We start from the raw sequence: 60,423 nt of genomic DNA, 5'->3' as shown, positions 1-60,423 counted from the left end.
CACATTTTTTTGATTAGTTGGTGTGCCTAAAATCTATGTGATAGTTCTTGAGAATTTTATAACTACATACATTTCTTCTAAGATTTTATTACTTTCATCTTAAATCAAGATTTTACTCGCTCCATATTAGTCCATGTCCATAAGTTTGGGGGCTAAAGCCTAATTTCACTAAAATTCTCAGGATATAAAAATAATTAAACTTTTTGCTCAGCACATAAAGATACCAAGAGGTTTAGGCCTCATTTATTTGCTAAAAAATAGTTTTTTTTTCAAGTAAATTCCAGAAAAGTGAATTATTTTTCATTGTTTGGTAGTGTAATGGGAAATAAATTGGAAAATACTTTCTAGTATTTGGTTATGTCATGAAAAATAAGCTGAAAAATAACTTATTAATGTTTTATCTTTCTCAAGTTTATTAAAATAATAAGGAACAAATCTTATAAATTAAAAAGTTGAATGAGAATGAAATTGAAAAAAATATAATTTCATAAATTATCTCAAATAAAAAAAATAATAATCAAAATAATAAAGATCAAATCTAAAAAAAAAAAAGATGAAGAAATTAAAATAATAATAATTAACATTTCATAAATTATTTCAAATAAAATAAGTAATAATCAAAAGAATGAGAATCAAATTTGATTGATAAAAAATTTTAATAAAAAAATAATAAGAAAAAGATAAATAACAATTATAAAAATGAGGATCACAGTTAATATAAAAATTAAATTTTAAGAGATGAAATTGAAAAATAAATATTCAAAACAAAATATATATAGCAATCAAAATTTTGAGAACCAAATTTGATATAATCAGCAAATAATATGACATTTCTAGATTTTTCACAACTTCCGGAAAGTGTTTTCCACCCAAATTTTTCAGGAAAACACTTTTCTGGATATCAAGCCAAATTTTTCTTTAACTGGAAAGTTTTTTCCGTTAATCAATTTTTTTAATGACAAACAAGCATTGAAAAGTTTAGAAAATAGTATCCCGGAAATCACTTTTCAAAAACAAAAATAGTGTTATAATTACTAATACTTTCTCACTTTGACACTAATACCCTTTTTTTGTTTTTTATTTGTCTAAAACAACGACAATCGGGCACGCGTTAAAAGGCCAACTACCCAAAAAAATTAGGCTCATCTCCGCTTCCAAATCCGCCACCCCATTACGTGGGCTCATGTCAAAAAGTTATTTTGACAAAGATTTGAACACGTCACTCGCAAAAAATCCCCTAAAACACATTCATTACCACTTATGCTAAGAATTACTTAATAAAATCTCCACTTTCCCACTATAACCATATCCCATTAGCAATATTCCACCCTCTCTCTCTCTCTCTCTCTCCCTCTCCCTCTCCCTCTCTCTCTCGGCCTCTCCAAATATCTGTTTTGTTCAAGCTAAGCCCTGTAAGCTATAAGAATATATGGTCAGACCAAAATTAATTCACATCACAACACCAAATCCACGAATAAAATGAGCTCAGTTTGCATATCAAACTGTGTCAATGATACGCGAGACCCACGGGTGCCTGTCCGAGCGAATTATGTGAACCTCTACAAGTGGCCAGAACCTGATGCTGAGCTCATAAAATCTGTCCGCCGTGTAGCTGGTCGTGGCTTGCATGACCACCCAAGAGTGGTGGACAGTATCTCCTGCAGGCAGATGTATCTGAGGAGCTACACGTTTTCAAGAAAAGAAAGTATGCCAGAGAAGACCAAGAAGTGCCTTGAGAGAGTGAAAGAGAAGGTGACTAGTCATGGAAAGAAGAGAAAAGATCATCAAGTTAAGGGTGGTCGTAAAGGGAGGTGTTTGGTGCTCAGGGAAGTGAAGGAAATATCTTGCGGTGCCTTGTTTAGGGTCTTTCATAGGTTGTTGTCCTGTACTGCTACGGTAGATGTCGTCGAGCAAAAAGATTAATTAAGCTCCCTCACCAGTAATTAATTTGGTGTGATTATTCACTTTCCTCCGTTTTCTGTCTTTTTTATGCTTAAAGTTTGTTAATTAGTATGTTTTGTTTTTTGCTGCGACTTTGCTGAAGGGATGAATGGGGGAACTGTGGAAGAAATCATGGGTCGGATATTTGCCTATTTTGGTCAGAAATCATGAGAATTTTGTCTAATTTCGCAACTTTTTTTTTTTAATATATATATGGCAATGAAGAATAATATCTTATTTTGCATATATATCTTGTTGTCCATTTATTTTGCATAAAAAAAGTTATGGTATTACCAGCTAGCTGTAAGCCTGCTGACATATGAATCATCGCCTGACATCCTTTATATACCTTTGAATCTGAGCTGTAAGGTTGCTGATTTAGATATATAAACAAACTGTGGGAAATATATTAAATTAATAGTAAGAAAAAACTGCGGAAGACATTTTACATAGCTGATCAAGCTTAGTGTTGAAAAACGAATAAACTAATTACATCTCTCATTAATTACTTATTAATTATACTCTAATCCTAGCATCTATTAGTAATGATATGTGTTAATACCCTCGGATCCCCTTTTCACTTTCCAATTAGTAAACAGAGTAGCTAGCTAGCAACGAATAACAGTGAAAGAGACTGTAATGGTCCGTTTAGGTTAAAAAATGTCTATCTAGTAATCTGAAAAAAGCCTAATGTTGCGGCAAAAAGACTTTCTATCAAACAGTCCTGATTCTGTTCTTCTTTTTCTCGAATGAATCTTGATGCGGATACAAGCTACTGTATATCTTCGTACCTCTGTTCTTCATGACATTCCAATTTTACGTACCAGATCACCTACCAAAAAAAAAAAAAGAAAGCGTGCTGGGTAATTATGGGTCGTCGTCCCATTATGGAAACCATTTATCTCTCCTGGGAAAAAAACAGTGAGAAAAAGGAACCTTTGATCTGTCACCATTTTAACAAGGAATGTTAATGGCGCAATGCTTTCGTTATGCTGTGAATTCGAGCGTGCAGTTATAAGAGATAAGAAGAAGTCATGGCCAGGAAAACGATGGGATAAGAATAATGATAACATCGATCCACCAAACACAGCATTGACTTTGCTGAATCTTGGGTTCAACGGAGCTCATCAGTATGCTTCCCAGAACATGCGTGCTTTCCATGGGCCTCGTCGTCGTCGTCATCATGAGTTTAGGTTATCAGAAAAATGTCACTGCAGTAAGCAGCCATTCCAGATACTTGCCCTAAAGCTCATGAGTGAACATACACAAGGGAGCTTAAGCACGTAGTCGCCTCGTCATCAATTTTAAAAACCAATTTATACCTGATTCCCAAAAATTAAGAGAAAAAAGTAAATTCAAGGAATAGGGAGCTTTCTTATCTGCTATCATTGCTGCTTTTGCCTAAAAAAAAGAAGAAAATTTCGTTTCTTCATCAGTAATCTTAAGCCCTAGCCAAAGGCCATGAGCCAAATCTTAAGCTTCAGAATTCGGTGCATTAATTAGCCATAAAGCTTCACGATGCCTAGTTCAGTACCTGCTCCTGTGGGAATTAATAATAGAAGGAAAACAAGGAGGCATCTAACATCTGGTGTCATTCATATCGATTATTAATTGCCACCAGGATATCACTTTCAGCACAGCTCCATTTCATAATCGAAGTGGTTTATAAGTTTCTAGTATTAGATAGGATTTAATTTGTTTTTGGTGGAATAGGAATTGAACAAGTGTGAATTAAAATATTTATTAGATTATATATTTTGAATTTATTTACTTAAATTAATAAAAGATAAATTTATATAAAAAAATCATGACGTTAAAGATAAGCACAAATAAAACTGATTAAATAAACTCATACTCTAAACAAAATTATTATGTAAGGCCAAACACATAAAAAATAATATTTTATTTTAAAAATTAAAATTCATTTGTATAAACAAAATGAAAAATTATAGATGAATTAGAATAGTATTTTGAAAAATAAAACACAAACAAAATAATTTTTTTAAAAAAAACTATATTCTAAAAAGACATGCAAAACTTGTGATCTAGATTATAAAACCAAGATAAACCTGTAGGAAAAAAATTAAAGAAAATCACAAAACTAATATTAAAAAAAAAACTAATGTAGAACAATAAAATCGCACGAAGCCAAATCCCTAAATTATCAAAAGATGAAACATGAAACATGAAAAAAAAATCAATCACATAAAATGATCTAAAAAAATAAGGCAAACAAAAATGTTTAATTGAACGGTTAAATTAAATTGAGAAACAGCTTTAACAAAAAGAAAAACAAATCAAAAACATAAGGGTCAAATTAAAAAAAAAAAAAAACAACAAAAAATTTGATCGAATGATGAAATTAAAAGCCAGAAAAACTTTAACAAAAAAGTCAAGAGAAAAAAATTAAAAATCAAGATAATAAGGACTAAAATGAAAAAAAATACGTGAGAAATTTTAATTGAATGACTAAATTGAAAAAAAAATTATATAAAAAGAAAATAATGAAATAAGAAATGAAAAGAATGAGTACTGGAATTGATAAACAAAAAAAAAAAGATAACCATGCACTTTACTTGGTAGGAGAGATAAAAGAAGAAGGAGAAAAAAAAATGAAATGATTACCGACGATAATTCAACCACCATACATTGTAACACACTGCATCATATAAAAAAAAGCATTATGGCGTATCCAAAGAGATGGTGTAAGGTCAGTTTTGGTCACCGGATGACATTACAGACACCACCTTAAAGGTGCAGGTGTCGCCCATCTGATGGGGAGTCCTGAGAGGTGCCAATAGCTTTTTTTATTAAAAAATCAAAGTAAAAATAACAAAATACCTCTCATGATCCTGATAATTACTCTAAAAAACCGTGTGAAAGTAAAAAATTACCCCATACAAATTTATTTTGGCTAAAAAGTACTTCAAATGTACATAAATAATAAAAAAAACAAAAATATCCTTGTCCAACAACCTAATAATTTTTTGATCCTGGAGATACTTTTAAAAGTTTATGAAAAGTAAAAAAATTTATTGGTCAATACTCTTAAGAGTTAAATAATAAAATACCTTTAAATAATAATTTAATGATAAATAGTTTAATAAAAAAGATCAAAGCACCCTAATCTAAAAAAAAATATTTCATTCAAAGAAAAATAAATAATATCACTATAATAATCCAGAATAAACTATATCTACTACTAGATTGAAAAACTCCACGCATTATAATGCTTTGGTAAATAGACATGTACGCGCGCACAAGGAAACTTAAACCAAATTGTGTTGTTTACTCCTGAGTTTGATTGGGAGTGGCTGTCGATTTCACCAACATAGCAATTATGTTATACCGAATTGGATTGGATCGGGTCTGCCTCCTCTGGACCAGGGCCTGTTTGGAGTCGGTCCATTTTAAAGAACTAAATAAGCTTGTTTTTTTTTATTAAAAAAAAAAAACGAAATTTGCTTTTAGCTTTAAATTAGTTTTTTTTTTCTAGTATGTTATTGACAAAAATTAAAAAATATATTATTTTAATATTTTTTAAATAAAAAAATTACACACCAGTATTCCACCTAATAAATCACAATGAATTCCTTTGTGGAAACGCGATTAATCTGGACTCCAAATAAAATACAAGTTCGATGACAACCTTACGAAAAGCGTGTTTAACAATGTAATAACGGTTGCTTTTTAAATAGTTTTTTGTGCTGAAATACATGCCAATAATATTTTTTTTATTTTTTAAAAATTATTTTTGATATCAGCACATCAAAATGATCCAAAAAGTACAAACCACACTTAATTTTAGCAAAAAAATAATAATTAAAATTTAGCGAAACACAGGTTGAAACGCACAGCCCAACACTACCGAAGATCTTTACCCCTGCACTTCCATCCAGGGTCAGCTTCTGGCGCAACAGCTGCAGAACGCAGCATGCTTTTGCCTCTCCCTAATTTTCAATCGTCATCTGGCAAGCCATTTCAACCGGAAAATGGATTCTTTCATCGTGGGGAGAAAAAACAAACAAACCAAGGAGATTCTCGAGTCAATCTACGGAATCGACATCACAGCCCATTAGACAACAAGACATGACAGCCACATCCCACAGCAAGGAGTTGATGCACATGTACCAGCTGCCATGGCCACTACGCGTCACTCTCAATGACTGATTCCCCGCACAAAGATCCAAAACCATGAGCACTACAGACCAAATGCCTTAAGGTCTGGAATTGAAGATGAGAAAGCTTGATAATCAAGAAATCCTAGAAAAACTTGGTAAAATGCAAGTTCAGAAACGTTAAGCATTCAACCTAATGGCATGGCCAGCTAATAAAAGCTGGAAAAGCAAATCTGTTGCATTGAATTGTTTTTTCAGTATAAAAACCAAAACTAGAAGAGTTGGAATGATGCATTCTTAATTTATTTTTTTTCCCAGCATCATCAGTGAGCTCAGGGGGTGGGGATCTCCAAGAGGAAAGACTACTAATAAGGAAGTTTCTGGCTTGGCTCTATAACAATACATATTAATAAACAACTCTCCAAAACACCAGATAAATAACCCATTGATGATACTGGCTAGCAAACCATACAGCTAGCTAGCTACCATAACTTTGAAACAAACACCACAATGATTTACTTCTTTCAGATAGACAGGGGATAGATTACCAGGCACGACCCATAAAGCTTCTCATTCCTAGGAAATTTGCATGCGCACACGGCACATACAAGTAATAATCTTATTTCACGAAACCTCGCACCATACACATTTCTTTTAAGAGCAGCAGGAGAACATTCATGATATGTTCCTGTTTCAGATACATGCCAACTTCTTTTCAGTTTTCGTAGGATAATTTATACGAACCTGGTTCATCTATCAGTAAACTTTCATTTGGAACTAGTAACGAAATGCACAATGCTAATAATAAATTCCATATCAAAACTTAGGGGAAGAAAGAGAGAAAATGTTGCCTGGAAACAAAGGGGCAAATCTGGGAGAAGAGAGCGATTCATTACCTTCATATTAAAATCAATATTATTGGAAAAGCCATGCCAGCAATCTGCAACTATTTAATACGGGAAAACAAGAAAAAGAAATTCCAACATGTGGCTTTCAGTGCAATCATCCTCGTGTTTAAACAACATCAAAACGTACAAGTTACAGGAAACAAGAATTCAATAACATGAAATACTGAAAAAACAGGAATAGTATCAGCTAACAGATCGTTTAGAAAGAGTCATTAGCTAGTTCAATGATAACAGAATGCGTGACATTTCATTTTAACACACCATATAAAGAAGTGCACAAGTAATTATCAGCTTCCGACATGGAAAATTCATTAACCAAAAATACAGCCACTACTCAGTAAATACCAAAGTTTGTATAGCAGGAAAACGACATTGCAAAAAACTAAATGTAAATTAAGAGTAGCAGCTGCAATGTCAGACCTGTCCCGTCAAATTTTTTTCAGCAAAACATTAAATTTGCAGCAGTAGAATCACCCCAACTTCTATCCATTTCAAAGCTCGAATTCTTCATCCCTCAAAGCCAACTCTGCAGCTTCCTCATCCTCCTCGTCAAGAACAAAGTACTCATTCTTCTCCACAGGCCTAAACATATAAAACATCACCATATAAAACATCAAACTAGCAGTCTCCTCGGCAGCATTACTCACCCATTGATACTTATAAGCTGCAATCGTCTTCAATGCAAACACCACAATCCTCGTGAAATACAAGTACCCAATAACCACAATATAAAACTGCCTAAACAACTGCAATTTCGCCAAATTCCTAGCAGCCTTCCCATCTGTCTTGGAAGTCTCTCTCAACGATCTGATCGACCACACAATGGGGAAAATAATTGCGCAACAACAAATAATATCAACCAACAAAAACACCTGATTCCAAGTCACCCAATCCTTAATGAAGGGACCAGTTTCACCAATCACAACCGAAGCTATATTAGCCAAAACCTGTAGTGGAATCACAACCATTAGCACCTTCTTCTCTTTCTCTTGCAAAAAGGGTTTCAGAAACGACCAACCAGTCCCAATCAAAACAATAACGGTAAACAACAAAACCACACGAATAAACTGGAAAATATAAAACAACACATCCCAACCGTGTGGAGTCCCTGTAACCTTCACATAATGCTTATCCTCGGCGGCACAGATCAAATTAAGAGCCTTCATAAGTAACAACCCCCCCATTAACAAATGGATCCGGTGGACAGATCTTTTATTACTATACAGAACATAACTCCATAGCCCTAAAAATCCAGCATAAGCGAGGAAATAAAGAGAATATAACCAAGGCAATTGCGTTAACCCTGCAGAAAGATAATCTCTAGACCCGTCGCGATCTAAATTATAAATCTCGGTCTTGACAGACATGGAAACGCGCGTTTCGGGCGCGCAATTGGCGAAGAAAAGTGAGTACTCATTTGGAGCAGTGACCGGATAAGAATTATTGAAAGACGAGAGAGGAGGCGGTAAGAGGTCGCGGAAAGTGAAGAGAGAGAGAATGTAGTGGGAATCAAGAACGCATAAGTTAGGGTTTTGCTGGATCTCGAGAAGGACCTGAAGGAGAGATTCTTCAGAGAGAAGGAAAAAGCCGAGGCGTGAAGAGACTGGATTTCCAGCGTTGAGAGAAGAGGCAACGGAGACGGAGTGGACGGAGATTGTAACGTATCCAGTTGGTGTGAAACCGAATTTTTCGAAGAGGATCATGGCTCGCGCGTCGTTTGTGATTGTTAGAGTTTTGATCTCGGCGGTGGAAAGGGAGATGAGGAGAACGAGGACGAGGAGGCGGAGGCGGAGGATGAGGTGCGGTGGTTTAGTCATTTTTTAGGTGGCTGTCGTTGCTGTAGTGGCAGTGGATCTGTGGGGGGTGGAGGGGGATGAGAGACTTGAGAGTTTACTTGAGAACGTGGATTCAATGCTAAATAGTGGTTGCAGTCGATACAGTCGAGTCTTGCCGGTCAAGAGGGTGCATTTATGCGACGTCGTTTTATGAAGCGTTGACGTGGTTGACGCTGTTCGCGCGGAAGCCTAAATTGACAGTCATGCCCACTCTCAAGTCTCTCAAGTCTCAACAGCTCTTCCATTTTCTATTTCTAGAAAGGCCCATTTCATTGGATGGGGAAATTTACATACGTGCATTGGTATTTTTGTAGTTTCATCTATTTTTAAGGATTTAAAAAAGTTAGATATTGACCAACTTTGCAATTAGGTCCATCCACTTTTTCATAATTGCATTTTGATACTCACACTTCATTATCATTAAGGTAATTTTTTATCCTGCGTCCTAGCCTTTGCTAAGCTTCTTCCTCGTCTAGGTCCTTCAAGTCATGAATTTTTTAATATGAAGGAAGGTCTTTTAGTACGAAATACGCTTGAAGAAAACATGTGTTAACCTAGAGGTTTTTTTTATTATTTATTTATTTTAGTTTTTTTTATGAGGGTCTTTTCTTTTCATATTTTATCTCACTTATTTTTTAGACCCAACCGGTGTAAGCCTAAAGTTTTTTGGGTTACAAGTCAATTAATTGGATCGAGCGTTTTAAGCATCGAATGATATATTTTGATTTTGATTTTTTTTTTACTTTTTTCAAACTTGATCCTTTCTCACTTTATTTTTATTTTTGTTTTGGATTTTTTTGTGAATTTGTGGACTTATAAATTTTCAATCTGGCTCTTCTATTTTAGGTTTCAGCACTAATGTTTTGGTTTTAAATTTTTATTCTTGGCACATTTATTAAATTTTTTTTTTCATTATTGAATCCTTAATTTTGATCTTTCTCAATTTCACCACTTGAGTTTGCTGATATTTTTTCTTAATTCTTTTTTGCTTATTAATTTTTTTCTTGATTTTATCTTTCATCATTTGGATTCTTGGGGATTGACAGTCGGTATTTTTTCTCATTTTTTCAATGATATAGAGCCATTAATTTTTTTTAAAATATACATACAACACCTAGTCATCGCTTTTTTACAATTTAAAAAAATTGAGCCAACCCGCAGCTTAGCGTAGAAGATATCTAGTTATACTCTATACTGAATGTCATCAACCTTTCATTGTGCGAATTCACAGTAAAATGATGATTTTACCCTTTGGTGGGTAAAGTAACATGTCTTGGGTTTAGAGGTATAAAGGTATTTTTCATGGGATACATTGGTCATTACTTGAAAGGAAAGGGCTAGACGATAATTCTATGTTTTCTTTGATAGTGTGATTACTTAATTGCCCTTGAAAGACAAAAAAAAAATCATTTGGGTCAAGAGACTTTTAAGTCCTTGGCTTTATTTTTAAACAAGTAAGTAATTTTATTACCCTTAAAAATTAAAAACAATTGTCTTTGACTTAGGGGCTCTTTTATCATTTACACGTGGTCATTTGGTAGTTATTGGGTGTCCTTGGAGGCAAAAGGGTAATTTGGTAAATAAAAAAATAGATGAATAGTGTCAACTATCTTTAGACGATGCATACAGCACTGTCCGATAGCTAAAACCGTGATTTCATGGCAGCTTCTAAAGTGTCTCAGTGTTTCCTTCATAGATCAGCAACACATATAGCACTATAGTGGCCAGTGTGGCGTCTGTGGCCTTTTGTTTTATTTTTTCCCTCTCTCCTACTAGATTTTCATGCTAGAATTAAAAAAAATCAAATCGGCCCCTAAAATTTGTTGTACTTAAGATTTCATCTTTGTTCTCTTTATTACAATTTTTAAAATTTAGAATACTTTATAAAATTAAGAGGTTTTATCAATTTCATCCATGTTCTCTTTCTTACAATTTTTTTTTTAGTTTAGAATAGTTTATTAAATTAAAAATTATTTCAATTCCATCCATAATTGATATTTTCATCTATTAGATTTGATTCTTATTCTTTTAATTATAATTTTTTTTAGATGGTTTTTGCAAAAAAAAAAAAAAATATATAATTTCATCATCCTTTAAATTTTTTTTTCCTATCAATCTATTTTTTTTATTGCTATATTTTTTTACCTTGCAAGATATTTTTAGATTGATTTTTTATTATCATTTCATCATCCAACATTTAATTAGCCGGGTATTTAGCTTTTTAGTTGAGTCTGGGTATAAATTTAACGGTTTGCGGGTTTAAGAAATTAACCTTAATTTACAAAGTTGACACATGTTTCTTTGGTTTTCTTTTTAATTTTTTTTTTATCCTTTTTTCCATCCTCTAGCATTTTGTTATTTTTTAATTCACTTTCTATGGTATTTTTTAGTCGTTTAAAAAAAACATGGCTAGCTTGCCTTGTTTTTTTTTTTTTTTTTTTCTTGTCTTTGTTGAATTTAGTTTTTCTAAAGAAATATTGTTTTTAAATTAAATTAAATTGACTAATTTTATCCTCAAATTAGGTGTTGAGCTCCTGAGTTAAGCCCGTATTAAGAATTTAATGAATTACATAATTGAGAGTTTAACCCGGATTTGCAAGGTTTGTTGAGGCTTGCTTAGTATTCTTTTCTTCTTTCATCCTCTAACATTTTTTTTACTCTTTTTTTTTTAAAATATTTCATCCTCTAACATTTTTTTTACTCTTTTTCTATAGGATTTATCTATCTTTTTAAAATAACAAGGATTGTATTGAGTTTTTTTTTAGTTTTTGTTAAATTCTGTTTCTTTAAAAGGAATTTTATTTTTTTAATTAAATTAAATTTATTAATTTCATCCTCTGACATTTGATTTGAGACAATACCTGAAGAAATTTTGTTTTTTTAATTTTTTTTTAAATTGACATTTTTTTGTTTTTTTTTACTCTTTTTTTTTTCTAGAGTTATCCTGATATCATGTTTCGGATCATGAATTTAATAGGTTTACTAGATTCGACTTTTTTTATTGCATTGAATCCTTTTTTTTTTAATCCCAAGTTAATGATCAAAATCTTACATTTTTTTGAAAAATAAATTTACATCTTCTTAATATCTTTCTTATGATAAAAAAATTGATAAATTCATAGTTAGCACGGCCATCAATATATAATTATATATTCTACACACACCAAGGTCTATTTTATTTCTACGACATCCCTATTCATTTATGAATGTTGTCCTCATTCGCTACATACAAAAACCAACAGATACTGAGTTATGCAAACCAATTTCCAATGTTCTTCCTTTCCTTTCAGCATGCAGTCCTAATCCACCACATTGCATTTATTTTCTGTCATGTACGTCCACTAATTGTTGCTTCACTTTTGCTTCAAGATATATAAAATGCTAAAAACATGCTTATCCCCAGGCCACGGCCGGAACTAGGAGGAGGCAAGCAGGCCCGGGCCCTGCAAATTATTTAATTTTTTTATATTTAATATTTAAATATGAAATAGTATAATATTTTTCTTCAACATATACAAGTATCTTTTGTTGGTGTTTTTTGGTTTTTTTTAGCTTGGACACTACTTTTTATATATAGAAAAAAAAGTTGACAAAATTTATACTAATATACGTAATGGCATGAATTGTAATACTATACAAATCTTGAGTCATTTATTGGAGTTCAAGGCACAAGCTAAGAGGATAAAGATGAACGTGACAAATATTCTTAACAAATCTTATACGAATAGAACTGTACCCTTTTGAATTTCGGTTGTGTAAAGCAGAGGGGTTTGACTGTGAAGGTGATGGCGTGTTTTGTGAAAAAAACAAGGAGGATTAAGGGTATGTTTGTCATAATCTTTAAATCTTGGTTTAAGTGAGTCTTTAACTTTTAACTTGAACGTTTGTTTAGTTAACAATAAATCTTAAATTAAATAAAAAGTTTGTTATGAAATTGAGTTGAGTCAAAATTTTGCTTTAAAAAAAATAATCTTGGCATATGAGTTTTAACGCATACCATATTAAAAAAAAGTTTATTTCAAATAGGCTCTTTATTTAATGAAAAACACTCTCTTGAAAAATAATAAAAAAAATTTATTTCAAGTCAATTTATTACCGATCACAAGTTATTTATGAAAAACAACTTTAAATTATGACTTAAAATAATTGTTTTAATATAAATTATATCGAAGGGTCTGTATATTTTATGAAAAATACTTTCTTGAAAAATAAATTACTTTTTATTGCTTATATGTATTAATAAAAATATTTTTTATTGGTGGCTTATGAACAAAGAAAAAAATTTTAGTATTAGTTATGACAGCGATGATAATAATAATTATGATGATAATCACATTGTAAGATGATGTTATTGTGACATTAATGATGGTGACAATGTGATAAAATGATTGTTGTAATAGTGATTATTTTAGAATAAAATAGTGATGAATGTTGTGATGATAGTAATAGTGTTAAGAAAGTTAGAAGGTGATCCAAACACTTAATTAACAACGAGTTTTTGTGGTGATTATGATAGTGGTGGTGGTTATAATTGGTGTTGATGTTTTGGTGACGATTGTTGTTGTGGTGATGAAGATGATTAAGCATGTTTGGGAATGCAGTGTAAATCGTGTTTTCTCAAATTATTTTTTTTTGGTTAAAAAATATATTTTTAGATCGTTTTGATATATTGATATAAAAAATATTTTTTAAAAATTAAAAAAATATTATTTTAAAAATAATCAAAGTTAAAAGGTGATCGAAACACTTAATTAACAACAAGTTTTTGTGGTGACTGATAATGGTGATGATAGTGGTGTTAATGTCTTGGTGATGATTGTTGTGGTCGTGATGGAGATGATGAGTCCGTTTGGGAACGCGGTGTAAACCATGTTTTCTCAAATTAAATTTTTTTTTGTTAATTTTTTTCAGATCGTTTTGATGTGTTGATATAAAAAATAATTTTAAAAAATAAAAATTTATTATTTTAATGTATTTTTAAGTTAAATTTATTTTAAATTGTAACAGCTATTGCAATTCTAAATACACTCGAAGTTGGAGGGTTACACTGTGAAAGCAATAAAATAAATATAAGATGATAATTATAATTGCATCTATGGTGGTGGCTGACATGTAGCAATGGCGGGTTGGTAATAAAACGGCAGCTATATTTGTAATAAGTTGGTGATGGTAACTGCATCGATGGTGGTAAATGACATGGGTTAGTGGAGGTGATGGTGATTAAGTTATGAGGTTTGGTAAATATATTACGAGTCAAGTATAAAAAAAAATATTTTTTTTCTAATTTTTTGAGAATATTTTTTTTTATTGAGTTTTTATGAACGGATTGAAAAATATTTTTTATTAATTTAATTTTTAATATTTGTTTTACACTAAAACATAAAAAAATATCATACTTCAAAATAAAAGAATAATTTATTTTATTTTATGTTTCAAAAATAATTTTAAAAAAAATTAAAAGTTTTTTTGTTTTTACTTTTATTGTTTTTAATATTTTTTAATCGTTTTTATGTTCTGATTTTAAAAATAATTTTTTAATAATAATAATAAATTATTATTTTAATATATATATATATATATATATATATTTAAAAAAATACTTAAAAAAAATTATTATTACACTTCTAAACTATAATTGCACGTATAATTGCGTGCTTTAAAAATGGGAATCGTTGGACCGCGGAAGACAAAGATTGAACGAAGAAAAAGAGCGCAACCATTACCATTAAAACTTAAAAGGGTGTAAACGTAATTTTGAGTGGCCTCTTTCTTGGACTGCCCTCGAATATTCCATCTTTCTTTTTTGAGAGAGAAAAATAATAATCCTCCAATGAATAAATATTGTTGTCTTCGAGAGTGGGACAACAACGAGGCGGTGGTCCGGCAACAGCCTCCCATTCAAATCCTAAGACATCTACCAAACTACCTGTCATAGCTCGATAATCAAGACAAAAAATTAAACTCAACTCCCTAAATAGCCCCTACTCTCATCAATTTTAAAACTCATCGTCGATACGATCATTCTCGTAATTTAAATCAAAATGCAGACCGATTACACAACTCGAAATCAGGATTACCTATTTATTGCTTTGACATGTCCATTGCTGCCCACCTCTTGTGTTTTTCCCAATTTACTGTTCTTTGCTATCCTAACGAAAATATAAATCCTCCAAACTCCAAGAATCTTTTTTACCCAGGATTTAATAAACTTAAATAAACTAGGTAATCCTGATCGAGGTGATAAATTTTGAAGTACTTATCATCAAATTGGCTCCGTTTTTTCTCGAGCTGTGTGATCGATTGGTTGATTCTAAGGATTTTTCCGGATTTTGTATCCGTAAGTTGAATTTAAGAATTTTGTTTTGGCTTTCTTTCTAATTTTTTTGCCTGCTGTAGTTTTAATTTTTTTTTTCATTTCTTTTTCCCCTTTTTATGTTGATTTGTTTAGTTGGAGGGAGAGTAAGGTTTTATATTCCGTTTGGCTGCGGAGAAATCGATAGAATTTGGAATTTTTTTAGTTATTCATGATTCTCTTCTTGTGACATTTGTTGACCGAATGCGAATTTCATTTCCCAATAGCTAAATGGAGAATTGGATTTAATTCTCCTTTTAAGGGATTTTTTTTGGTTAGTTGATGCTTTATTTACTTGGAATTTATAAATTAAATGCAGGTCCTGCATAATAAAAGAAAACTTATCATTCCGTGCCTTGGAGGGAATAATATATATTCGATCTTGGTTGGAATCTTGAAGTGAAAAGAGAAGAAAGAAGATTAGGGAGTGATTTTAAGGAGGATTTATTGGAATATTGTGATTGTTGAGGTTATTGGTGGATTTGACCAGAATCACCAGATGAATGTTGTTGGGAAAGTGGGTAGTTTAATTTCGCAAGGTGTAAACTCGGTGGCAACCCCTTTTCATCCCTTCGGTGGGGCTGTTGATGTTATTGTGGTACAACAGCAAGACGGGACATTTCGAAGTACCCCATGGTACGTTCGATTTGGCAAATTTCAGGGTGTTCTTAAGAGAGCTGAGAAGATTGTCCGCATAAACGTCAATGGTGTTGAAGCTAGTTTTCACATGTATCTTGATAATTCTGGTGAAGCTTATTTCATAAAGGAGGTTGAGCCTGGTAAAGGAAGTGAGGCAAATGGGGTAATAAAGGGTTCTGATAGCATGGCAATGTCGAATGAAGATGTCAGTGTTGGTTTTAGTGATGTTGTTGATAATAACGTTGTTGGAATTTCTAGGCTTGAGCATAGTGTTTCTGATTCTAGGGTGATTCAGCTGCGAGAGGAAGATGATTCATCGGGTGCAGCACAACTTCAGATGGCAGAATCTGATGGTGACCGGAGGTTTTATGATCTTGAAGATGAGCAACCCTCTCTGGATGATTCAGTTGAGTTATTAGAGTATGGTTCTAACAGATACGACAGTTTAGATGGCGGGCATCCTGCAGTTTCACAACGTTCACATTCAGAAGTGATCCTGGTGAGTGTGGATGGTCAAGTTCTGACAGCCCCTGTATTGGAATCAGAACAAAATGCCGAGAATGTGCAATTATGCACCCCTCAGTTCCATCTGGGCCGAGGTGATGACACTGAGGAGTTTAATTCAGGTGATGATTCATGGGCTGCTAATTACATCAATCAGCTGAATGCATCTACATCAAATGCTGCATCTGATAGTGCTTACAGTGCAAGTAATGGTGATAACATTTGCCAACCGGAGGTTTGTGAGGGTGACGAGGAACATGCATGTCAAGGTCAAGAAATTCAGGACATTTCTAGATCAGAAGGAGATCTTCTGGCACAAAGTTATTCAGATACATCTGTTAGGATAAATAGGGAAGATATTTTCAAAAGCTGCTCGGCGTTACCAGAATGGGCCGAACAGGTTGGAATTACTGATCTTGAGGACATGGATTCTTCACTTGAGGTGCAAAAAGATTCACGTGAGGAGTCTCCTTGTAGTCCTCCAGCAGCTGATCAAACTACTGATGGGGATCTTGGTGAATTCACAGACAATGGCTGTAATGCTAGTGGACTTCATGGGTCACCTACTTTGCTGGTTGAACTTGAAGCAACAGATAAAAATGCTTCGAGGACAGAACATTTAGGTGCTGACAGCACTTGTATTTCTGTTAGCATTGTTAACAGTTCAGATGAGAAGGGTGAAGGGTCTCATCACATATCCACAGTGTGTGATGGGTCAAATAGCAGTTTGCATAGACCTGTTCCCAAAGACGAGTCAAGTAAAAGCGAGACTGTGGAACTGCAGAGAGCAATCTCCATTGAAGAGATGCAAACTTGTTCAAGCAAAGGTGAGTTATTTGTTGTATTCTGGATCTCAAAGTCTGTAACTGTAGTTTGAGCTTGGTCTATGTAGAGTATGAAGCTTTTGTTTAAACTTTTTCTTTCATCATAATTTTTTGTAGGGTTTGAGATCTCTCTCTGTGGGAAGGAACTCTATGCAGGTATGGGCTTGGATGCTGCTGCTGAAGTGTTTGCAGCACATTGTGTATCTGCTGAGGAATTTAAAAATTCTGCAACGTCAATTATCAAGAATGAAAACTTAATAATCAGATATGGACAGAAGTACTTCACGTGGGAAAAGGCTGCTCCTATTGTGCTTGGAATGGTAGCATTTGGTTTGGATTTACCTGCAGAGCACAATGATGCCATTCCTGTGGAACTGGATGAAACAGTTGCACAAAGGGATGATGATGCTGTGATTAGTTCTGCATCATCTAGCCGCATATGGAGACTTTGGCCTATTCCATTTAGAAGGGTCCAGATAAGCAGAGAATCATCAAGTGAAGAGTTATTTGTTGATTCTGAATCTGGAGTGCAAAACACAAATGTTGAATCAACTTCAGCATCCCACGGTGGTTCTGTGTCTCCTCACAAGCAGTTTATAAGGACAAATCTTCCAACTAGTGAGCAGATAGCATCATTGAATCTGAAAGATGGTCAAAATATGATAACTTTCAGTTTCTCGACTAGGGTTCTGGGTACACAACAGGTTGGTCCATATGTAGCATTATTTTTCAATATAAAAATTAATAAATGAGAGCAACTGCCAATTCACGTTACTCATTTTCAGCTGCTAAGTCAAAATCATTTTTAACAGGTCGATTGTCATATCTACTTGTGGAAGTGGAATGCAAGAATTGTAATTTCAGATGTGGATGGAACAATTACCAAGTAAGGCTCCTGACATCCCAGCTTGAATTACTTTGCTGAAATATTGGATACCGAATTACATTGTGGACATCGTGATTGTGCATGTATCATTAAAGTTTATTGAATGGTGGAAACTTAATGGAATGAATTTGGGCATGATCTTTTGAATTGAAATATTGAATGTGTTTCACTTTGTGTTAGATCTTAATAAAATTACATTACTAACCCTCCTATCACTTTCTGAACGAAGTGCAATATGACATTTCCTTGTAATATGTCAACGTGATTTTGTTTTGCTACATGATCTGTCTCTCTCTGCGCGCCATATAAAGCTTAATGGAGAATATGTTTTATTATAACGATAATAAACCTACATCATGCTAACATATAGTTTGTCTGCTAAAAAGCCTTATTTTCATAGTCTAGCCTCAGTGTCTCAAGCTAAAGTGACATGGTTAAGGTAATAGCTTATTGAAAAATAAAAGGCAAAAAGGAAAATTTCATTTCTTATGGGAATAAAAAGCTCATCCTCCATGATTAATTTTGTCACAGAGCATCCACAAGCATTCCTAGCAATGATACAGTACAAACCGATCAACTGTAAATTTGTACTCTAGGTTTTCTTCAGTTTATTGTAGATTTGATTGTGGGGTATTAACTTGATGATTCCTGCCAGGTCCGATGTTTTGGGTCAGTTCATGCCCTTAGTTGGAAAGGACTGGACACAATCTGGAGTAGCTAAACTTTTTTGTGCCATTAAGGTATCATTCTCCTTTCAATCTTTGCTAACCAGTGGTTGTTAATTTTTTTTGCAAAATGAATTTTCAATGCTTTGCCAATGTGTGAACAATATTTGAAAGTGAAGGAAATTTTTTCTAAGAGAAGTATGTTGTGTATTTAGTATATCATTTACTTCTAATTTTGATACAAGAACTGTCTTGTTACATGTCATAACTACAAAACTGATCATCAATCACAAACTACTAGGGCCAGCTTCATGGATCATTTATTTGGGCTAAAGTTTTTAACAAGAACAAAAAAGAGGCATAACATCTGCTTACCACCTTATGACCCTATTCCTTTAGTCCATCCTCCATATGCTAGATTGAATTTCTATGCTGTTTGTTTATTTTGCAAGCAGACTCTCTAAATATCAAATTCTAAAGGGACATATTTCATGCACAGGGCTTGCTACTTCAACCAGTAATAGTAAAAAGTGAAATGTAATTCATGCAAACAGCACATGCTGCCCATTTAAGCTTTAGTAATTTAATCTGTTGATTATTCTGTTTCCTTGCACCTTTTTTTTAACAACAAATGTTATCGCTAGGCTTGGTGTTTGGATTTGCTCCATGTTTTAGATCATTGAGTTGCATTTGGCATGTTATGGACAAATAGTGTTTTTTTAGTAAATGGAAATTAAATATTTAATTATGCATTTATGCAGGAGAATGGATATCAGCTATTGTTTCTGAGTGCACGTGCAATTGTTCAGGCATATTTAACCAGAAGTTTTCTTTTCAACGTAAAGCAGGTATAAATATTGATTCCTTGTTTACTTATTTTAGCATTGGGTGTGGGAGGTTCTTTGGCTTTCTTGATGACTAAGCTACTAATAGTCAGAGCCAGAGGAATCAATGTGCTAGAATTTGTTGGCACTAAGATTGAGTTTCTAGCTTGCATCACATATCATGCAATATTTTGAGTTCTGATGAAGGGGCTCATTCTTTATCTTCTTCCGAAACCAATATTCTTTCATGATTCATATCATATCATTGGCTGTCCTGTCCTGGTCACTGTCTTTTCCCTCATGTGCAGTCTGTCTCTTCTGTTGCTTTATACTGGGTTCACAGAGGTTATAGCTATGATGCTGCTGGATTGCATTGCATTTTACTGATTAGTGGCCTTTTATTCTGCTTGCAGGATGGAAAAACCCTACCAAATGGACCTGTTGTTATTTCACCTGATGGATTGTTTCCCTCATTATACCGAGAAGGTAGGGTCTTCTTCAAAAACTATCAGTTCTATGGAATTTGCTTTATCTTCCAATAAATTTTATGATACAGTTATTGATGATTCCATCTTCATAATGAGGAAATCATGGAATGTGCAGAATCTAAATGTTGAAACATGCATTTGTGTGTGGGGGTGTGTACATAATGGGTGTTAAAGTGCATGGATATTTGATTTTGCACTGCTATAACTGGACATCAATGACAACATTTCTTATCTCATTCTTCCAAAGTGAGAGAAGAGCTACGATTAAAAAAAGAAGAACAGCAAGAATAAAAACGTGATTTGCTATTTCTGCAACTAATAAATAAAGTAGTTCTGCACTTTCAGGTGTGGCGATATTGTACTTTTAGTTATGTTAGTTCAAGAACATGAATTTTATGAGCCTGGCCTCAGGGTGCCTCCACCATTTTGAGGCCATGCATCATCTGTTGGGCCATTCACAATTGCATTATTGACCCTTTGGTGGAAAAATCTTACTCCCTCCTTCTCAGTTTGTTTCTTTGTTGTTTTAATTTGTATCCACGCTGCCAGCTTGATATAGTCTGCATCTTCTACGTACTTTATATTCCACATCTTTTCCCCATTTAAATGATACTCTGACTCATCTCTGATATATGTTCTTGCTTTGCATGGTTATCAGTAATAAGAAGAGCTCCTCATGAGTTCAAGATTGCGTGCTTAGAGGTAATTCTGAAAGGGCAAAACCACTACGGACGTGGAATCACTTTTAGTGAGCATTTGCATCTCATTCCTAACTAAAAATAAGCCCTGAATTTCATGTTTTGTAGGATATTAAAAGACTCTTTCCTACTGATTGCAACCCATTCTATGCGGGCTTCGGAAATAGAGATACCGATGAGCTTAGTTACCGAAAAATTGGTATCCCTAAGGGCAAAATATTTATTATAAACCCAAAGGTTTGGATTTTTGTTACTACCATATAGGATTTACTTCTACTACTTTCTTTTTTATTGCTAATGACTTCTCGTAAACTGACAGGGTGAAGTGGCCATTAGTCATCGCATCGATGTGAAATCCTACACATCTTTACACACGCTGGTCAATGATATGTTCCCCCCTACATCGTTAGCCGAGCAGGTAAGCATATACTTAAGCGAACTCACATTGTGCAGTATGAAAAGGGTGAAAGAAAGAAATAAAAAGGGTTAAGACAGGACACAGGATGAATGCTCAAATGCTCCAATACTGGTTTGACACCACAATATGTTGAATGATCTCGACTCTCTTATATGTGCAGGAAGATTATAACTCATGGAATTTTTGGAAAGTGCCACTGCCAGATATTGAGATTTAGTTTATCTTACACAGAAATGGTTCCTTTTGACCAACAAGATGATTAGTGGATTGAAATGTCCACAAAAGTACAGATACGATGAAGATTCTTCCATCCCAATTTTGTTTTTTTTTGCCAGAAGTGATGCTGTGTAACTGTGTTAAACTATTGCATTTCGCAGCACTGGTGTACGATTTGTAAGCAATGCATCCTGTATTAGAAGTTAAGAGGTACTTTAAAAAATCCCTTGTTAACAAAAGCTTCTGTGATTTTGATGATAGCGTTTCCATTGTTGCTTCTACCTGTACATGCGGTCTGCCATTTCCTGGCTTTTGAGTTGCAATCGGAAATGCTTCTGGCTTCTTGCATTACTTGTTCTCATTTGTACTCTAATTACACTTACATTGCAAAGAAAATAAGGTCTTTTAGTCTGGTACTGTTACTGGGTTTCCTTTTTTGTCGATTGGATTCTAGTATTTTTTGGGTTGATGGAATCTTATATTTGTATATTATTAAAAATTAAAGGTTTAAATTAGATTTTCAAATTTAATTAGATGCTACAGCTTAAGAAAAAAAGCTGAAACCAAAAAAACATGTATTTTTTAGAATTCGCATGAAAAAAAGTGTACTTCTGTTCACATATTCTCTGCATGCTTCTATTTCATTCTTTTTAGTTTTAATATTTAACATCTTGATTTTATTTTTTATTTTATTTGTATTCTGTCTAAATTTAAATAAAAAAGACAAACACAAAGAGATATAAGAAAATGAAAAAAGAGAGAAAATTACTATTTAATTATATTCCGACAATTAAAAAAAGCTAATTGTGATGTTAAATTGGTAGTATTTGATATTGCGGTTGAAAAAATATTTTTGAAAAAATTTATTTTTGTAAAATTAATATGTTTTTGATGTTTTTAAATTATCTTGATGTGTTAGTGTCAAAAATAATTTTAAAAAAAATTATTTTAACATGTTTAGGAATAAAAATGATTTTGAAAAGCAGTCGCTGGTATATTTTCAAATACCCTCTAAGTTTTATATTACTGAGAAAAGTAATCAAGATTTGAATATTTTCTTTTAATTTAAGATGATTTTTTATTTATAGACTTGTTTTAAGGTTAACTATGGATTTATTGATTTCATGGGGGTGTTTTTCAAGTATTTTCACGTTGAAAAAAAAGTTGAGAAATTATTATTTTTTTATCCAAGTAGTCAAAACCTGACTTTTTAAGCACCTGAATTATTGGACAACACATTTTTTTATCTATTTAAAAAGAAAAGGAAGGCTAGGTAGGCGGGCTTTGGCTTTGGAGACCCTTGCAAGCTTGGCCTTGCCTTAAGAGTTAAGACGGCACATTTTTAAGGGGAAATTATATGGTGCTCAAAGAGTAAATATGATTAGTTATTTTATAAACTCATTTTGAAGAGAGAAAGAGAGATGATGAAATAGAAAATCAAATTGCAATCTCATAAAAAAATTATAAGAATATTTTCTCTTTTATTTCTCTCTCATCCTTGTGTTTCTTAATTTCTGTGAATCTCGTCAGTACTCAGTACCGTAATCTTACAGCAATGCTTGGATAAAGAAAGCTTGTATTTCCTCAGCAGATTCAAGCTAATTGAGAGTATATAGGCACTGAAATATCACACGGGAAGTCTGTAAATCTTCTCCTCTTTTGATAATGAAATGCAGGTACCATAACCCTAAGCAAATGTAATCACAACACTGGAATACCCAGACGATTATTTGCATTTCCGTCCTCCTACAGTGGAGTATCTGCTAAGGCTGTGTATTGTTAGTGGCGCTGTTGAAGAAAAACTTGAGTTTTTGATTGGAAAAAAGATAACTCCATTAGAAACACTGGGTCCTTGCAAGTTGCAACTTCCTCTTTCTGTGTTGATGCGAGGGGAGACGCAAGGGTCCTCAGATCAAAAGAGGTGTCTGTCTGGCCTGGCATTGCAGCTAGCCTGGTCGTAATAAAGGATTTTGATGCCTCATCGTCTCCACTCTCCAGTAATGGATGGGATGTTTACGTTTGCTTCCATGAAGAAGATTGAGGTGGACGTGGACCGTGAGATTTATTGCATTTTTTTTTTATGGAATTGGAAGGAAGTAGCACTCATGAATTGAAACTTTCAACGGTACAAAACTACAAATAGCTAGAGGGTCTATAATTGAAAAGAAAAGAACTTCAGCTAGCGGCACCTTAAAATCCACTTGGAAAGGCAGCTTCCAAAAGGGACATCCCACTGGGCTTGCCTGGCCTTGAAACTTGTTTATCTCTGCCGTGTGGCATGATCTCCGGCTTCCTTTTGCTAACTGCCCCCGGTGACTGACTAATCATGCGCCTGTGTGCATGGACGCTGTACTATTCACACCCCACGGCCAGGTAGGTAAAAGTCCCATTACTGTGAAAAGTGAAAAAGCTACGTTAAAGAAAAGGTAGACTCGAGTTGTGGTGGTCAGAGGAGCATCACGTGATCTTATGTGCTGTGGTGCATCACCACTGGTTTATCTCATGCAGGGAATTATTCGCCTGAGCATCATGTCCAATCCAACTAATCATAAATAGATTAAGGCAGCAGTTTGTGAATGCTAACTGCTAATTAGATCAGTTGTTAAATTCATTCAGCATTACCATTGAAAACTATGATCATCTGCGCAGCTAAGTGTTCGGAAGTATGGTTTGAGTACTGTTAGAAGAAAGCGTCAAAATCATTAATCTGGATATAAACTTGATAAGAAATAATGTAATTTCAATATATAAAAAATGATGAAAGGATATTCATATCTTTAAGAACAAAGGGAGTAAAAATATCGTTCAGTATTATCTTAATTAAACACATTGAGACATCTAAAAATCGAGGTAAAAAAGAGATCGAATGAGGTCGGCAAAGCCCTAGGGGGGAGGTAAAAAGGCAATAAGACTAGAAGGAAAGAAAAATTCACCCGTTCATCCAAGCATTGGATGGATATTTTCCATTCTTCAATGTCGTCATTGTTTGGAGTCTTTGGACCTTATGGTTGTTCCTAAGGAAGTCAAATGGCACCATGTTCGAGTTCCAAAAACAGTAGCCATAAGCGAAGACTGAAAGGGAGATTTGTTGAAAAGCCTCTTCTTAGTTTGACCCAGTCAAACGAGGATCCATGGCCATAGATTATACAGCCCCGTAACAGTTATCTTTGGAAATATAAAAATACTAAAATGTAGTGCTAGTATAGTAGTAGACCACTGTGACTCTCTCTCTCTCTCCATTATTGAATTGTGAGTGCAAAAAACCAGGTTTTGAGATGTGCACTGGCCTTTTCAAATTTAAACTTTTGTTGCAGAGAAGCTTGTGGATGTTTCAGAGCTGTTCCACATTGTACAAGTATATTGCTACATTAAACTAACCAGTTTCTTTTGGCATCGTGTGTATTTCTTATTATTTCTTAAGGAACATCTATGTCTCATGTTTTCTGAGAGGAGATCTCAAATTCATTGGCTGTGAGATGCAGACCGTAAACACCACAAGCCCCACCACCGTATAGCGTCGGGGCTGGTGTGAATGGAGGACTCCTATGTTCATAATCCATCGAGGACTCCTAAGTAGATTCACCTTCCTGATCAAAATCGCTTAACATAATGTGAAAGCAGTGAAGATTCCATCTGGGACCTGATCTGTTTGCTGGTTCTAGCTAGCACACAGTACTATTGTTTTCTTTAACACTGTTGAAACTTTCATGTTGCATATCTTACTTACATTGAAGCTTTCAACAAAAACAAGACCACTGTCACCATCTTCTCTTCTTGTAGTGACAGATTCTCACCTTCTGAACCCGAAACCTGCTGTAAATTCAAGGTATGTTTACGGCAGTGGATGATTCATGCATGGATGACTAAAAAGAACATGCATGAGGAGCTCCAGAAAGGCCATCCACTTAAGTACAACCCACGCATTATTGAAATCTGATGAGGTGGTTCAACCTCCATGTAAGCTCACTAAATGTCAAAAGTTGGCCACTTCCAACAACGAAAATGAATCCATGCTATTGTTCTAAAGTAAAAAAGAAGAGAAAATTAGTTGGCAAGCAAAGAAACAAGGAACACGGAAACATTACCCTCCTGTGTGTCCTTTATGAGCACCATAGTATACACATGGCAAGGATGCAATTGCCATGCTACAGTATTGTGATTTTAATGTAGAATTTGAATACAAAGGACCAATAATGTGTAATTTAATAGCACAAAAAAAGGTGTAATTTATAAGAAACTTTATTTTTCTCGATAAAGAGCTACTATCTTCCACCCCCTTTCCCCAGAGAAAAAAAAAAGGTAACTTCATAGGATCCACATAAATCTTGATGTAGGAGTATCAATGCATATGGGTCAGTAGCTGACTGCTTACCAGGGGAAAACTCCATTTATTTTCTGCATTTTATTATTTGGAACTATTCGAGATAATAAAAAAGAAAAAAGGAATCGAAAAATCTGACAAATCTTTGCAATAAATTTTTATTTTCTAACTTGGCACCTTCTTCACTTTAAAGGATGCTCTGCCCCCTTTCTTGCTCCATCAAGCTCACCTCCCCATAAGCATCTTTCCCTAAAAAACAACACAGACACAGAGTTCTTAGACAGTATGCTACATGAAATGGCCACAGACCAATCTGATGACTACATTGACATGGAGTTGAGCTCCTCTTCAAGCTTCATTTGTTACTCCATTAGCTCTCCATCACGAAGCAGAGAGTTCGAGTTCCAAATGTCTTCAGTTTCTCATGGTAGAGAAACCACAACATCCTCAGCTGATGAACTCTTCTACAAGGGAAAACTCCTCCCTCTCCACCTCCCTCCTCGCTTGCTAATGGTTCAAAAGCTCCTCCAAAACCCCACCACCACTACCTTAAACAATAAAACAGAAGCAGCCTTTGCTGAAAACTATGCCATTCCCTTCATTAATAGCTCCACTACACCTTCCACTGATACCAATACCCCATTGGAATCTTGCAATATCTCACCGTCAGAATCTCGCATGATTAGCAGTGAACTAAACCCAGATGAATATTTCTTTGAATGGCCAACTGAAGCTAACAGTTTCCTTGGAGATCATCAAAAGAAGTCATGGACTAAGAAGCTAAAACAATCCTCACTTGGTCAAAAACTCAAAGCTTCAAGAGCATACCTAAAGTCTTTGTTTGGTAAGTCTGGCTGCACAGATGAATCCTGCGCTGAAGCAGCATGCAATACAGAAGAAGAAGCTGTTTCAGAAGGCCAGGACTGTATGATCAAGTATATGAAAGTACCAAAGAAGAATCCATATGGAGATATTGATAATGGCAGATACAAGATATCAAATGCCCTCAAGAGAAGCATTGAGAAAGAGATAGCTGAAGACCCTTTTCGTTGTCAAAGGAGGTCTTTCTCAGGGGCAATTCAATGGCAATCTACAACTAAGTCTTCTTTATCCCCATCCTCATCTACGTCCATATCTTCATCTGGTTCTTCTTCATCATCATCTTCATCCTTTTCATTTAGTTCAAATGGGTTCTGTGACTTACAGTTGCTCAAGAGAAGTAGCAGCTCAAATTCAGAGTTTGAGAGTTCAATCGAGGGAGCGATTGCTCATTGTAAAAGGTCACATCAGCTGTTTAGTTCGAGAAAGACTTCAAGTGAAGTTGGAGTCTGTTCATTGTCTGCGCCAGTAATTGCAGCTTCTGGGGATCAAGAGAGGCCTAAACTATGCGGCATATAACTGCGGAAGACCTTGAAATTCACAATTAAAGGGGGGTCAGACAGAGAGACGCCATATCTCATTTCCTGTTGAACTTTTCAAAGTGTGTCTCGGTTATAGCAGTGTGATTTTCAGGTTGTTCAATGGTGTAGATCATCCACTAGACTATAGTTTGTGTTGGAAAGGCCAATAGGAACCCCCTCACTATTCTAGGCGTGCTTTCCTGTGTCAGTGTACTTGCATAAATTATGAAGTTATTTCAGAGCGAGATGAATCCAAAATCTGCAATATAATTAGGCTTGAGGATTTTCTTTTTCTTCACTTTTTTTTTTTTTTTTTTTTTTACTTTTGATTGAGCTGGCCTTGTGTAGGCTTGAGCTGAAGGAAGATGATTCACTAAAGACACTCTTCCAAATGATGAATTACTGTGGACCGTTTGGAATTATCTACTAACGTTTCACAATGAGCCAAACCACCTTGAATTCTACTCTAATGAAGCCAATTCAGAGGTCATGCTCTCTTGATGATATCGAACAAGCAGACCTAAGAAACACAATTATCAGTCCTACCAAAAGTGCCAGAAACCTTTTCCAACAAAGTCACCTGTAAATCTTTTTCTAGTTCCATGTTCTTGGAAAAATCTGAGCCTTTTGTCAAGAACCTGATGCATGGCCCTTTCCCCTGACAACTAGATTCTTAATGAATGTTTGAGGGCATTGACTATCAATATTACTCCCAACAGAACTGTGGAAGATATGATATGCCTCTGCATGAAAGTGAGGAGCATCATCTTTTTTATCGTTTCACTTTACTGAGGAAAAGTTGAAAGCCATCCAGAGTGAATTTTCTTGAGAAAGCATCCAGAAAATAAAATAAGTTTGATAGAGGCGATCCCCTAATAGAGGGACAGAGGGAGGGAAAGACGATTTTGAATCATGCTTAAAAATAGAGTAATGGTCATTTTACCAACCAAACATTCTTCCCGGAAAATCTCAAGCATCGATCAAATGAGTAGATCCTATTCCTGTAAATGAAACCGATAAATTCAACAGTCGAAATTTTACTCGGTAACATTAGCATCACCGAACACTAGTCGCCGGATACCTTGATCCTAGGAGACAAGAACAGATGACTGATTCAGAGCAAGCATGCCAGCCCACTGCAATGCAGTGTGATCCACTGCAACTTGATACCAAGTAACAAAGTATGTTACAGTAACACCAATGATTGTCGACGCAGGATGTTCACTGTTTGCTGCTAAGAACATGCTTATCCGCTGGGAATGTAACGTACCAAGTTGATAATAAATGGGCCATTTCAGAAGCAGAAAACTTTCCATGCATTTTGTTGATCTATCCCATGATTACGACTAAACATGAATCCGAAAGAGAATGCCAGCTTGATATTTGACTAGATTGAAGGGCAATATCCTGTTACTGAATCAACTAGCCGAATAATGTTAGGCATTAAGAATACAGACAAGCATGTAACTAGAAACCTCTTCCCCCACAGATGGCAACGCTGTCCGAGGGGTTCCGCGTGTCCTTGCAAAATCTATCATTTTTAAGGTACAAGCCAGCCAGAATACTGCTGCCTGACTGATAATTCATCACACGTCTCAGTCATTCACGAACATGATTTCTCTGGCTGTCCTCTTCAATCGAATATGGGATTTATGGCACTTTACGCACTGTTTTTGTTTCAAGTTTTCTTTGCAATGCAGGCTGATGAGATTTTAAACAAATTTGTACGATTGTTTTGTGTTAATTTAATGTCCCAGTTTCAGCATTGATCTCAACGAGTTCCACAACAATTCAATAAAGATTCTTTCATGGTAAATAGTCACTGATGAAGTGTTCAGTAAATAAGAAATGAAACACTGATGCAGTGTTTCAGTAACTGGTCACTGACATTTACAGAGGTTATAATTGAACTTTTTTTAATCTTTTTTTCATCTTCATGTACATCTTTCTTGAAGAATTGAAACAATCTTTCGTGTAGGTACTAAGTAGTGAAGCCAGGAATAACCCAATAACCCATAATTAACCAATTTCAAGCATTCAAAGATACAAAATGCCTAATGTACTGTGAAGGAATGAATGTGGCTTTGCTGGGACCAGTCATCGTATCACCATCCGAATTCCGGATCTGTGACCGTCAAGGAGCGGTATCCTGAGATACTTTACTTACGCTAAGTCTTAAATATACTTACTATAAAATAAATTATACAAAATTTGTAGTATTCTGTAAACTTTCAAATTATTCTTTAAAACTAATAAAATCAAATAATATTTCATAAAGCGTTTAAGATATTAAATAAAATTAAAAAAAAAATCTTACAGAAGTAAGCAAAACATACCAATAAATAAAGTAGCAATAACTTTTAGGTCAACAAACTAACAAAAAGTATGAACTTGAAAATAATATTAATAAATGGTAAATTCAACCAACTCAATAAAAGACTAACATTTATAGATATAATAGAAGAATAAATTAAAACAAACATACATTAAATATATTGGTATTATGATAATGGAATACATGTCAAATAACAAAAGAAATCTTAAGGTTTTGATAATAAACAAGGTTTATAGCCCAGATAATTATGGGAGGACCAGTCACCATAAATTAGTGTCTCTTTTACTAACTAGATATACAAATTATCATATGCACGTAAACTAACTGCTCCTCGTTATTATAAAGTTTCTGAAAAGTATCTTGATATCTAGATATAGAAAATATTCACATATAAATATATATCAAAGCAAACAAACAAATAATGTACTTAATATAATTAAATCAACAAAATATAATTATAAATTCAAGAAATTAAGGAGCGCTAAAAATAAATAAATCAATATATATAAATATTCAATGTTAACTAATTGTATTCATCATATAATTAACATATATAAATTATTTATATTATATTAATATTAAAAACTATCTTACTCATATAAAAAAATAAAAATAAAAAATAAATACTAGAGGAATATTAACAAAATCTAGAACGAATTCAGAAAAATACTAGAAAAACAACCAGAAACAATTTCAACTCAGCAAAACATAATTATAAAATCAAGTCCACCCTAAAAGCAGGCCCATGTGCTCATTTGTGTTGGATCCCTTTTCGGCATCCTCTACGCCACTGCATTCCAATTATTAAGCAAAAGAAATGTTTTGGAAACTGTTCACAGAGAAGGATAGCATATGTGGAAAGAATAGGAATGGGAGCATAACTTGACCATCTGCAGAAAGTTTCTTCTCACAAATAAGTTTCAAAAAAACTGAAATTGGTAGGTAAGTTGTGGAAATTGTGTTTGATTAGATATCAACTCCATCTAGTCTCCAACTTTGTAGCAATGATTTTGCTTCCAAAGGAAATTCATAACTAAATTGGATTAGCAGACACATGAGAGATGTTCAAGAAGGTAATCAATACCCCATCTGGCTCAATACTGACTCGGTAAATTGTGCCCTAGCCTGCATGATGCTGCCAAGTTATGGAAGGTTTCTGGTTTCAAAATGTAGCAGGAAGCCCTAGTGACAGATCAGGAATTGAGGATGGATTGAAAACGAAGCCTCCAGCAGTTCGAGCGTGGCATTGAGCTGGCTGATGATGCTCGTAGAGAGGGCATCTGATAAAAATAGAAGGAGGTGGAACTAAGGGATGGTGCAGTAGCTGGTGTTAGCATTCTGAATAAATAAGAATACACAGAATGTTTAGAGCCATACCAGCAAGTTTACACAATTTCGTACCCAAAAGCTTCTGTTATTCTATAGCAACCTCTGAAGCTCGATAAAGCATCAAAAGTTGGGTTTTTTAATTGTGAGAAAGATAAACATCTCAAGGGAAAATGTACTTCTGGATAGAGGTCATTTATGAGAACAGAACCGAGTCGCCAACTAACTAATTTCCCATCAACTGAAAAAGTTGCCACACTCTTCTTCTTCTAAAATCTTCAGAAGATCTACCAGATCCATGCTTCACTAGTGAGCGAAAAGGCTGAAAAGAAGTTACAAAGGAATATATACGAGGAAAATGTTGTCTGAATATGTAAGACCTAAAATGGTGGACAAAGTCTCAAATTGCATAGAGTTTCTTGAAGTCATTTTCCAGAATCTCTGATTCTTCCATGAACGACAACGACTCTGATCGTGATCTACTTGTTAATGATCTCCGTAATTTGGAAGTCTCAATTCTCTGTACAATTACCCAATAACCCATCGTCCCAATTGTTGTTACCATCATTATTGTCCCTATGACTGTTACAGATACTGCCAACCACTTCTCATCACCTCCCACTACAACGTATGAGAGTGCAAGGAATGCAACTGAAATCAGCATACAAGCCAACCACATTAGCTTGTTGATCACGGACATTAGTTGTTTTTTTGCCTCTCTCTCTATAACAACGATAGAAGTTTGAACCACCACTACAGCCAATGATATAAAGAGAGCAATTGAGTCAAATATGATGAAAATCATGAACTCGGGTTTGGGAGCAATTTTCGCTTCTCCAGCAGACTGTCCGGGAGCGAGGTTACCTGGGTGATCAGCAAACTGGCCAGGGAGCTGGAAGATGGCAGCAAACGCAACAGTGGCAATAAGGACTGCAACAACTGTGGTTGAGTTAATCGCATTATTGAGACCTTCAGTGTGCATTTTGTTGAGCCTCTTGGCTATACCTTGAACGCGTTTTCGTGTTAGCCGTGTGGTCTCAAGCTGGTTGTGAACCCCGTGCTTTATGTCACTTACAGTTTGCTTTAGTTCTCGGTTGGCTGTTTTAGTTGTAGGCTTCAAGGATTTGGCAGATAAGATTCCATGTTCTTCTAAGATGGAGGCAATTCCTCTGTGGCCATTTTTCTCAGCAATATCAAAGGGGGTTTCTCTTGATCTGTTGACAATTGTTTTGTCAATTCCCTTTTGGTCAAGTAGCTTCCTAACGATCTGCAAATAGCACCAACATAAATGTCAGAAACTTCCCAACTTTGTGATAAGGAAAAGATTCTTTGGCAACTTTGGTAGATGACAGAGTGACTTCTGCTCTAAATATTGATTTAGCAACATCACAGAAGGGCTGATTTACTTGTCTTGCAGAAGATGCTCACAATTTAGGTCAAGCATAGTAGTTTTTGAGCATAGACATGGGTACCAATAAGTAAAAAATTTGGTCTGAAGTTGATACATAGCTAAAATACATGGAACCAAAAGCAACTCATAAAATCACATAATAGATTTAACATATAAAGGGTTCTTGATTAATCCTCTCCTCGAACAGACCATGAGCGTAAGTTCATATTTGGTAACAAAAATAACAGGGCAAAGAAAATCTAAAGAAGAGGAAAGTAACTTAGAATACCTGATCTCTACCCTTACGTACTGCAATATGCAAAGCAGAGTTGCCTTTATTATCAACCGTGTTCATCAAAGAAGGATCTGACATGATCAGCTCCTCCACCAGCTCAACAGCCTGTCCTTTAACTGCCATATGGAGAGCTGTCTGGCCTTTTTTATCAGTCTTAATCACGAGTCCAGGTTCTTTACTTAAAAGGGCTTTCAAAATCTCCAAATGTCCATTCCTTGCTGCCGAATGCAAGGCAGTTTTACCATTACTTTTTGCTATCAAAGCGAGGCCACTACATTTCTCTAACAAAAAATTCACTACTTCAACATGCCCTTGTGAGGCAGCAGAGTGCAAAGCTGTAGTGTTTGATGAATCAAAGGTCAAAGAAAGTTCAGGATCGACCTCCATGAGAGCTTCCACTATCTCTGCGCATTACAGTAACAGAACACAGAATCAAACAACATGAACACCAATCCAATTTATAAATTCTTGCAAGGAATTTCAAGAATTGAAAACAGTACTTACCCAAATCACCTTGCTTGGCAGCTATGTGAAAAGCATCATACCCATTTCTTGCTTTTAGACTAGCCAAACCAGTGTCATAGTACTTAATCAGCTCCTTCACTATATCAACATGCGAATACTCTGAAGCAACATATAAAGCAGTTTCTCCTGATTGGTTCTGTTTCGACAACATCACAGTCAACTCTGCAGCTTCTCCAAGATTCTCGGCTATCATTTCCTTAACCAGCTTCAAATTCCCAGCTCTCACCACCGCATGAAACGGCGTGTCGTCCCGTTTCCCTGTCAACTGTTTTGTCATCTTCTTCTGCCGGGAAATTTGCTGCCTCGCCGGAGGTTCCATTGCATAAAGAAATTAATCTGCCAAAAAACAAGAAACCACTTCCTTTCTTCCTTCTTCTAGTCTTTCAATTTGTGGATCAAGATTTCGAGTTTTTAAGAAAGAGGAAGATCTAGAGTCATGGTAATCAACATGGATAAGGAATCATATCATGTCTGATTGATGATCAGACAAGTGTTGCACGTGGGGATGCTTAGCTACAAGGTTGGTTCGTTGATATTCCACACATCATATGCATACCATGTTCTTGAAATATTCTGCGCCAAATTTCAGCAGTATTAAATTAGAGTCCACTTGAAATGTATAATTTTTATACATTCAAACTCTTGTTTTCTTCAATAGTTATCACTATGAGCAATCATGAACGATAAATATAAAGTAAGAGATAAGGGCCGTGACTTTGTTGCCAGTTTCAAACTTTGCTAACTAAAAAGAAAGGAAAATTGAGCAACTGACATCGACTCAGAAAGTACAAGAATAACTTACCGGAGCTTTGAAAAACAAAGGGGTTCTCTGACTGCTGTGTTCTTCTAGAAACTGAAAATCCCAATTTAAAAAACGGATCCGAAAGATTCCTTGGCGATGATGATCGAAACAGAAAACACAAAGCGATATTCTTGGAGGTGATGATCGGGTTAAAGATTCAGAAACATGGAGAAAGATAATTCTTAAATACAAAGGTGCAAGGGCTGATAGTTACTGGTTGCCACTAAACTGTCGTTATTGACAAGATGGTGCTAGTGGGTGTGTGGACGTTTGGTGTGCAGGCTGTGCAAGCAACCATTGGTAAACACGCTGTTAGTTTATTTGTCTTCTCTCGTAAAATTTGTGTCTGGTGGTAGACGACGTTAGACCCCGTTTGTTTTGTTTAAAATATTATATATATATATATATATATATATATATATATATATATATATATATATATATATATATATATATATGTTTTGTATACATTATTTTAGACAAAAACTAGTTAGCTAAAATATTTTACTATTTCCAACCTTAATTCATTTGATAAAAAATATTTTATAGTCTATAAAATTTTGTAAAATTCTTTAAAAAAAAATTAATAATTTATAATATTATTCAATCACCATCATAATTGTTATTAATATCATCATCATCATCATTTTATTATCATTATATTTTTCATATCATTACTTATCAAATATTTTCAAATTTATTTCAATTTTTAATTTGTAATACATTTTATTTAAAACAACCTCCCCTTAAATTGAGATTATTTTTAAAGTATATTTAGCTTTAAAAAATTCAAATAAATCACCATATTATTATTATTAAAAATAATAATTTTATCAATAATACAAATCAAACAAATATGATATATTATATTATTAAAGATTCTCTAGGACATTAAAATTGTCGTATATAATGCTTTTTAAAATAGTTTTTTTAAAAAAATATATTAAATTTTTTTTTTACTTTATCATATTAGAATGTGAAAACTATAAAAAATATTTAAAAAATATTTTAATATTTTTTCCAAACCAAAAATATTGTTTAAAAAAAAATAGCGACTACAAATCAAAACAGGAGGAGTAAAACACCATCTTACCCAATAACTCATGTGGGAGTGACAAGTGGCAAAAACGTGGCCCATGCATCCAACAGCACACGTGAGTCGCATGGCCTATGTAACACTTACCCCTACTCTTTTGTGTAAGGTGTAAACTATAAACACCAAATCATTGATCATTAGATTCGATTTTTTGGGGGGCCCAAAAGAGCAATCACACGCGCCCTTCCACTGCTCAAAAACTCGGCAAAGGCAGAGTGGCAGACATTAACAATTATTCGAGAATATAATTGTGACTGTTTTTTAAATATATTTTATTTAAAAATATATTAAAATAATTTTTTATTTTTTATATTTAGTATATTAAAACAATTTAAAAATAATAAAAAAATTAATAAAAAAATTAATTTTTTTTAAATATAAAAATATAAGGACCAAGAAAGTAATGGATTGTCGTGGTTGTGGGCTTGCGGTCACTGGAAACTGAGGGAGCCAATTCTTGGGTCAATGGATGAACATGGCCACACGGTACAGATAGAGCGGGGACCATCCTAGGCGAGTTTTGTTGTTTTTAATTTTGTTTTTAAAAAGAATACTTTTTACTTAAAATAATATTAAAATAATTTTTTTTTATCGTGCGTTGATAATAAGGAAACCGCGTGCATGTATTTTGGAGGCTTCTTTCTATTGCCTTGTCAGCATTATTGTTATGATAATTATTTTCGATGGCTTTGACTTCATCTTCATTAGACGTGTTACGACGGAAAAGATGTACGTGATGCTACTGCACATGTCATTACAAGATTGAAAAGGATTACGAGAGTTATATGATTTTTAATTTTAGAATTTATAAAATTAGTTGAAATATATGTAAGTTAATTTGGATACTCATATTAATTAAAAAAAAAAGATTGAAAGGGATAGATTATTATTTTTACTTTTTTTTACATGATATGATTACTTAAATATTTTTAAAAAGAAAAATTTAATAAAATTTTATGTAGATATTTTTGAATTTTCAATTTATAAAAGCACAATAAAATATCTAAAGTACTCTCTTTGTGTAAAATATCATATAGTTGTTATATAGAAGCTTTTTGGTCTTTTCCCCTTGTTTTTATTGTTATTGTCAAGTTAGATAAAGGTTAATTTGATCTTTTAATATATATATATATAAAGAAGGAGCTCGTGCTCTTCTAGCAATGTATGCGACTCCTCCGATAGCCAAACATGGCCTTTCACTGCAGTATTAGAAATAGCTCATCGAGGTCTTTCCTACAGATAAGTGCGTGGCAGCGGAGGACTACCAATGTGGATTCGGTGAACTTTTTTCATCTCCCCCTATTTTTCTCTCTTTTTTCCTTGGAAAAATACCGAAGATTCTTTTTATTTAATTTTTGTATTCAATTTGAACATCATTATTTTCATTACCATTTGTTTTTTTTTTATGCTTATTGAAGTTTATTTTTTATTCAATTTCATCCCTGAACATTTTCTTTCATTAATTTTTATATTCAATTTGATTCTTATTCTTTTGATTGCTTTTATTTTATTCTTCTCTTGATTTATTTATGTTTTTCAATTTTATCCCTAAACATTTTATTTGATTTTATTTTTGTATTCAATTTTGGTCCCCATTTTTTTATTGCTTTTTTTTTATCCCTTTCTTGATTTTTTTTTAATTTTATCCCACAATATCTTATTTGATTTAATCCCTGTATTCAAATTTTGTCATGTTTTTTTTATTGCTATTTTTTATCCTTTTTTTTATTTATATTCTTCAATTTCATCCCTCAATATTTTATTTGATTTGATGTTTATATTCGATTTTGATCCTTATTCTTTTTATTGATATTTTTTTTATCATTCCCTTAATTTATTTTATTTTTCAATTTAATCGCTAATTATTTTCTTTCATTTGATTTTTATATCATATTTGATCCTCATTACTTGATTAATGTTTGTTTTGTTTTTTAATTTTTGATGGTTATGAATTTTGCTTCATTATTTTATACCATATTTGATCCTTATATTCTGGATCATGGGTTAGTTAAGTTAACTCGAGTTGAATCGGTTTTTTTTTTTCTAGAGTTTTCTTTTTTCAAAATTGATTTTTTTTGTCCAATACCATCATTGTCATTGGGTTATTGAGACTTTGGCCTTGTAATTTTCAATGCTTTCCTTTCAGTAGGGTTATCCCAGGTTACAAGTTAATTAAGTTAACTTGAGTTGATTCAAATTTTTTTATATTTTCTGTTATTAATTTAACTTTGATTTTTTTTTCTAGGTTTTTTTTAATTAAAATTTTCATCCCAACCTCATATTGAATGTTACTAGTTAGTCGAGGTGAACTAGACTAACTTGGCCTTTTTTTTCCCTTACATTTCTTTCTTGAAAAACTGATTTTTTTTTTTATTATTTTTATCTTTTGGGATTGGTTATTTGGCCTTGAGCTTTATGATTTTTTCTATTTTCTTTTCCGTAGGGCTATCAAGGGTCGTGAGTTAGTCGAGTTAATCCGAGTTAACTCGGGTTTTATTTCAATGTTTTTTTTATTGATTTATCTATGGTCTTTTTTGGAGGCCTTTTAATTTTTTTTTAATCTCATTCTCATATCACAGGTCAAGAGTTAGTTGAGTTAACTTAATTTTTTTTTTTTTTTACATCTTATTTTTTTTCAATTTCATCCATTGACATTAAGTTATTAAGCTTTGTGCTTTATGGTTTTTTCTTTTCTTTCTTTATATTGGTTTATCCTAGTCACAAGTAAATTAAGTTAACTCAAATTTACTTGATTTTATTTTTTAATTTTTTATTGATTTAACTTTTTTTTTAAAAAATTATTTTTTTTATCTTGATTTCATATCATAAATAGAGGATTTGTAAAGTTAATCAGAGTTTACTCAGGTTATCATCCATCATCTAGACCTTTTTTTTTTTTTTTTTTTTTATAATAGAAAAAGTTTATCTCCACCCGTAATGTAGCGTAAGGCACCTATGTAATGTTATTTTTTTGTCCTCCAAGATCTTTTCATCGTGATCCATTTGTCACATATCAAGGTTTTTTTTTTATGTTTTTTAGATATTAATAAATGACTTAATTATTTTTAAAAACAAAAAGGATTAACTAGCATTCAACGCATCCACCCTTGATTTTGGGCACAAGAGTTGGTCCATTAAGCCTAGAATCTTGGACTTCTTATAATGTTTTTTTTTTAAAAACTTTATCTAAATAAAATCAATGAAATTGTATTTTTTTCAATTATGCGTTAATAAAATTATTTTTTTAGATTGTTACTAGATAAAGAAAAATATTGCTTAGGTTTTTTAAAAGAAAAACACAATGTTTTTTTTAGTTTTTTTCCATGACCTTGATTTGGGTTTTTTTTTGTTATTTTTAAAATTGATTTAAAAAAAAAAAACTTATTCGACAATGAGTTGGATGAGAACCAACCTTTTTATTTTTTGTATTTTTTTTCATTGGATAATCTCATTCTTATGATCTAGATTACAAGTTTATCTGGATTTACTCGAGTAAATTTTTTTAGATTTTTTTTTTAAATTGAATATTTTTATTTATTTATTTTTGTCCTTATCATTTAGTTGATTGGAATTAAACTTTCTAATTTATTTAGATTTATTTTTTATGAAGTTAACATGGTCTCATGATCTAGGTCACGGGTTTTACAAGTTAATTAATGTTGGTTTGGATTAATCTAATATATTAGTGTCTTAATAATATTTTTTAAAAAATATATCATTCAATATATCACCATCTAAATATTTTAAAAATATATCATTTAATATACATAAAATTTTAAGTTTTCCTGTTTTAAAATATTTAAAATTTTCCTGTTTTAAAACAAGCTAGTAACCATCTTTACAAAAAAAAAAAAATTACGGTTGGAGAAAAAAAAATGATCCCAGCGTTTCTATCTATTTTATAATGATTCGGTAGTGGACTTTAATCAACTAACTTCAAATTTAAGATTTTTTTACAAGGAGAACAATTTTTTCTGGATACAATATTATTTTGAAAGGAATCTTTTCTTTGGTCAAAGTTGATTTCAAGATCACCAAATAAATGAAAAACATGAAAAAAATCGAATGAAATTACTCCATGGATAATTTTGAAAGAAATGGAAGTAATCAAATAAAAACAAATTAAAGTCATTAACTCAATGATGAAAAGTCAAAAAGTTCATATTTATTAAAAAGGGGGTTGGTGTAATAACAGTCTAGCTATCAACAATAAATTATGATAAACAATCAGATATTAGGTTTTGATTTTGCAAAAGAGTGCTGCTATTAAGAGAATTCGGTGCTCTGTTTGTGGCTTGAATGGGACAGAAGAGAAGCAATTGAGCTCTCCTTCTCACATGGCTCTTTGAAGACGTGGATGGCTTCACAACCATCGTCTTCTATTGTTTGTCTGTTAGTTGGTTTTTTCCTCTTTTTCTTTTTTTTTTCTATGACCATTGACTTGCATAACAAGGCCAAAAATTTAATGGGCGCATTTTAAACTAATATTCATGTCTTGATTCCGCCGAAGTTAGCGCTGAAGATTGACATGAACACTGCAGTGCATTGATGACACTTTTTGTTAATGATGCTCAGCTTAAGCCAATAAGCCATTGAGAAGAAGTTATAGCTTTCACCTTGAAGATTCCCCCGTGAATCACAAGTTTATATTGTTTTCTATCAAATAACTATCTCAATCTAATAGCTTAAGCTATTAAGTGAGGTTTGAAGATATAATTTATAATATTCTCTAACATACCTCTTTAAATAAAAGCCTTTTTAGCTTGAAACTTATACAGATCTATACTATTTTATGCTTGATTTTTATTAAATAAATAGAAGATGGTGAGATTTGAACTTGTGACCGCTTGATTATAATGCTCTAATACCATCTTAACTTAATAGATTTAGCTAGTTGTTACAGATTTGAAAGACAAAAGGTAGCCCTCGTATGTTGTATACAAATTTGCTTCATTAGGCCATAAGAGACCAGAAGAAAGAAATGGGAATCAGGCAGGAGTGGTGTGGCAAGCTCCTCCTCCTCCTCCTCCTCCAGCATTCTATACATCAATATCGTCCCCTCAGTTACAGCCTTCATTACAGTTAAAAAAAACAAGAAAATATGATCTACTAACAAGCAAGCAAGCAATCAATCAATCATATATCCTCAATTTCAGATAGCTAAACGTACTTTGGGGGGCTCCTAAGAATATCACAAATTATCATATACTTTGTTCATGTGATGCTTTCATTTGTTGGCCATGAAGATTGAGGGTGCGTGGGAGACAAGTTCTGCTTTCGAAGTAGTATATCCATTCCTTGGAAAACCAAATGATTCACACTCAATTCAAGAGTGCGATGGCTTAATTTGAAGATTAATAGAAGGCACTACAGGCTGGAAAGATTTAGGATTGAACGTCAAATGGCATAGATTGGTTTTACTTCTGAATCAGTCTCTGAATAATGCCAAGAAGTATTTGCACTTCTTCTCGAAGACTTCTGTTTCTTCCTCACTTTTCTAATCCTTCTGGACTTCATCACATAATAAGTCATGGAGCCAAGAACTCCTGCCATTATAATTCCTCCTACAGCCGTAACAAGAATCGCAGCCCACTTGCGATGCCGGCCAGCTACTATATATGATGATGAAATAAATGCTACTGTAGTGCAGACTGAGGCCAGCCACATTAATTTATTGATCACCTCTATAACCCGTCTTTCTGTTTTTGTCTCTCCTCTAACAAGTGTGATTTGTACAACAACAACAGCCAGTGAAGTGAAGAGTGCAATGGCATTGAAGATGAAAAACATCTTAAATGATAAACTGCTCACCACTACAGCCGTGCCATTTTCTTTGGCACCACCAGGAATAGTGAAAATGGCTGCAAACGCAACTGTTGAAAAGAGTACAGCAACCACCGTGACTGAGTTAGTGGCATTGTTAATTCCTTCCCTGTGGAGCCTACGGAGCTCATTGGCAATCCCACTTACATTTTTGTTTGTTTTCCGGGTCTGTTCAAGCTGGAAGTGCACATCTTTCTTAATCTGTGTTACAGTGTTCCGGAGCTCATCCCGTGGCTGGTTAAGCTCGCTTGCTTTTACGCCACCGTAATGAGCCAAACACTCTCTTATCTCTGAGGTTTCTTCAGTGAAGTGAAGGGCTTCAGCTATGTCAAGGGCTGTTTTACGGTCCCTTGTTAGTGCATTGACATTTGTGTCAGGAAGGCGCAACAATGTATTCACTATCTGCAAGATTAAAAAAAATAAAAAACAGAGTACTATGATTATGCATTTCAACTAAAATGTCTCCTGAAGTTTGAGTATCCTCCTTTTTTTATGAACGAATATTTTATTATCAAAATGGGCTAAAGTAAGAGCTTACCTCGCTACAAAAGCATTACAAACAGAATTTTCCTGGAAAACAGAATCAACAAACACCAAATTTCCATCTACTCCAGAGTTCACAATACTTATTTGCCGACCATTCATGCGAGAAATAATTGAAACTCGAGAAACTCCAAGGTCAGAGACAATAGAAGGAAACGTGCTCCTAACAGAAGCAAAAGCGACTCTAGCAGGCAAAAAGTGTTGCTTGGACAAATCAGAAGCTAACATGCTCCCTATCCTATGATTTCACTCCAGTTGCATTTCTTCGTGAAAAATAAACATATAAATGAACTCATCCACAAGGCCACTAAATTCACTAATATTGACTATGTTGCATTTGAAAATGCACAAGCTTTTGTGCATGTGGATTTCTAAGCTGGTGTATGTTTGGCTTGGAAACCAATCCTCTGCACTGAAGAATTCAGTAAATGATAAATTCACCATCGGAAAAGGTACAAAGCTCATTTAATATCATCTTTGAGGAACGAAATCTTTTGGAAAACCCTATTGAATTCTTTTGGGCTCCTATACATAAGGATTACTTCCTTTCCTAATATACTTTAGCGATTGTTTAATACAGCAGGTTATATCACCCGGAAAGCTTCAATCTATAATATGTAATGGGAACTTGTGGTTAAAAAGAACCTTATGGTTTGCAGTATGAGGTGGATTATCAGGGATGGTTCTGTGACACATTACCATTTAAGGTATTAACAGAACCAGTTTCCAACAAATTTTTGGGCAGAGGACAAAAGTCTTGCGATCTTTAAAAGAAAAAACAATATAAGCACAAGTTCATCAGCATGTGTTAGGCTCTAAATCGGTGTCCTATATAGAACTTAAACTCCAATCATCAATGCAAAGAAGCATATATCAAAAGGAGAGAAAATATTCCCATTGTATTTTGTCAAACGAGGAGACAGTTTGAAGACAATTCATGTATGATATCAGGAATTCTGTATTGATTATCTTATCTGGAAATTTGAAATAGATGGATCAACAATGCTAATAAGTACCTGTGTCCGCTTTTTCCTGGTGGCTACATGCAATGCTGTGTTCCCAAACTTATCTGGGAGCATAACAATAGCTGGATCTGCCTCCAGCAGCAGCACCGCCACTTCACAACTCAATCCTTTAACAGCCATATGCAATGCAGTCTGCCCTTTCTTATCAGTCCTACGGGCTAGTTGTGGATCCTCGTCAAGCAACGCCTTCACAACTTCTATGTGCCCCTGACGGGCAGCTAGATGCAAAGCATTTTTTCCATTGGATTTAGTCATCTCTAGCAAGCTTGGATCTTTCGATAGCAATTCATGAACTACAGCTGCGTGCCCTTTTGTGGCGGCAGAGATAAGAGGAGTTGCATTTGATTGGCCAACTGTTTTTCCCATTGTGGGATCGTGCTCTAGCAGTAGCTGGACAATAGCTGCATAAAGATTATTTTTCAACTGCATTTCCCAGTGCCAAGTTTTGTTCAATCTATATGTTACTCAAGAACAGAAATACAAGAAACTCAGAACAAGCAAACCGTGCATTCAACACAAAAAAACCATCATGGATCAAAAGAAATTTAGCATCAGTAACACATATTGAGAACCAAAGAGCATGAATCAGCTAATTACTCCATTCATGTATCTCATCTTTATCATGCATGATTGCTTACACATTATATGAATCAGCTATGTCGAAAAATAATTAAAAAATAAATACAATGATGGCATAAATCTTAGAAGATTGTTTGATGATTATTTTGTCCTTGATCAATTTTTTTTTCTGAAAAGTACATTTACCATCTACTGATAGAGGAGCACAAGTTCAAATATGATTCTGTCTTCACAGTGCATGAAAGAAAGGAAACGTCCAACAACATATTTTGTCATATGCCACTGTTAATGCTTCATAGTCATGGACTTTCAACTCTCATCTCAACTGATTCAAAGGCTTCGTGAGATCCTTCAACGTCCTAAACTTTGAAGCATCCCAATGACAAGAAACAATATAGGAGTATGAAACTTGTCAAGGATTTGAATTTTCAAATCTGGACAAATTAAGTATTAAAAAATAGCCTGCCAATAGAATTGGATAGTGACAACATTCTCCATCCTCAAACCGAGTACAATTATTGAAGCTTCTTTTTAAAATTGGTACATATTTTCTAAAAAATTTCAATCTTAAAGACTAATAATTGAGTGTGTACCAATTGCAGACTAATATAAAACTATGGACAAGAGAAATGAATAAGTATACTACCTTGATGACCATTACTTGCAGCAAGATGAAGAGGATCAAGCCCTGAGCGATTCCTGTGCGAAATCGCATCCTCGGTCGTATACTTCAACAGCTCCTTTACAACCTCCAAGTGTCCTCTCTCAGCTGCAGTGGACAAGGCTGTATCACCTAGCTCATTCACCTCATTCACCACCGCAGACCTTATCTCGGCAACCTTGATAGAATAAAACCAATAAAAAAAAAATAGGAAAAAGAAAACCCTCTCTCCAAGATTGCAAGTGCTCAAACCATGTAAATGCAATGTAGCTCACCTCAGCATCAAAATCAGTACCACTCAACGTCCCTATCATCTGCTCATCAATTTCACCAAGAATTCTCTTAACAGCCTCCAAATCATCACGCTGCGCAGCCAAATGCAGCTCGGTATCATTGTGACGGCCGGTCACCTGCCTCAAGTACTTCTTTCTATCAAACCGCTTTCCCGAATTGGAAACAACCAGTGACTTGCTCGAATTGGACACGAGCAATTTCTTGCCAGAATTAGTGAACACTAGGGTCGCCCTTGGTGTTGCAGCAGGCGACGGTGTTGGTGACGGAAAAGGGAGTGATGATGATGATGCTGATACCTCTGCAAGAAGGTTAGGACTTGAGTTAAACGGCTTGGCCAGTCCCTTCTCTAGATCCATCTCGTTTTCTTTTGCAAGACAAATCATTCCAATTCATTAGAACAATTCATTCAAAAAAATAAATCCTCTGTTTTTGTTACCAACAAGAAAACAGAGAATGACTTTGCATGCTATATTTTTATGCATGCAGGAAATATAAAAGACAATGATGATGCTAAAAGAAACAAGATATTAATTACCTTCTTCGATTCCGTATTCCATTGGAGATTTTCAAAACAATCCTAATGAAATCATTCTTCAAAGAAAAAATAGCCTTTTTTTGTTCTTTTTTCCGGGAACATGCAAAGCGTGGTTTTTGCAGAAAAAATGGAAAAAGGGTTGGTAAGTTTTGTGGAAAACGGGAGAGGAAATGTCATGCTAACGCCGTCGGGGCTACCGGTTTGACCACCGGGGCCACCGGAGGAAATTGGATCTCACCACCATTAGACTGTTTTTATAAGGTCGTTGGTTTTGGCTTTGGCTTTGGTCTTGCTATGTCTGCAGCCTGTGCAATGTTATTTGCCAGGTCAGCAGGCTTTTGCCATCTAAAGACAGGAGGGGACAAACAATAATTTTTTTTTTAATATATATATAATTTGATTGTTGAAGTCTACCCTTGAACAATAACACATTTCTAAATATATATTTTTCCTTGAATGGATTTGTGCGTGCTAACTACGTTTAGCAAAAACCTGTTGAGGGGAGTATTTTTCTCCCATGCATTTGATATTCCACTTGCAAAGATTGATGGGTTTCTTTTTTTTGTTTACAAATATTTAAAGTATAGTTTTGAAACCCGGTCCGGCTTGGCAGGTCGACCCGGTGCTAGAACCGGGCCAGGTTGGAGGGAAAAAAAAAGAAAAAAAAACCTGGTGTGACCCGGCTACCCAGTCGACCTGACATGACCCGGTCAAGACCTGACCTCAAACCCGTTAACTTTTGATTTTTTTTTAAAAAAGATCCGGTCAACTTGGTAACCCGATCAAAACTCAGAACCTAAACCCTGGACCTGACCATGTCTTGAAACTATGATTCAAATGCTCAATTTGTTGAACCCAATGACACTTTTACCTTTTTTCTAAAAAATATGTACCTAGTTTAAATTTGTTTGTTACTGTTTGCAAATGTCATGAAAATCATGTTTTTTATTTTTTATTTTTATTTTAATTTATTTTTTTATATTTTTAGATTATTTTAATATAGTGATGTTAAAAATAATTTTTAAAAATAAAATAATTTTATTTTAATATATTTCTAAATAAAAAACACTTTAAATACTACTACTATTACAATCTTAAATACAATCGAAGTAAGTTTATTATAATTTATTTGAATTTGATTGAACTGTAAATCAAAATTGTTACTATTTGTAAGTTGGTATTTCATAATAAAAGGGTTTCATGCCCCATGAATTTAGTTCAATTCATTAGTTTTAATAAATCCTTTTTTTGGTAGCTTTTCAAGCGAATTCTGTGTTTCATAATATAATGGTATTTGTGAGTATGATACCGGTTACTTTTAAAAAATATTTTTCACTTATAAATATATTAAAATAATATTAATTTTTTATTTATAAAAATTATTTTTAACATCAGCACATCAAAACAATTCAAAAACATAAAAAATAATTTTAAGCAAAAACATATTTCAATTTTTTGGGGAAAACGGTTTCAACTGTGATCCTAATCAATAAGGCTCAGTACTTGATACCTGTAAAAAGCTCTCTTTGGTGAATTTTAAGATTCTTTAATGCTTAAATAAATATCTTTTTTAGATAAAATGCAATGATATTTTAAAAAGAGACTCTGAAAATAAATATGCAATAGAAAATAGAGATTTAGACCCCTTTATTTGAAGGATTCATAGTCTTTTTATAGCTTATAAACTTGTCTCTCTCTCTCTCTCTCTCAAGAGGAGGGGCTCAAGGGTAAGAAATATCTCTGACTTGTGAGAGGATAAAATATCTCTAACTCGTGGTCTAGTTATAAAACATAAGATTCCTGGAGTAAAAGGAGCTTGGACTCAACACTCGTCCAAGTTCAAGAATGATGGGTCAAGCTGCTTGTTGGACCTTTATATGCTCGGGCTTAGTGTTTAATTGAGCTAAAGGATACTGGCTTTGACAGCTCATCAGACTTATATCTATTTAGACTCAGCATTTTATTGAACCCAATAATAGTAAGTCTGACAACGCACAATATCTATATATGGTTGGGCTCAGCGATTAGTTAAACCCAATGATAATGGATTTGATAGCTTGTCATACCCATTTATGGTTAGGCCTAGCACCTAAATGAGCCCAGGATGTTGAGTTATCACTTTTCTTTTAATTTTTTTTTAAAAGATAAACGCAAATAAAAACAAAACATATTAATATATCAAATATTAACATGACTATTTTGAGTTATGATTTGATCGAATTTAGTTATCGTTCATTTTCCCCTCTCAATTTAGCTACTACAAATCCATGATTTCTTCTACTTTCCTTTCTTTTATAGGATTAGTTTGTAAGGGGAAAAAATTTAAAATTAAAATAATTTTTTTAAGAAAAATCAAGAAATAAAATAAAACTTTGTAAAAAGCATCTCTTACACTACCAAGAATATTTGTAAGCAAATAAAGGAATGTAATACATCTATCCATTCTATTTTATTACATAAAAAATTATATTATATCATATAAAATATGTAATAAGGGACTTTCTCCATGCACAACTTCGTGGACTTTTTTGCTTTTATGCAAATTATATTATATCATATGTGCCTTTGCTCATTCTTTTATATATATATATATATATATATATATATATATATATATATATATATATATAATTCAAGTAGCTTAAAAGCAAGATTTATATATTGAATAATCGGTTAATCTCTTGATTCTAACAATTTAATTTATTCTCCTAGGTTTATATGAGAATTAAGCATCATAATATGTTATAATTTGTTTTCTATGAGAATATTTTGATTTCATGATCATGGCCATGAGTTTTGACATTTAAATCCTAGTTAAATCATATTGTTTTTTAGATTTATTTTCTAAAAGGATATCTCGATCTCATGACCCGGGTCATGGATCCTTCAACATTGAAATTTTTTTTATTGAGTTATTATTATCTCATGACCTGAGTTGTGGGTTTAACCGGTTAACCTAGTTGATTTAATTTTTTAATTGTTTTTCTTTTTAATTTTATCATTTAATATTGTGTTTGATTGAAAATTAGGTTTCATGAATTATTCTACTTTGCTTTTTATTAGGTTATCTCGAGCATATGATTCATGAATAGTGCTTAACAGATTAACTTGATTCATTTTGTTGTGTCATTTTTTAATTAATATTTTTACAAATTTCATCGTTTAATATTGTGTCCAACATGGTCGACTAAGAATTGAGATTTATAATTTATTTATATTTGCTATGTACATGGTTATCTAAATCTCATAACTAAAGTCGTGACTTTGGCAGGTTAACTTGGGTTAAATCAGGTTTTTTTTTTTTTCTATGAAATTATCTCAATCTCATTACTCAATTTATAGGTTTGGCTGATTGACTTGGTTCATTTTTTATGTTTTTTTTAATTGATTTTTTTAAAAAAATCATATTCAACAATAGACTATTTGAAAATTAGATTTCATAATTTATTTTAATTTGCTTTCTATAAGGTTATCTTGCTTTTATGACTCAAATCGCGGGTTTAATAAGCTAACTTAATTTGTTTTTTTAGTTCCTTTTTTAAATTGATTTTTTTTCAACTCATCCTTCAACATTAAATTGATTTAGAATTAAGTTTCATAATATTTTTTTTATTTGCTTTCTATGGGATTATCATGGTCTCATAACCCGAATCATAAATTTGACATGTTAACCCGGATTGACCCAAGTCAATCCAATATGCTATTATTTTAATATTAAAAAGAGATGTCATGTTGGTATTTTTGTGTATCAAACTATATTCTTATAAGTCGTTTGAGTTATTTTTTGACCCGCAAAGTCAATTGAATCACATTCAACCCCTATATGGTTTAATTTTTTTTTCCCACAGGAAAAAAACATTAACAACTTCTAAATATTTTTTTATGTTAAAAAAAATTGAATCCACCTACCACATAACACAAGTCAAATAATCTAGTGGAAATTTTAAAAAGGAAAAAAATGTACAAAGTCATCACGAATAGAGAGAATAACAGAGCCCAACCCTATCCAATCCTAGCACAATTAATTTTGACTAGTATATTGGTATGCGCTCTGCAAAGGGTCAATATCAACTGTTTTTTCAAATGTAAAAAAATGTTAAGAGTATAGAGAAAGTTTTAAGCTCATCAGGTCTGGCGGCATCGCTTGGGTCTGGCAGTCGTGTCTAATTAATTTAATTTATTTTATTTTTTATAAAAAAATATTTAAACTATCTTTCAAGTATCCTAATCAGAACTCATAATTAATTTTTGTGTATATATATATATATATATATATTTTATTATTATTATTATTTTATTTTATTTTATAAAAAAACATTTAAACTACTCTTAAAGTATCCTAAACAAAAATGCTAATTAATTTTTTTTTCTAAAAAAATATTTAAACTATTCTTGAAGTATCATAAATAAAAATATTAACTAATATGTTTTTATTTTTTATATAAAAAAAATTTTAAACTACCTTTGAAGTATCCTAAATAGAAATGCTAATTATTTATTTTAATAATTTAAAAAAAAACATTTAAACTACCCTTAAAATATCTTAAACAGAAATGTTAATTAATTATTTAATAATTTTTTTATTTTTTCTAAAAACAAATATTTAAATTATCCTTGAAGTATCCTAAACAAAAATCCTAATTGATTTTTTTTATAAATTTTTTTTATTAAAAAACATTTAAACTACCCTTGAAGTGTCCTAAATAAAAACACTAAATAATTATTTTAATAATTTTATTTTATTTTTTCTAAAAAAAAAATTAAACTACCCTTGAAGTGTCCTAAACAAAAAACACTAATTAATTATTTTAATAATTTTGTTTTATTTTTTCTAAAAAAAACATTTAAACTATCTTTAAAGTATCATAAACAGAAATGCTAATTTTTTTATAAAAAAAATTTATATTATCCTTGAAGTATCCTAAACTGGAATCCTAATTAATTTTCAAAAATATTATTTTATTTTTTATAGGCACTTCTGTGTGGCGATCATGTCAAATCCAAGAGCATCGGGTATCCTTGAAGTATCCTAAATTGAAGTCCTAATTAATTTTTTAAAAAATATATTTTATTTTTTATAGGCACTTCTGTCTGGTGATCATGCCAAATCTAAAAGGAATGGGTCTGATGGTCTTGCAAATCTAAGCGCCTTGGGTCTAGCGGCCATACCAGACCCAAGCCTCTAGGTCTACTAGACTAGCACCTAGGTCTGCCAAGCGGACTCGCGCGTGGATTTGACATCATATATTGTTGCCAGATCTGAGGCACTTGGGTTTAGCAGCCTATGTCAGACCCAAACAAACAATAAACAAAGAGAGGACAACAATCCATTTTAGTTGTCATGAGAGAGAAAAAAAAGAAGAAAAAACTAAAGCAATCGATTATTGACTGCAATCTAACCATGATATGTCTACATGTACTGCTTTATATGGAAGAAGACATGACTGTGCGTCTAGTGATACGATAGATGGACAGATTTGGCCACCGAAAAGTGTCTTTTAAGCCGTCTTAATAGTGCAGGCGTTGCCAACTCGCTGGGATGTATAAAACATGCTCTAGCAGCTTTTTGATTAAAAAATAAAAAATACAATATGAAAATACTAAAATGCCTCATGGTCATCTTAATTACACAAAATACCTATGTAAAAATAACAAAATACCCCAAAGGCAAAGCTTCTTTTTTTATCTTTTCTGGTACTAAAAGAAAACTTGATTGCCGTTATTGAAAAAAGCCAAAAAAAATGTTTATCTGCTAAAAATAAAATTATTATTATAACTCACTGTTTTAATTTAGAATGATTTTCACATATTATTCAACTTTTGTTACAATAAACAACTGCAGCATTGCTTTTATCTACCCCTATCATGCTCCACGGGTTAGCATTTAATGTTTTTTAAATATATTAAAATAATATATTTTATTATATTTTAAATTTATTTTTAATATTATATTAAAACGATATAAAAATAAAAATACATATTTGAATAGCAATGCTGAGCGGCACAACCAAACGGTGCCACGTAATCTCTATCTCTCTGTGGGGGTGTGTTTTTTGTTTGTTTCAGTTGCAGCAAAGATCAATGAATGAAATTCAAACCAGGAAGAAGAGTAACAGCTCGTAGCTAGCTGTTTCTCTATCTGTCTTGTCATTTAAACGTTAATTAACAAACAAATGGGAAACTCCCATGCTCATGGTGATCACCGCAAGTTCCGTAATAATGGAAACGTCCCTTCCCCCGATAAAACTGCTTCTGCTCCTTCACCATCACAACCTGTACCGCCCTCTATTTATCAACCCGAACACATTCTTATTCCCAACTCATCAATCCACGCATCCTACATGGCTACCTCTTTGCCTTACTCTCATGTCGACTCTGCCTTGCGTGCTCTTGCTGCCCAGGCCGAGGGGTTCGGTCGCTGTGCCATCGGTGGCCTCCATGGGCCCATTTATTATGTCACCACGTTATTGGGTAAATTTGGATTGTGTTTTCAGATGATTGTTACTGGGATTTGATTAATATTCCTTTTCTGGCTGAATTGGCCTTTTTATAATTTATGGGTTTTTGTCTGGTCTTTTCTGTGTAAAATTGTGCATTAACTCAATGTGACTTCTTTTGTCTGAGGAAATATTGTCAATATTTGGTGAGAATATTGCAGGGTCGCTGCTTTGCTTCCTGGGACTATTGAAGCATTATTTATTTGATTTTGCAGCAATTCTTAGAGTTTCGCCGGTTTATGATTTCTGAATATAACGTTTTGAGCATTTTTTTAGCATTTAGGAAAAACCCTGTCTTATTGTCTGATTTGCGAGTATTGACAGTGGAGGTCTAATGTTTTTGGTGTGAAATGTGGTCATGGTCATGACCTGCTGTTTTTCTGGTTGCCGATACCTAGTTCGTGACTTCATTGGAATGCCTCCCCATCAATTTCTGAAAAAACTGGATAACATTTGTAGCTAATCAATGGCTCTTTCAGATAATTTTATTTGTTGTGGATGGTGCAACAACATTTTGACACTATTTGGTACTCCCCATAGGTTTATTGTTGTTGTTAACTATAGTGTAGATGATGGCCTGAACAGCTTAGGGACAGATTTCGTATTTAAAAAAAAAAAAAAGGAATCTCTATTGTTATTCATTTGATTGTAGATGATGGTCTGAGCTGCTTAGGGATGGATTTTTGGTAAAAAAAAAAAGTAGTATTAGTTCTTCCGACCTTGTGCACTGTGTAATGTGAATATTATTTGAAGGTTGTCTGTAGAAATGCTGATCATGGTTACTTAGGGCTGGGGATTCATGATATGTAGGATAAATTCTTCCGTTAGTTAGTTCTACTAGAACTTATAAGATTGTGCAGCATTTTGTGACTGCTAATTTCAGATCCTTTCTGGTTCTTCTTTAATTGGACCTGTTTGGGATGCATGGTTAGAGTTTAAAAATTATGATTCTGAGTTTCACATATTCAACTTTTTTGGGGTTTTAGAAAAACCTTTAGTTATTGGTTGAATTTTGACAATGGAGGTTTAATGTTTTGGATGTGAACCGTGATTATGGTTGTGACCTGCAGTTTCTTCTGGTTGCTGACACTGGTTTTGTAATTTTATTAGCATGTCTCACCTTCAATTTCTGAAACTAGTTTATCACATTTGTAGCAAATCAATGGGCTTTTCTGATCATTTTGTTTGGTCTTGATGGTGGAACAGCTTTTTTAGACTATTTTTGGTGCACATTTTAAGTCTGTTATTGATTTTCATTTGTTTGCAGATGATGGCCCTGGATCACTTAGAGATGGATGTCGGAAAAAAGAGCCACTTTGGATTGTCTTTGAAGTATCAGGCACCATTCAGCTTGGATCTTACTTGAATGTCTCGTCTTATAAAACCATTGATGGCCGGGGTCAAAGAATAAAACTTACAGGCAAGGGTTTGAGACTGAAGGAATGCGAGCATGTTATTATATGCAATCTAGAGTTTGAAGGTGGTAGAGGACCTGATGTTGATGGCATTCAGATAAAACCCAATTCAAAGCATATATGGATAGACCGTTGCAGCCTTCGTGACTATGATGATGGGCTGATAGATATCAACCGAGAAAGCACTGATATTACTGTTTCTAGGTGAGGTGAATCCCCGGTGCATGGGAAGCACTATTTTTTTTCTTTCGCTATTTTATCTGATGGCTTTAAATATTATCTACAGGTGTCACTTTGCGCAACATGATAAAACGATGCTCATTGGAGCTGATCCTACTCATGTTGGTGACAGATGTATTCGAGTAACCATTCACCATTGCTTTTTTGATGGAACACGGCAACGCCATCCTCGTGTTAGATTTGGAAAAGTACATTTATACAATAACTACATCAGAAACTGGGGCATTTATGCTGTTTGCGCCAGTGTAGAGTCACAGGTGATAACACTACTACTATTTGCAATTCGTTGTGTCACCATATGTATTATTTGCTTAAGTATATGTAGCCACTAATCTTTTGACATCAGATATACTCCCAATGCAACATATATGAAGCAGGACAGAAGAAGATTGCATTTAAGTATCTCTCTGAGAAGGTGAGCACTATTATATTTCTTGTTTCATGACTGCCTTTCTTTACTTTTACTCTTTTCAGAATTATACCTTGTTATTTTATTCTATAATGGTTTTTGTATGGAATTGAAGGGTTGGCTTGAATGATCCTGCAATGAATTTTGAAGAAAAAAAAATTGGTTTGTTCATTTTTGCTATTGAAGTACTTAATGGCTACATTCTATTCATAACATAAGCGGAATTGATTGATAGACTGCTGACTACCCTGCCTCTGTTTTCACCTAGCTTTTTCACTAAACCACCTTGGCTTGCTAACAAATAATTCACACTTGTGTTTGAATTTCTTTGGCTATCATTTCACTATCTAGAGTCAGTTTGTCCTACCAGTAAACTACAAATTATAAAGCAATAACCATATGGAGAGCAAATTCAGTAATGAAATTCACTTTAAATTTGCCTCCCTTGCACTGAACTATTCCTTTGGTGCTTGATTTTAGCAATCAAATGTTTTGCTACCTGGGACGTGTACTTATTAGGTGGCCTTGTTTTCATTGTGGTTAGTTCCTAGTTTTCATTGCATTGCTCTGATCTAAATATTGGTTGAGTACCTATAAATTCCCAATTATTTCTTCATTGTCAAACAAGAGCTTGCTTGTCCACTTTGCCTTTATGCGGCAGAGCAATGCATTTTCTGTCACTCATCAGTTTATGTAATGCTCTTTTCTCTGAGTCGTTATAGATGCAAAAATCAAGCAATATAGAAACCATCTACCACCCCAACCTTTAACCCAGGAAGTGGACCCAAATGGTGAGGTTCCTTTGTGGTGTAAAAAAATAATAAACAAATAAACAGTGATAAAAAAATGAGAGAGAGGGTCTAAACTCTACAGAGGCAACTTCAGTGGAAAGAAAGAAGGGAAGATGTCATTTTGTCATTGTAATAACTAACTGAACCACTGAAGTTCAGTAGGTGTGCCATTATGAGTTTTGTAGAGAAGTCATTTTCCACACACCAGTGAAGCTCTTCTGGCCAGTCGTTAACCCTCAAAGCATTTAAAACCCATCAAATACATTGACATAGAAATAAAAGTTGACTGGATATTTGCGCCTTGCAATTAAGAGCTTTGAATTTGATGTTCTATTAGTGAGAAATACACGCTATTTATTGCTAAATTTTTCATGTGAGATTCTGTGTTACTTTAAATTTCGTGCTCTGAATTATCATTTCGATTCTGAGGTTAAATCATTGGCTTGTGATGGTATTTTAGGCAGCTGACAAGGAGGAAGCAAGTAGTGGCTGCATAAGGTCTGAAGGAGACTTATTTGTTATTGGAGCTCAAGCAGGGTTAATGACTGAGGACGGTGAATTCTGTATGTTTCATCCCAGCGAATATTACCCCACATGGACAGCAGAACCTCCCACAGATAGTCTTAAACAGGTTCTCCAGCATTGTACAGGATGGCAGTGTGTTCCACGGCCAGCTGATCATCCATTAGCTGCACAGTGAAATCAGGGAAAGAATATTTATACACTAAATTTCAACGTAAGTAGGTTAATTTTTTTTCCCGCTTGGATGCCTCTTGCCTTTGCTATATAATAGAGGTTTAACTTTTAATCAATGTATCCTTCCGAGCCATAATGAGAATAATGAAATACGTAGTAATGTATTAGCTATCGTGTCATTTACTATACATGTCAATGAAGTCTCGAATTTCCCTCCCTTTTCGACCTTGGTAGGGCTTTGATGTCTTGTTTTAGTTTCTTTCTGGTTGAAATAGTTGTCATCGAGATTAGATCACTGAATAAATTGTTTGATAAGTCGGCCATCAAGTGGTGGGGATTTATTAGTCAGAGCAGTGCATGTGTGGCCATGAGAATGATTTCGAATGTGCATTAGCATTTCAAATTCAAATCCATCTCTCGGTCCAGTGTAGCCCTTCATTTTGTTGAAAGTTGGTGCGGGAGGCATTCAATGAGTCTTGTGAACTTTATTTAAAGTCTTGCTCGGGAAAAAAAAAATATAGCAGGTAGATTAGCTTGAGTTGAAATGATCATTTTCTTATCTCTTCTTGCCAAAAGCAAATACTGCTGTTTGAGACCCGGCATCTCCGAGGGATGCAACTTGCTGAGTCGAGTTTCAAAAGCTAGGTCGTCTTCCATGGAATCTTCTGAACCAGCTTGCTGATGTCTGACCTTGCGATATTGTCAAGTGCATTTGTGACATTTTGAAAATAAAGGAAGCCCTTTTTTCACCGGATTCTTTATTCTTCACTGCAACTGTCATGATAATCGTCGTCTTTTTTAATAGCTAAGCCCGTGGTTGTTAATCTTGTGGTTGAAATGTCCATGTTTCAAGATTTTTGAAATCTTATTACATCGGATTCAGATTCCGGTCAAGGAAGGCTCTATATAGTTATCATCTGAAATGTGACACCATCTCTTTTGTGCCTGCTACCATAGGCTGTCTTTGTCCGAGCTCCAAGGTTCTATATCAATTCTTTTTTTGTTTGTTTTGTTTTTTTAAGCAATGGTTTCCGAAAGATTAATCATATTTCAATGAGTTACTGTTTTATATTTTTGATAAATGCTTTAGAGTTCAGAGTAACGAAATTAGAAAACTAAACTTAACCGAGATATTATGGTATTAAGCAGATACATAGGAAGCCATATGTTACAAGATTTTAAAAAGAACTAAAACCCCCGGCCCCGGCGAAGTGTAATGTCGTTCTTGCTCCTCCACTTAAAACATCCAAAACAGGTTTATAAGGACATTAATTTTATTTTTTTAAATGATTCATTTGTTATTATCAAATAAAATGGAAATAAATAAATATTTTTTTCATCTTAATTACATAATAAAATAATCTAAATATTATTTGAAGCAAAAAAGAAAAAAAACTTGGCATAGATGAGTATTTTTATATTTTCACAACAGTTTTTTGGCTATTATAATTGAATCTAGGGATACTTTAGTATTTATATAAATATAAAAAATAAATAGTTAAAATATACAGTAAAATAATTCTTTTTTGTAAAAAAGTATTTAAAATGCTTTAAAATAATAATAATAATAATAATAATATGAGATCAAGCGGAGTTTTTGACTTTTCACAAAGATTTTTTTTATATATAATTATAAAATTTAAAGATAATTTTATATTTAACTGAAAAAAAATATTTTTTATAAAAGTTATTATTCTTTTCAGTTTCACGATTCGGTTAAATATAAAATTTATTTGATATTTTAATTTTGATTATTATTTTTATAATTGTTATTTTTTAAAATATTTTTATATAATATTTTTTTAATTTTATTTTTTAATATTTGACTTATTGAAAAATATTAGATTTCATGGTTTTTTCAGATATATTTCAAGTTGAATGAATTGAGTCATATAAAAAATTTATAATTTTTTTACTTTTTATTTTTTATAAGGTTATATAAATTTTATAATCACACCACCAGGTTCATTAAATATCCCAAGTTAACTCAACCTCCTCATCTAAATTATATTTATCAATTTATTTTTTATATATATTTTCTTACCTCATTTCAGCATCTTAATATTATTTATTTATTTTAAATAACTCAGCCCCACGTGGGCACCCAGGATAGTTGTATCTATACGCAGTCAGTGATCAGTACCCATCATCATTTATCTTTGCGTTTGTCAATTCGAACTACCATCAAATTGCCAATTCCCATATTGAGATGTGCCTCCGTCAGTCACAATCTATAAGCTGCCAAAAGCCTCGGAGCCGCCCACTTGGCCGGCTGTGCCATCGCCAACGCCCTGCCTTGGGTTTCTTTTTGATGTGATCCACGAGAATGACCGTCTTTCTCCACACCGCCACTAGCATAGAAGCGAAATTATTATTAAAATTATAATAATAATTTTTAGTCACAGAATTTGGATGAAGAAATAATTCAAGAAATTTGCTCGACTTCTCCTTCGTTTTGTTAATTCACTACGCATCCAATAAAGCATTCCCACTGTAAAATTTCAAGCAAAGTATCCAATTCTATCATTAGAGCACCAAAGTGTTCATTTCAAATCCATTAAGGTCTTGTTTGTGGCTGTAGTTAAAGTGGTTTTTTATTGATATTTTTTAAAAAATATATATTTTAAATTAATTTTTTGAATGTTTTTTAACTTTTTAAATATGATGATGTTAAAAATAAAATTTAAAAATAAAAAATATTATTTTAAATAAAAAAATACTATAAAAAACAATATTTACCCAAAATCTAATTCGATTTATGTTGCATCACAAAGATTTCATATCAAATTTTTCGTGCTGCGCACATAATCCTTCATTATTTAAATATGAACCCTAATGTATCTTTACATAAAAAGTAGAAAATACAAAAGGAAACCGTATATACTATATACGTCCAAAAATACAAAACAATATAGTATTCTCTGATATTTCCAATTAAGCACGCTGCCGCTGTCGAGACGATGTTGTGGAAGTTGACACTGAACTCCCCGAATCAACTGTCCCGAAAAACAAATGCGATAAGCAATTCTCAACATCTTCAGGGGCATATTTGACAAATACCCCAACCCCTCTCCGCCCTCCAACACTACTCCGATGTTTCTCATAAAACTCGCGATAAACCGGAGTTATCTTTCTCCCTATAGAAACCTTAATCTCGTCCTGGAGTTTGGGGTCCGCTAGAACACAAGCACTCTGCTTCCTGCACGCCTCATCAAAGCTGATATTAAATCTCTTAAAAATCTCCTTAACTTCCTCGGGCGAGATCTCCGCCGTTGGATTCTCAGGTAATGATGCAAACACTTTGCCCCATGCTAACCGTTCATAGTTTGCTGCAAACTGTCCCACTTTAGCTTCATGTTTAACAATCCAATCTTCACCGAGTAGATACTGAAGATTTGATGTGCGGACTTTGAATACTACATGTTGTAAATTGTTGGCTAAGAAAAGGTAGGAGAGGGACACATCTTTGTAATATTTTGCTTTGCCATCAAGCTTGCATAAAAGATAAAGAACCAACCAAGCAAACCGTGTTGAGATGGCTGCTGCCGGGGGATCATCAGATTCTGGACTGTCGAAGTAAGATTCCGGTAGTGATGATTTCGTTGGTGGCGGCCAGTCGGAGATGATATCTGTAAGGACATTGCTATAGTCGGCGAGTAATGATAGATAGTTCATTGCGTTGCTTGTTAAGGAATGCACTCCGCCGCCGGGGACTAATGCTTTTGATGAGTGTTTTTGGACACTTGATTCAAAATCGGAAAGCATTGAGTAAATGGATTCGCTAAGTTTGACGAGTGAAGAAAGAGCCTGTGTGCGCACGGGAGAGGTGGACTCGAATGAGAAGATGGACTCAATCTCTATCCAGTTTTGGGAGATTGCTGTGTACATGTCTAGTGCGCGAAACATTTTGTCTGGTGATGATGGTTTCTTGCTTTTGGCTACAAGTTCCGGGAATCCGAAAAGAAGAGTAGCTCCTTCTTTAGATATTTCGCTGAAACAAGACTCTCTGATTGATTCAGAGACGGCAAACACGTGGTCGCAAAGAAATCTCTCTCCGAAGAAGAGTGTTTTCATTGCAATTTTTATTGCTTCTAACCAGTTCTTGATTCTCATGTCAAGGGCTTCCCAGTCCATCTTGTTGATCCGTGAGGAGCTTATTCTTTCCACCCCAAGGCGATAAATTCCTTCGTCGATAATGGATTTTCGAACAACTTTGTAGACGTTTACGCACTCCTTAGCATACCCAGCTGCACTCATGCACTCCGCAATTGCTTTCAAGTCTGCCATGGCTATGGAAGAAACTTGTTCAACTTCGGAGATCGAATCACTAGCAGCGCGAACATCATCATCAGGTGAGATATCATCTTCAAAATCCGAGATGCTGGATCTAGAGGTGCGAGAGGATCTGGTAGACATAGACTCGGGGTCAAGATGAGCCCGGTTCATGGAAAGAATCTGATAAAACTCCTTCTGAAGCCGCTTCATGGCGATTTGCATTAGATTCTGTGCTTGTACGAGTCTGTAGTGGGTGGAATCTTCAGAGACTATCGAATGCATAGCTTTCTGCAAATTGTTAACGCATTTAATGAACTCCATGGCCTCTCTTCTGTTCTCATAAAAAAGAGAGGTGACATTGGCGTAGGCAGATGTCTCAGGGTTCCATTTCATGATCAACGATGAGGCATTTTCGATGACCTGCTCAACCATCCATTCACTCCGAAGGGGAGTTGGTGGAAGAGAAAGTCGTGAAGGTGAAGAACGAGGTGAGGATAAAAAAGAAATCGTTTTCGGAGAAAAGCAAATGCTCCTCATACCTTTTCTCGGCATTTGGTTACAGGAAACTTAATCAATGGAAATGGCAAGTATATATGGAAGGATGTAAGGGAGAACGTAAGCAAAAGTTCTGGTTGTTTCTCAGGAAAGTTAACGAGGGTGAGGAGAAGAATCGGAGGGGAGCTAGATCGGTTAGACAATCCCCGTTGTGTTTTGGGGTATTCTAGCTGGGCGGTGGGTGTATATATAGACAACGAAAGCGCTATGGCGTTGTTTCTTTTTTTTTTTTTTTCTTTTTTTTTTTCTTGAGAAAGAAGGACATGGGTTTGGACTTTGACTCTGCGCCGCACGTAACTTGTATCTCCGTTGCTTTACGCGTTACACATGGCTAAATGTCGCCAGAAAACAATTAATGGAAATCCAGGAAAAAGAAGGCTAGGAGGCGGAAGGGAAATCCAATCTAATTAATTAATTAAGAAATTGTTGAATAACTTCCTGGAAAATGGGATGAAAATTAAGAATATATGGGTTGCCGGATAAGTGCCGATATTGCATATTGTCATTTTCAATTTGTTTGAAATTCAGGATGTTAATTTACAGCTGTTTTTTTCTTCCTTTCTTTAATAGGGAAAAAGAAAACACTCGAGGAGAAAAGAGAGTAACTACGTAATTAAAAAGGTACTATTGAGATTCCATACCTTATTACTATGGTATAGTAGTTTTACAATATATCCACGCTTCATTGGGAGCTGGATTAATTATTATTTTTGCAAAAAAATAAAAAATAAATATGCAAACTTTTCAAGTTTATTTTTTTTCAACCCAAAAATATCTTGAAATAATATATTACAGATAAATTAAAATAATATATTAAAAAATCAAACACAAACAAAACAATTCTCAAAAAAATTATATTAAAAAATAGTATGTAAAATATATGATTTAAATCATAAGACTATAATAAATTCATAAAAAAAATTAAAAATAATCACAAAACTAACACAAAACGATAAGATCGTAGAAATTTGAATTCTTGACAAGTCAAATATCAAAAAATAAAACTAAAAAAAAAATCAATTAAATAAAAAGATCTAATAAACTTGAGGGTGAAAAAAAAACATTAATTAGAAGGCAAATAAAACATTTTACTTGGAGGGTTAAATTTAATTGAGAAATAAATTTTAGTGCAAAAAATTCAATAAATTATAAACAATTAATTCTATCAATTATAAGCAATAAATTCTATCAATTAGCACTAAATTCTATCAATTATAAATATTTAATTGATATCCTCATTCTATACTAATCAAAACATTAATGCTCCTCTCTCATCCCG

General features: G+C 33.6%; 8 protein-coding genes across 11 annotated transcripts; 4 read left to right on the top strand and 4 right to left on the bottom strand.

Moving 5' to 3' along the window:
- The first annotated feature begins 1,295 nt into the window (after nucleotides 1–1,295).
- On the top strand, nucleotides 1,296–2,189 carry LOC118030612 (uncharacterized). The gene has a single exon (XM_035034787.2). It carries the CDS (start codon nucleotides 1,480–1,482, stop codon nucleotides 1,921–1,923), a length of 444 nt encoding a protein of 147 aa, XP_034890678.1. The 5' UTR covers nucleotides 1,296–1,479; the 3' UTR covers nucleotides 1,924–2,189.
- A 4,976-nt stretch (nucleotides 2,190–7,165) lies between these two features.
- Nucleotides 7,166–9,024, bottom strand: LOC118030597 (protein CANDIDATE G-PROTEIN COUPLED RECEPTOR 7). Its single transcript, XM_073410168.1, has one exon. The coding sequence runs from the start codon at nucleotides 8,782–8,784 to the stop codon at nucleotides 7,459–7,461; it is 1,326 nt and encodes a 441-aa protein (XP_073266269.1). The 5' UTR covers nucleotides 8,785–9,024; the 3' UTR covers nucleotides 7,166–7,458.
- A 5,767-nt stretch (nucleotides 9,025–14,791) lies between these two features.
- LOC118030588 (phosphatidate phosphatase PAH1) lies at nucleotides 14,792–21,733 on the top strand. Of its 2 annotated transcripts, XM_035034758.2 has the most exons (11): nucleotides 14,832–15,139; nucleotides 15,474–17,124; nucleotides 17,239–17,825; nucleotides 17,934–18,007; nucleotides 18,663–18,747; nucleotides 19,434–19,520; nucleotides 19,910–19,982; nucleotides 20,643–20,686; nucleotides 20,791–20,919; nucleotides 21,002–21,100; nucleotides 21,261–21,733. In XM_035034758.2, the coding sequence occupies exons 2-11, from the start codon at nucleotides 15,654–15,656 to the stop codon at nucleotides 21,315–21,317; spliced, it is 2,706 nt and encodes a 901-aa protein (XP_034890649.1). In that variant the 5' UTR covers nucleotides 14,832–15,139; nucleotides 15,474–15,653; the 3' UTR covers nucleotides 21,318–21,733. The 2 variants fall into 2 exon arrangements, 1 of the variants encoding a protein (XP_034890649.1); XR_012170183.1 differs by lacking the exons at nucleotides 20,643–20,686; nucleotides 21,261–21,733 and having other exon boundaries at nucleotides 14,792–15,139; nucleotides 21,002–21,022.
- A 3,869-nt stretch (nucleotides 21,734–25,602) lies between these two features.
- LOC118030601 (probable membrane-associated kinase regulator 4) lies at nucleotides 25,603–27,744 on the top strand. The gene has a single exon (XM_035034773.2). The coding sequence runs from the start codon at nucleotides 25,923–25,925 to the stop codon at nucleotides 27,033–27,035; it is 1,113 nt and encodes a 370-aa protein (XP_034890664.1). The 5' UTR covers nucleotides 25,603–25,922; the 3' UTR covers nucleotides 27,036–27,744.
- A 2,498-nt stretch (nucleotides 27,745–30,242) lies between these two features.
- LOC118030595 (ankyrin repeat-containing protein At5g02620) lies at nucleotides 30,243–33,938 on the bottom strand. 3 transcript variants are annotated; one of them, XR_004684357.2, is made up of 5 exons: nucleotides 33,711–33,938; nucleotides 32,888–33,481; nucleotides 32,378–32,787; nucleotides 30,750–31,965; nucleotides 30,243–30,652 (listed from the first exon to the last, which is right to left on the bottom strand). XR_004684357.2 is itself a non-coding variant. In XM_035034766.2 (4 exons), the coding sequence occupies exons 2-4, from the start codon at nucleotides 33,225–33,227 to the stop codon at nucleotides 31,099–31,101; spliced, it is 1,617 nt and encodes a 538-aa protein (XP_034890657.1). In that variant the 5' UTR covers nucleotides 33,228–33,481; nucleotides 33,711–33,938; the 3' UTR covers nucleotides 30,243–31,098. The 3 variants fall into 3 exon arrangements, 2 of the variants coding, with proteins under 2 accessions (XP_034890657.1, XP_073266124.1); XM_035034766.2 differs by having other exon boundaries at nucleotides 30,243–31,965; XM_073410023.1 differs by having other exon boundaries at nucleotides 30,243–31,965; nucleotides 32,888–33,206.
- A 5,891-nt stretch (nucleotides 33,939–39,829) lies between these two features.
- Nucleotides 39,830–44,536, bottom strand: LOC118030593 (ankyrin repeat-containing protein ITN1). The gene is made up of 5 exons (XM_035034764.2): nucleotides 44,267–44,536; nucleotides 43,713–44,095; nucleotides 43,423–43,615; nucleotides 42,189–42,598; nucleotides 39,830–41,031 (listed from the first exon to the last, which is right to left on the bottom strand). The coding sequence occupies exons 1-5, from the start codon at nucleotides 44,286–44,288 to the stop codon at nucleotides 40,204–40,206; spliced, it is 1,836 nt and encodes a 611-aa protein (XP_034890655.1). The 5' UTR covers nucleotides 44,289–44,536; the 3' UTR covers nucleotides 39,830–40,203.
- Nucleotides 44,537–50,266: 5,730 nt separating this feature from the next.
- Nucleotides 50,267–54,532, top strand: LOC118030600 (probable pectate lyase 4). Its single transcript, XM_035034772.2, has 5 exons — nucleotides 50,267–50,737; nucleotides 52,031–52,382; nucleotides 52,465–52,675; nucleotides 52,765–52,833; nucleotides 54,079–54,532. Exons 1-5 carry the CDS (start codon nucleotides 50,440–50,442, stop codon nucleotides 54,316–54,318), a joined length of 1,170 nt encoding a protein of 389 aa, XP_034890663.1. The 5' UTR covers nucleotides 50,267–50,439; the 3' UTR covers nucleotides 54,319–54,532.
- A 2,516-nt stretch (nucleotides 54,533–57,048) lies between these two features.
- LOC118030592 (exocyst complex component EXO70H1) lies at nucleotides 57,049–59,321 on the bottom strand. The gene has a single exon (XM_035034763.2). The coding sequence runs from the start codon at nucleotides 59,139–59,141 to the stop codon at nucleotides 57,249–57,251; it is 1,893 nt and encodes a 630-aa protein (XP_034890654.1). The 5' UTR covers nucleotides 59,142–59,321; the 3' UTR covers nucleotides 57,049–57,248.
- Between the last annotated feature and the right edge of the window lie 1,102 nt (nucleotides 59,322–60,423).

This window comes from Populus alba, chromosome 6 (genome assembly GCF_005239225.2).
Source record: "Populus alba chromosome 6, ASM523922v2, whole genome shotgun sequence".
In the NCBI taxonomy this organism is placed as follows: domain Eukaryota; kingdom Viridiplantae; phylum Streptophyta; class Magnoliopsida; order Malpighiales; family Salicaceae; genus Populus; species Populus alba.
This window is presented reverse-complemented; position numbering and strand designations above follow the sequence as displayed.

Bases quoted from the DNA above. Each gene is read 5' to 3' on its own strand.
- LOC118030612 (XM_035034787.2), top strand. From the start codon at position 1,480: ATGAGCTCAGTTTGCATATCAAACTGTGTCAATGATACGCGAGACCCA.
- LOC118030597 (XM_073410168.1), bottom strand. From the start codon at position 8,784: ATGACTAAACCACCGCACCTCATCCTCCGCCTCCGCCTCCTCGTCCTC.
- LOC118030593 (XM_035034764.2), bottom strand. From the start codon at position 44,288: ATGGAATACGGAATCGAAGAAG. The intron at 44,096-44,266 runs GTAATTAATATC...GTCTTGCAAAAG, and splicing joins GGAATACGGAATCGAAGAAG to AAAACGAGATGGATCTAGAG. The intron at 42,599-43,422 runs GTAGTATACTTA...ATCTTTATGCAG, and splicing joins TGCAAGTAATGGTCATCAAG to CTATTGTCCAGCTACTGCTA.
- LOC118030601 (XM_035034773.2), top strand. From the start codon at position 25,923: ATGCTACATGAAATGGCCACAGACCAATCTGATGACTACATTGACATG.
- LOC118030595 (XM_035034766.2), bottom strand. From the start codon at position 33,227: ATGGAACCTCCGGCGAGGCAGCAAATTTCCCGGCAGAAGAAGATGACA. The intron at 32,788-32,887 runs GTAAGTACTGTT...TGTAATGCGCAG, and splicing joins TGCCAAGCAAGGTGATTTGG to AGATAGTGGAAGCTCTCATG. The intron at 31,966-32,377 runs GTATTCTAAGTT...TGCTATTTGCAG, and splicing joins TACGTAAGGGTAGAGATCAG to ATCGTTAGGAAGCTACTTGA.
- LOC118030588 (XM_035034758.2), top strand. From the start codon at position 15,654: ATGAATGTTGTTGGGAAAGTGGGTAGTTTAATTTCGCAAGGTGTAAAC. The intron at 17,125-17,238 runs GTGAGTTATTTG...AATTTTTTGTAG, and splicing joins GCAAACTTGTTCAAGCAAAG to GGTTTGAGATCTCTCTCTGT. The intron at 18,008-18,662 runs GTAAGGCTCCTG...GATTCCTGCCAG, and splicing joins GTGGATGGAACAATTACCAA to GTCCGATGTTTTGGGTCAGT.
- LOC118030592 (XM_035034763.2), bottom strand. From the start codon at position 59,141: ATGCCGAGAAAAGGTATGAGGAGCATTTGCTTTTCTCCGAAAACGATT.
- LOC118030600 (XM_035034772.2), top strand. From the start codon at position 50,440: ATGGGAAACTCCCATGCTCATGGTGATCACCGCAAGTTCCGTAATAAT. The intron at 50,738-52,030 runs GTAAATTTGGAT...ATTTGTTTGCAG, and splicing joins TTATGTCACCACGTTATTGG to ATGATGGCCCTGGATCACTT. The intron at 52,383-52,464 runs GTGAGGTGAATC...TATTATCTACAG, and splicing joins ACTGATATTACTGTTTCTAG to GTGTCACTTTGCGCAACATG.